The 72089-nt window shown below is 41.6% G+C and overlaps 1 protein-coding gene, 1 pseudogene and 1 gene segment (V, D, J or C); all 3 read left to right on the top strand.

The window, feature by feature from the left end:
• The first annotated feature begins 948 nt into the window (after positions 1-948).
• On the top strand, positions 949-6794 carry LOC148833713 (immunoglobulin heavy variable 3-23 pseudogene; annotated as a pseudogene).
• A 29562-nt stretch (positions 6795-36356) lies between these two features.
• LOC148833712 (Ig gamma-2A chain C region, A allele-like) lies at positions 36357-52954 on the top strand. The segment is given in 7 exon segments: positions 36357-36405; positions 43446-43739; positions 44085-44402; positions 46049-46348; positions 46971-47318; positions 49888-50024; positions 51896-52954. Coding segments are annotated over 6 exon segments (1245 nt in total).
• An 11546-nt stretch (positions 52955-64500) lies between these two features.
• LOC148833711 (ferric reductase 1-like) overlaps positions 64501-72089 on the top strand; it is a 9932-nt gene continuing 2343 nt past the window's right edge. Inside the window, exons 1-5 of the mRNA XM_088917148.1 lie at positions 64501-64574; positions 67847-68048; positions 68808-68944; positions 71412-71509; positions 71959-72089. The exon at positions 71959-72089 is cut by the window's right edge and continues 2343 nt beyond it. Coding sequence (XP_088773274.1) covers positions 67847-68048; positions 68808-68944; positions 71412-71509; positions 71959-72089 — 568 coding nt within the window. The 5' untranslated portion in view covers positions 64501-64574. The remainder of the gene's footprint in view (positions 64575-67846; positions 68049-68807; positions 68945-71411; positions 71510-71958) is intronic.

Below are 72089 nucleotides of genomic sequence, written 5' to 3'. Positions count from 1 at the left end.
ACACTTCTTGCAGACCTCTTGCAGACTTTTCATTCCTCCTTATGTCCCATCTTTGTCCTTGCAGAGGATCATTCCTCATTGGGGCCTCCATTACTGCAGGGGAGGATGGACAGTCCCATGCTTGCGGATGGGCTGTGTTTCTCCTCAGCCAGGCGAGGCACTCCAGTGAAGCTCACTATTCAATTTGCACCTCTCCCCCACTTTAATTAGAGCTTGATCAGACTGCTGAAATTGCACTGCTGATTATGCAGGACTGTGAGAGCATTAAGATTCTCTGAGGTTCTAAAATCTGCTGAACTGTGAGAAATTCAGGAAAGCACATTAAAAACACATTGGATTGACGATGGACCAGAACATAGAAACCACGAGCTGGAGTGTGTACCTGTCATTGCAGAAGAGACACACTGTGAGGGAGGTGAAGTCTGCACTTTGGGTGAAGTGACAGGATTGCTCCACTGTGCTTGACCTGGTTTACTACTGTACTATTTAAGTGTAGAGACCAGCCCCTCCCACCAGCATATGCAAACTCACAGAGCTCAGACTCCATTTATTCTCTGTCAGTGAGGAGACCTGAGCAGAGAGACGGCCTTGACTGGTGAATTTGTTCAGTCTTGTTCTGATACAACAGAAGATATTACAATGATTTTGTTTTTTTCATCAGTATTCCTTTTAGGAGCTATAACAGGTGGGTCTTTAATATTCCATTGTGTGTAAAATTATTTTTGTTTACTGAATTAAAATGTGCATTAAAATGTCCTAATTATATTTTACATTTATTCAATTTCTTTTTTCTAAAGGATTTACAATACAAATTCCTCAATTTGTGTCTGATTTACAGGTGTCCAGTCTCAAATAACATTGACTGAGTCTGAACCTGCAATCAAAAAGCCTGGAGAATCTCACAGACTCTCCTGCAAAGTGTCAGGATTCTCATTCACCAGCTATGCTATGGGCTGGGTGAGACAGGCTCCTGGCAAGGGGCTGGAGTGGGTGGCTTACATTGGTACCTATGGCACTCCAACCAGATATTCCCAGTCTGTTGAAGGACGATTCACTATCTCTGAAGACAGTTCCAGCAGCACACTGTACTTACAGATGAACAGCCTGAAGACTGAAGACACTGCTGTGTATTCCTGCGCTAGAGACTCACAGTGAGAGAAGTGAAGCCTGAGCCCTGACAAAAACCCACAAAGCAGAAATCAGAAATCACTCAGTCATGACCAACAGTGAAATAAATTTAAGCTATTAAGCGTTTTCTTGTTTTTTCTGATACTTGGACCTCTGTGGCTATCGAGTTGCAATGCCGATAGCCACAGAAGCATTGTCTACACGCGGGACCAGCTGATCGCGCTAGCGCGTCCGGCTCTACCCACTGGAGAGAAGCCATCGGTGCCGGAGGAGCTGAGGAGGAGAAGCCGAGGCTGTAGGGCTGGTGCGACGCGAAAGGCGAAGAGAAGGAGATTTAAACCCTACCTTCCTTCGATCATCATGGGAAATGTGAGGTCCTTAGTGAACAAGATGGACGAACTGGGAGCATTGGTGAGAAGCCAGAGGGAGTATCGTGAATGCAGTATCATGTGTTTCACCGAGACATGGCTGCAGGAACTTATTCCGGACTCGAATGTTACCATCGGCGGCTTTCAGACGGTGCGGGCGGACAGAAACACCGAGAGCGGTAAGAGGAAAGGAGGGGGGCTCGCGGTGCTTGTAAATAACAGATGGTGTAATCCTGGACATACTCATGTTAAGGAGCGAGTCTGCAACCCGGACATCGAACTGGTAGCCGTAGGACTGCGTCCGTACTATCTGCCGCGGGAGTTTACATGCGCCATCTTTGTTGTTGTTTACATCCCACCTACGGCAAATGCAGAGGTAGCGTGTGACGTCATAAACACAGTCACAGCCAGGCTACAAACAAAGCACCCAAGCGCTTTTATAGCTATTTCAGGGGACTTTAACCACGTATCCATTTCCACCACTCTGCCTACTTTCCACCAGTTTGTTAAGTGCCCGACCAGAGAAAACAAAACACTGGACTTATTATATGCCAATGCTAAGGATGCATATAGTTCCACAGCCCTTCCCCCCCTTGGCAGATCAGATCACAACCTTGTCTTGCTCACACCAATATACACGCCTATTGTCCAGCGCCAACCTGCGACCATGAGGACTGTGAGGAGATGGTCTCTGGAGGCTATGGAGGATCTTCGTGGTGCTTTGGAGGCCACCGACTGGGATGTGCTGTGCGAACCACATGGGGACGACATAGACAGCATGGTGGACTGTGTCACTGACTATATTAACTTCTGCGTAGACAACACCATCCCCACCAAAGACGTACACTGTTTTTCCAATAACAAACCCTGGATTACCAGCGACCTGAAGGCTCTTCTGAATGACAAGAAGAGAGCCTTTAGGAGGGGAGATAAGGAAGAGGTCAAGCGTGTACAGAGGGAGCTAAAGCAGAAGTTAAGAGAGAGCAAGGACGCCTACAGGAGGAGGGTAGAGGATAAGCTGCAAAGGAATAGGGTGAGAGATGTATGGAGCAGTATGAGAGAGATCACTGGCTTCAAACAGGCTGGGGGTGCAACAGAGGGGAACCTGGAGATGGCCAACGAGTTGAACCAGTTCTTTAACAGGTTTGATTCTGGGTCCTCTGTGGCGCAACACCCATCCCCCCACAGCCACACGCTCCCTAACCCTTCACAGCTGCGACTGCCCAATACCTCCTCCATCCCCCCACAAACATGGCCGCCTACAGCCACAACCCCCGACGGCTACTCACCCACCCATCCCCCACAGCTGCCACTCTCCAACACCTCCGCCATTAACACCTGCAGCACTAAAAGCACTATGAGCACCAACCCCCAGGCCAGGCTGACCATCACAACTGACCAGGTGAAGAAGGAGCTGAAGAGGCTGCACGAGGGTAAGGCCGCAGGACCAGATAACATCTGTCCCAGAGTTCTGAGGGCCTGTGCTGATCAGCTGAGCGGAGTGCTCCAGCAACTGTTCAACCTGAGCCTGCGCTTGGAAAGAGTCCCGGTGCTCTGGAAGACATCATGCCTGGTCCCGGTACCAAAGAAAGGGCGCCCCTCTGTCCTCAACGACTACAGACCAGTTGCACTGACTTCTCACATCATGAAGACACTGGAAAGGCTGGTCTTATCCCACCTGAGACCCCTGGTCAGCTCATCACTGGACACCCTACAGTTTGCCTACCAGCCCAGTGTTGGTGTGGAGGATGCGATCATCTACATGCTGCAAAGGGCCTACTCACACCTGGACAGGGCTGGCAACACTGTAAGGATCATGTTTTTCGACTTCTCCAGTGCCTTCAATACCATCCAGCCCTTACTTCTAAGGAGGAAGCTGGAAGAGATGCAAGTCGATGCCTCCACGACCTCGTGGATCACTGACTACCTGACAGGCAGACCACAGTCTGTGAGACTTCAGAACTGTGTGTCTGAACAGGTAGTGAGTAACACAGGGGCACCTCAAGGGACAGTTCTTTCTCCATTCCTCTTCACCCTCTATACTTCGGACTTTAAGTACAACTCAGAGTCATGCCACCTGCAGAAGTTCTCAGATGACTCTGCAATTGTGGGATGTATCAAGGGTGAGCAGGAGGAGGAGTACAGAGGACTGGTCAGCAGCTTTGTGGAGTGGTGTGGGGTAAACCACTTGGAACTGAATGTTACAAAGACAAAGGAACTGGTGGTAGATTTCAGGAGGAAAAAGGTCAAACCTACTCCTGTCTACATCCATGGGAGTGGCGTGGAGATGGTGGACTCGTACAAGTACCTGGGAGTGCACATCGACGATAGACTGGAATGGTCTAAGAACACCGAGGCCATCTATAAGAAGGGACAGAGCCGACTCTACTTCTTGAGGAGGCTCAGGTCCTTCAATGTGTGTAGTAAGATGCTACACATGTTCTATCAGTCGGTGGTAGCGAGTGCCATTTTCTACGCAGTGGTGTGCTGGGGCTCGGGGATTAGAGCAGTAGATTCCAAAAGGCTGAACAAGCTCATCAGGAGAGCAAGCTCTGTCATTGGGTCTGACCTGGACTCCTTGGAGGTAGTGGCTGAGAGGAGAATGATGTCCAAACTAGAGGCCATCATGGACAACTTCTCCCATCCCCTCTATGACAGGTTTGCAGGAATGAAGAGCACGTTCAGCAATAGACTGATTCATCCACGGTGCAACAGGGAGCGCTACAGGAGGTCATTCTTGCCATCTGCCATAAGACTGTACAACGCATCCACCTTGCGTCTTGGCAGAGGCAACATCGACAGTGACCTGTATCTGGATTAAACGCATCTACACATCTACTGCTACATATGTTCTCTTCTTCTTCTTTTTCTTTTTCTTTTTCCCGTTTACAACCACTTTCTGTGCAATATATGCCAGGGACCTGTGCAATACATTTATATTTATATCTACAGTTACATCTATATTTATATCCATATGTGTGATATGAGTGTGATATGATTTTCTGTGTACTGTTCTGTTCTAGTTTGTTCTTGTGCGTCTGGACTGTGAGTAACTCTTGTATTGTATTGTATGTATTGTACTATTATTATATAATTCGTTACATTGTGGCTGTGTTGTGTGTGTTAAGCTGCTGTTGCACTGCAATTTCCCTCACGGGATCAATAAAGTATCTATCTATATGCGAGCGGAGAATGAAAAAAATATGTGCAAACATGCACTTAGCCACTGGAAAAGAGGCATCATGAACATATAACATTTTGACTGTGAGGCAAGTAACCAGCTTGTGATGTCATGAGAGGTTGTCCCATTACCTTATTTTTAATGGCGTGCACTTGAGTCCACAGAAGTGCAAGAACTGGGACACGGCCAGTTTGTCAAAATGAAAACAAATGACCGCACCACCAAGAACGAGACTGATAACACACTTCAGGTAAGGAGATAACAGAAAAAACACTCACCTGGTACCCGTCTGGCACAAATAGGTTTGGATTGTTTAGCAGCCTGAGCAGAATGTTCACCCCAGATACATCACAGACCAATAGTAAAGACCTAGCACTGTTTTAAGTAAGACAGCTCTGAATCGGGATTAACCTGCTCGAGAGAAAAGATCCTATAAGGCTGGGGTGCAGAATGAGAGAAGTAGGATGGTAATTAATGAAAAAAGCCGAAGGTGTGGGAATCCCTGAAGAAACAATTCATGTTCCATATGAGAGAACCGTGTGTTGCAGGCACTACGTTTTTTTTTTATCCTTTCGCAATTCGGGCTTTCTCTGCGTTCACGCAGCGCCACCTGGTGTCAACCAAAGAGAGCTGCCGGCGTTACACAGGGTCGCAGCAAATGGAATAACGAGAGGATTTTTAAAAACTGTGCCATTACAGGCCCCTTTCAGTCAACAGAGCAGGGAGGGACCGAGACATTCTTTAGCAAGGATATCGAGAGAGGCAGTACTTTAATCACATTCATAATCTTTTATAACCACTTTTTTCCAAATGCAAAAGCTAGCACTATGACCTTTGATATTATGTATTGATAGGAACATCAATATACAAGGTGCAATATTCATGAGGGATGGTATTATAACATTATATATTGTCTCTATGAAGCTTTCATGCTGACTGCCTAGGACAACAGTCTGAATTATGCTCTGTATATTTGACAGCTCAGGTCTGCACAGGTTGCACTCGTGCCATCTGAAGACTCTACAGCTGAAATGTTGTGTTTCTTTTCTTCTCTTTTCAGCATTAAATAAACCTTTACTTGTTCCTTTGCAGCCTAATAATGCTGACACAGCTACCTACCTGAACTACTCACATCTAGAGAAGAAGAGAATTAATCATTTCTAAGTACCTATGTGAAAGTACATGAAGGACAGCTCGATGTTCTGACTACTGCATATGATGAGCAAACAGAATTATTGGGACTGATATTTGAGAATACTTTAACCATTTAACCACCCCCCAAGAAAATATTGAAGGGTTTGCACTAACCAGCACAGAATCAGAATATTTTGTCAGCCCTGGATTTGTGATATGCATCTTATTAGCTTTACAATACTAAATCATGAAATAAAAGCAGACATACAGAATCTGACAATATGCTGATTTGCAGTACTTGACTGCACACGTGGCGTTTGCAGGGTGATACTTGATTTATGCTATTGATGCATTTGCAAAACGTGCTGTATGAGTACAATAACCAGGTCTGGTCACATCTGAGCAGATGACACAACAAACGTCACACCGCAGCGCTGAGGACAAGCGTGGCTACAGCGATCGCCAGCTGCCAGGGATGATGTTCCTCCTCACGAGTCTCGCTCTTTATCTGTGGACACACTGCTCCCTCTGTACATGTGGGTATCAGCTGCAGGGCATTTCCTCCGACTGTCGTTATTGTCCTCAAGGCTTCGCCAACGCTTATGTTATTTAAGGGGCTGCTGTGTGGTTTTATTTCTACTTATTGTCCTTCTGTACCCCCAGGTGCTGACTCCAGCATCGTGCTCAGTCAGACGGCCTCAGAAGTCCCGAGGCCGGGAGAGGCTCTGAAGCTGTCATGTGAAGTCACTGGGTTTGATGTCAACAGCTATTGGATGGTGTGGGTTCGACAGGCAGCCCCAGGGAAAGCCTTGGAATGGCTGGCCAGCATAGGTGGCAGAAGTGATACAGAATATCACGCTGATGCTATCAAAGGCCGTTTCACAGGCTCCAAAGACTTTTCCAGACACATTTTCTTCCTGCAAATGAACAGCCTAAAAGCAGAAGACACAGCCATCTACTACTGCGCCAAAGAGTCACAGTGAGAGACGTTCATGCAGGAACTGTACAAGAACCTCCCCAGTGACACAAACCAAAAGCTCAGCATGGCGAGGCAGCATGTGCCAACACTGCTATACTGATGACTCAGACAAGGGCACATGTGGGCGCCCTGCTGGACATCCACACAGTTCAACTGTGTTGCTGGAGTAGGTGTTGCCTTCAGAGATCGGTGCCATGAAGTGAGAAGAATCATGGTTACTGTACATAAGCACTCCAGTGCAAATCACTTCTTCACACACCTCCCTATTACACTGCTTCCCTGGAAAAAGGACAAATAAATCTTTCACCACAGCTACATATCATGGGAAAAGCACACTGATGTGATAGGGAAAACATCTTGGTGATATCATGATTGAAAGCACAGTGACAGTAAAGCACAAATACCGTATATATCATGACATTTGACCTGTGATGTTCCCCATCCCATCATTTATATAACTAAAGTTTTACCTCCTGTATTTCTTAAATGTTTTTGCAGTTTTTGCTTGGTCATGGTCACATGCAAAGTATCCTGTGGATGAGGAATTAACTGGCTATTCCACACCTGCACAGCAAAAGGGCTTCAGATGTCAGTGAGCTTAAGAAAGAGACTGCTCGTATTATACCTGAAAACAAAAGCAATCTATTTTTGTTTTGTACTTTGATCAAATCTTTAGTGAGATCTGCAAAGGTTTTGGCGGTGTTCCAGTGCGAATGCTCACGTCAATGGGCTTTGACTTCACCACCAGGGGGCAGCATTGCCTAAGATTTTTATTACCATGGGGTGGTTAAATATGACTGGATTATTCATGCAAAACACCCTAAGCAATGATAGTTTTTTTTTGTCAAGTGTGTCAAGGACACCCTCTGACATTTGTCTAGGGAGTTACTAATATGAAAGAACAAGAAAAGGTTTATTCCATGCTGAAAAGAAAAGAGACAACATTTTTAGCTCTTTACTTTTCTTTTCAGCATGGAATAAATCTTTTCTTGTTCCTTTGCAGCTTATGCACGCTGACACAGCTACCTACTTGAACTGTTACTAGTATGAAGTCATCACCTGCTAAAATACCAGTCTGATGTGAAAAACTAATCACTCATCCTGACCACCCGTGCTCCTGTCTGCAGGAACCACTTTTCCCCTGAGAGAGTGCTCGTGTGCGGAGACGCAGAAAAGTCTGTCAAACAGGGGCCACTGGAAAAGTGAAACTCAGTCACTTTCACCGGGGAACAGAGAAAACCTTTAGCAAACAATCTATAACCTGCAGTAGTTCAGGTCACCTCAGTGTTGCAGGCCTCATACCAGACACCTTGGCAAAGAAGCAGGAGTGTCAATTGAAAATTGCACACCTGAAATATAAATGATCAGAAAAAATCAGATATATAAATAATCGAATATATAGTTCAGGTGGGGAGCTGCGTCAGCATGTGCAGGCTGCAAAGGAACAAGTAAAGATTTATTCCATACTGAAGAGAAGAAAGAAAACAGCGTGGAATGAACCTATTACTTGTTCCTGATCAAATATATATATATAAATATATAAATTATATACTATAAATATATTATAATACATTTATATAATATAAATATATAAATGATTGATTATATATATATAAATAAACTCAAATATAAATTATCAGAAAGAAATTTTAAATAATGATGTATTATTAAATTATTAAACACATTAAACAGCAGGTCTTGAGAGCAGTGGGAGAGAAGGTCTCTAGGAATATGTTCAGTGCAGTGGAGTGACTTGACGTTCATTGGCTGCTAGAGGGACACAGGTCTGGCCAATCCTGGTTTAGCTGCAGCTCATGGTCTTCAGTACCTGTTTGTTCTGGGTTTTAATAAGATTCTAGAATGATCTTCTAATTATGCTGGAAAGCCTTGTCGTCCCTTCTCCGCCGTCCATTCCAGTTCCAATGCCCTCTTGACTTCACTGACACACCTGGATCGTTTTACTTCATTGCTTCTTAAGGCTGATTTGTACCTTCATTTGTTTAACTATAGGCTGAACTGTTCACAGTTAATATTGTTAATATTTCTCCCGAAAGTTGCTAATGAATCGTTCAAAATATCCTGTAAAGCCTCAGGATACACTTATGATAAACACACCATACACTGGATCCAACAGTCTCCTGCGAAGGGATTTGAGTGGTTGGGATACATTACTAGCAGCTACAGCACTGGCTATGCAGATGCTGTCAAGGGGAAAATTGCCTTCACCAGGGACAATTCCAACAGCAAGGCTGATTTACAGATGAGCAACCCAAGTCCTGAAGACTCTGCGGTGTATTACTGTGCCCGAGAGCCACAGTGAGAGAACTGAAGCCAGAGCCCTGACAAAAACCACCTTTATGCATTAGCTACCCCTTCCCCCCACAAAAATACTTCCCCAGGTAGTGAGTAAAACTATAGTCCTATGTCTTAGAGGATGTCTGAAGACCTGGTAGGATTTAGAGCTTCTTTCAATACAACTGTGTCCAGTTGTATTGGAAGTATTACAGTAGAAGACGAAATAAATAACTGACTGTAAATGTCCTCTCATCCTCCTCATCCTTACAGACCCACTTCCCAATTGTAGAGTTTACTTAGGAAAAGGACGTTAGAATCCGGAAGGGAGTGAAACACACATGGGGAGGGGACGACGAGGAACTGGGCAGATTGACAGACAGGGGGGCGTGACAACTGTGCACTGGTGCTCGGGGGGCGTGGTCCAGGCAGACAAGTCCAGAGGAGTCCAGGGAGAATTCCAAAAGTCCAAAGAACAGTGATGGAGCCTGCTGACAACTTTTACATGCTGAACTCTGACCATCACGCTTGCTTGAGCACAGATGCTTCCCCCCCCCGTACTTACCCCCAAATGGTGAATGTTTACCCAAATGGTGAATGTTTACACTAAAGTCCTGATGAGAAAGGAAGGTTTCTATTTCCTGGAGTTACGTCAAAGACAGGAGGGGGTGGGTGTAGAGAAAGGTATATATAAGCTGTGTAGAGCCATATCCCCTTTGAGCTACGATCGATACTATAACTATTATCGTCCTTATTGTGGTTCTTTGTATGCATACAATCAAGCTTGGCTGGATGAACGGACACTTCAGGCTCGAATTATTTGGTTTCTACAACAGTTAACAACTGTAAAGCATGGTAGAAACAACAGACCATCCAGACATTTGATTTTCTGTCAGTTCCTCTTCTCACTTAAAACACGTAACAAGCAGAAGAGGTCTTATTAACAACCCTTCTTCTTGTACTTGAAAATAAAACCAGTGAATGGTGTTTTTAACCATTTGGCACGAATTCAACATATTTTTAACGTCCCGCTTGCTGGAGCTGCCCATCTCTGTCAGTTCCAATGTTCCCTTGACTTCAGAGACACCTGGATGGTTTTATTTAATTGGCTCTTAAGGCTGATTTGTACCTTGTCACAACTGCACCTGCCCTGTCCTTCAAACGCCAACTCATGCTCACGACCTCAGATCATCAGTCACCAGCTCTTCCCAAGTCCCCCAAACGCCTGCGCATGAACTAATCAGCTGTAGGCATCCTCTCACAAGGCACCAGTAAATGTAGGGGTTTGTGCATTTACTGGGACAATCATTAATTGTAGCAGTAAGTCACAAAATGATTCTTCTGATGGCTATTAGAATCAATCTTGCGGGATAACTCAAACAACGCACACACACGGATACTATTACACGAGAATACATTTATTAATACATAAAATGTGCATATAAACATACCAGATCTTATCGTGAGGGTTAGCAGAATACAAAAGGCATATATTCAATCACGAAGAGTTACAAATACCAAGAGGGACATACGTTCAGTATATCATTCATTTAGACCGTTTCGTAAATGAACTTGGATTACAACTTCTACACTAGATACTTAAAAACTAGTACATCACTCATAGGAATTAAATTGATATCAACTCAGGTTGAGATAACAATTGAATTCTCGAGCTGTAAGGCAGAATGTTGAATACTCAACCGATGTGTGTGGATTCAGATCTCCTGCAGACACAAAGAAGCAGTGGCAGCCTTGTTGCTGTGTCCAATTGGTGCTCTCTGGCAGTGCTGTTGCGGCTTGCAACGTGGTGGGAGAGATTCCTTCTGCGATGCTCTAGCAGTGGGCTCTCTGAAGACCGGCTAGTAGTTCTGGCTTACTAGCAGAGTTTGGGCACAGGAGAAAAGTGACTGCGGGTCCCAGCAGGTCACGCTCTTTAGGCAGGAACACCGGTTCGTCTAGCGCTAGCTCTGAATACTTGGATTCAGCTGTCCACAGTTCCAACCGTAGTTCACTTGTTGATCAGGTGAGCTTTCGCGGTGGGTTCACGAGGCTTTGTTGTTGGCTAACCTTGGGTGGATCAAGGTTGGATTGAAAATGAATTGAATTGAATTGAATCCTTTGGTTACGCGCTGGCAACCTACTCTTAGAACAAAGGAAAGTCCTGGCACTCGGACACACTGGCCATTACGTGTTTGTCCGAGCTGAGTCTGAGGATGTGCAGGAAGAGCTCTAAGTCCGAGAATGTCCAGGAGGCGCACTGAGGAACTCTGAGTTGCCTGTTTTACCTGGAGGGACTACGATCGTTCATTGGTTGAAAGTTTCATGGGCATCAGAGAACCACGTGGGGTTAACCTGCCCTACCAGTTCCTGATTGGCTGATGATGCGTAACAATGCACTCTGACCTTAGAGCTGTAAACAACTTTGAATAAGACTCTCTCTTGGAATCTCCCAGACTTTGAGGCGCCAGAGATGACCATCTGTTAGGGTGGTTAATGTGTTTCAGCCTTGGGAGTTGTTCCTTATCAGGACACTCTATCAGTTAGAAAAACACCTTAATTGTGAACCAAATGGAATGGCCTCTCTGTATCAAGCACCACTGAGATGAAGGAGAGAGGGACTGGAAAGTGGTTTCATGATCCTGGCTGAAATGTTTTTTCCGAAACTCTGGGGGCCTGGATGTCGCGGTGTACCGTGCGGCAGTTGTATTCTTAAATCGAGTCAGTCGGATCACACGAGTACCCTAGCATGATTGAAACTCATTCAATTGCAAGTGCTTCTATCCATGGTCTTGATTGTTTCCCACTCATTCCTTTTGGTTTGGGGAACATGTCAAAATCCTATGCCTAGAGAACTTCAGATAGAGTTCACGGAGATGCTCAGTGGACACCCCAGGTAAGGTAAGGATCAGCATTTACACACTACTTACAGTATTTATATTTTCAGGGTTGGATTTTTGGCCCAAGTTAAGTTTAAGAAAAGTGGTTTCGTGATCCTAGCTGAAATTATTTTTCCAAATCTCCGGCAGGCCAGGATATCGCGGTGCACTGCGCGGCAGTTGTATTCCAAAACTGAGTCAGTCGGATCACACTACCCAAGCATAATTGAAACTCATTCAATTGCAAGTGCTTCTATCCGTGGTCTTGATTGTTTCCCACTCATTCCTTTTGGTTTGGGGAACATGTCAAAATCCTATGCCTAGAGAACTTCAGATAGAGTTCACGGAAATGCTCAGTGGACACCCCAGGTAAGGTAAGGATCAGCATTTACACACTACTTACAGAATTCTTATTTTCAGGTCTGGATTTTTGGCCCAAGTTAAGTTGAAGAAAAGTGGTTTCATGTTCCTAGCTGAAATTTTTTTTTTCCAAAACTCTGGCAAGCCTGGATGTCGCGGTGTACCGCGCGGCAGTTGTATTCTTAAACTGAGACAGTCGGATCACACGAGTACCCAAGCATGATTGAAACTCATTCAAATTCAAGTGCTGCTATCTGTGGTCTACATTGGTTCCCACTCATTCCTTTTGGTTTTGGGAACATGTCAAAATCCTATGCCCAGAGAACTTCAGACAGAGTTCGCGGAAATGCTCAGTGGACACCCAAGGTAGAGTAAGGATCAGCATTTACACACTACTTACAGAATTCTTATTTTCAGGTTTGGATTTTTGGCCCAATTCAAGTTGAAGAAAAGTGGTTTCGTGATCTTAGCTGAAAATTATTTTTTTTCTGAAACTCTGGCGGGCCTGGATGTCACGGTGCACCACGCAGTAGTTGTTTTCCAAAACTGAGTCAGTCAGATCTCACTAGTAGCCAAGCATGACTGAAACTCATTCAAATGCAAGTGCTTCTATCAGTGGTCTTGATTGTTTCCCACTCATTCTTTTTGGTTTGGGGAACATGTCAAAATCCTATGCTCAGAGAACTTCAGATAGAGTTCGCGGAAATGCTCAGTGGACACCCCAGGTAGGGTAAGGATCAGCATTTACACACTACTTACAGAATTTTTATTCTCAGGGTTGGATTTTTGGCACAAAAATCTTTTTTTTAAGAAAAGTGGTTTATTGATCCTAGCTGAATTTTTTTTTTTTCTGAAACTCTGGTAGGCCATGATGTGGCAGAGCACCGCTAGGCAGTTGTATTCCAAAACTGAGTCAGTAGGATCACACGAGTACCCAAGCATGATTGAAACTCCTGTAAAATATCTGGATATTCTGTAACAGACATTGGCACGGGCTGGGTCCGTCAGTTTCCCGGGAAAGGGCTGGAGTCGATCGGGATTATCTGGGGAGGTGGAGGCATTAATTACTTAAAGTCACTCAAGAGCCGGTTTGTCATCAGCAGAGACACATCCAGCAACGTTCTGTACTTGGAAATGAAAAGCCTGACAGTTGAAGACACAGCTACAGTATATATTACTGTGCAAAAACAGCCACTATGAAGGAAAGTGATGACCAGCCTGTACAAAAACTGACAGTGCAGAAAGCTACACGTCTGACAGCAGAGTTGTGTGTCACAAGTGACACAGGAACAGAGGACACAAGTGGAAACTACTGGGAAGAGCTTTCAAACCTGAGAGAGGGAGGCATTTCTTCAAGCAAAGGATTGTGGGAGTGTGGAACAAGCTACCAAGCCTTGATGTATTGGCTGACACCTTGATCTTCTTTCAGGAGATGCCTGGATAGAATTGTTGGATGAGTTAACTACTAACAACCAAACAGAAAAAGATGATGTTGTGAATAATAATGCAATCAAATTGCGTGGCATGATTGTATATATATAAAATGATATCTATTTTTCCTGTCTGCTTTGCTGCTCAGAACAATGTCTGATATTTGGAGCACCATGGGTAGCTACATGAGTTGAGCAGTTAAAAGAAGTGCAGCACGTCGTCTGTTGGGGTAACGAACTAGTACCAGAATAACTGCCGGAGATGGTTTGTAAAAGTCGTCTGCATCACTTTCTGCTGCCCTAACCAGGGTTAAAAGGGGAGCTGCAACGTTATTTGTATGTTTTGGGGTGAGAAAGAATTGGCATTGATGAGTGAATTTAAATAAAAAATGAAAGTAAAATGTACACTGTAACTTGTAAAACCTCAAATTTACAACACAAAATAGACAACATTTCCAGGTATGAGCAGCACCATATTCTGTGATTAAGAATAATGCAACAACACCTGTACTGACGGGAAGCAGGTCTATCGATCAGTCGATCTCGGAGTGCTTGCCAATCGATCGCAAGAATGTTTGGCAAAAAATAAATGGGCTATTTGACTACTTTTTTCGATAGCCTAAAATTTCATTCAGATCTGTACGTGTAATGTCATACGTTATGTTTGTCTTTAATCCTTGTCGAATGGGTTGTCTCTTCCCTGAGTGCTGGCTGACACTGAAATAAAGGCTACAGGAGCTCCGTAAATAAATAGTGTTGTGTGCGCTACCCAAGAACGGTCTCTTGGTTATTGCCGCATGAACCCCACATTTGCTACAGTGCATAGCGGAGCAAAACGGACTGGCCGTGACAAAGTCACCAACAGTTTGATAAGTTTGATTGCCTATTTGATAGTTGTAGTTGTAATGATGAAGCAAAGAGACTTACCGTTACCACAAGGAATGGGATCATGATTATTTTTTTTGTACTTTCGCATTCAAATCTGCAATGCTCGCGTCTATGCGAAAAAGGGAAATATAGAACAGCATTTCATAACTGCACACAAAACGTATGATGTGGACTTTTCCCGATAAAAGTAAGTTACGGAGAGGAAAAGTGGAAAATTTAAAATCTCAACTATCAGCAGTTGGTGAAAACAAGAGGGATACCATACAAGAGGGAAAGCGGCAATCATCGCATCGCTCCCTGTGAGCCACGTCCTGGCTAAACACAAAAAGTCATTCAGGGATCGAGAAGTAAAAAAAAAAAGCGTTTGTTGAGGCTGCTGACTTGCTGTTCGGAGATTTAAAAAACAAACATTTTTGTTGAGGTTCAGACTGCTGTTCAAAAATGATCTTCAAATACATCCTGTTGTTTTACTTTACTACCATGTAAGTATACAATTATATTTTTTCTATACACAAGGAGACACATTTTAATTGCTTAGAAAATCAAGTCAGAACTAACTGCAATACAAGAGTTTTGGTACCTGTAGTAATAACATTGATGGTAATATTGTTTTAGCTTTTTCTTCATTTATTTATTGATTTAGCTTTAAAGGTGAGAATTGAAATACTGTACATGCAACAAAGCTGAATGTGTGTCACACTCTCCTCACAGGTGCACACAGTGTTTCACTGACCTCATCAGAGCCTCAGGTGAAGCAGATGGGAGAGTCTGTGACGGTGTCCTGTACCATCTCAGGATTCTCCATGACCAGTAACGATATGCACTGGATTCGCCAGGCTCCTGGGAAAGGGCTGGAGTGGATTGGTGCAATCTGGTATGGTGGAGGCACAGCTTAAACTGATTCACTTAATTCACCAGGCCATCATCAGCAGAGACAGATCCAGTAACATCCTGTATTTACAGCTGAACAGCCAGAGCACTGAGGACACAGCTCTGTATTACTGTGCAAGAGGTCCACAGTGCAGTGAGGCAGCAACAAGCCTGTGCAAAATCTTGCATGATAAAAATTCTGAAATCTATCACTTTAATAAGTCTATAGAATAATGAGAATGTTCTTTAAAATGTTTTCCATAAAATGTTTTTTTTTTCTCTCAGATTTAGCATTTTCCATTGTCTGCAGTGTAAGATTGTGGGAGTGGAAGGGGCCGCGGCGAGCACCGGTAAAAAGTCAACGCCCCTAACCGAGGGATGGAAGCACCGGTGTGTGGTCAGCAAGAACCGAAAATAACACAAAAAGGGGGGAAAATGAGAACAAAAAGCAAAAAGAAAAAATGTGCAGCTGTGTATCACCCAGGCTGGGCTTACCCTATTCAACAGGCTCCCACCTGGGAAAAAGAACATAGCAGCAAACTGGAGTTTATTTGTTTAATGGGTTCCAGTCTGGTCGAGCTGAGAGCGCAAGTCCAAAACTAGATAGACAGATACTTTATTGATCCCATGAGGGAAATTGCAGTGCAACAGCAGCTTAACACAGACAACACAGCAACAGTGTAACGAATGATACAATAATAATAATACAATAATAATACATCTCTAAAGATCTAACCTGGACTGTGAACACTGACTCTATCTTGAAGAAGGCTCAGCAGCGCCTCTATTTCCTGAGGTGTCTGAAGTGATGGGGGATGCCAGTACCTGTGTTGGTGAACTTCTACCGCTGCACCATCGAGAGCGTCCTCACCAATGGGATCACCGTGTGGTATGGCAACACCTCTTCTCGAGAGAGAAAGGCACTGCAGAGAATGGTCAATATGGCCCAGAAGATCATCGGCTGCGGTCTCACAGAGATTAAACAGCTCTATGAGGACCGCTGCCGTGGTAGAATTCTGGCCATCACAGAGGACAGTCACCACCCCGGGCATGAGCTCTTCACCCCACTGCCCTCAGGCAAGAGATACAAGAGCATACGGACACTTACCACTAGATTCTTCAATAGCTTCTATCCACAAGCAGTGAGACTGGCGAACACATTTAGCCATCCCCCTCGGACCACACCTACACCATCACCATCTACCTCTTTATGATTTCTTATCTATTGCACATCTCCAGTCATTGTTTACACATTTGTATTGTTTACATTCAAACTGTCTACATGTTTACTTGCACATCGTTTATTGTTTGTTTGTATATTGTCTTGATGCACTGTTTGCACTTTGTTTTGTTTTTTTACACTTGTTTTACAATCGAGAGACTTTCTGTAAGTAAGAATTCCATTGTACCAGTACATGTGCCGGTTACATATGGCAATAAAGTTCAAGTTCAACTTCAAGTACAATACATACAATACAATCAGTACAGTGAGAAGTGCACTAAGAAGAGTTACTCACAGTCCAGAACACACAAAGAACAAACCAGAACAGACTCAACATGTGAAAAAGGTCAGCCTGCCACCCGGTAGAGATACATGACAGGACAGGCAAAGAGAAAAAGAAAATCCAAACGAAAAGAAGGAAAACGATGGCCTTACGCTGGTCCAATCCCCCTCTGGGACTGCCAGTGGAAGTTCATCCCCTTCCGGGGTGGCCCTGCTCGTCCCTCCGGGGAGGTGTTCAGTGTGTCTTTAAAGAGCCCTCACAGCTGTGGCTCCTCCTCGAGCAGCCAGAACAGCTGTGGCTATTAAGGCAACGCCTCGCCCTTCATCCAGTCCTCCACCTCCACACTAAACACGCCCCTGCGTACTGCCACAGGGGTCATATGCACAACAGTGCTGTTAAAAAACCCTTATGCTTCTCACTTCAGTGTCTAGTATGACCCATATTGTGCTTTCCAAGCCTGTCAGTGTATGATGGTACACCAGCATGAAATCTTTACTGATGCATTACTGGCTGAAGCCTTGACCTCCCAATAAGGAAACTTTTGTGAAGTCCAAGATTAGTGATGATCAGCATCTGTGCAACCACTTCGTAGAATCGAACCATTGAGTTCAATCTTTTGTTTTTACAGTATGTAACACTCAGTGAGCAACAATTGAACCAATAATCCACATATAGCAGATTAATGTGTTTTACGGTTTGAGTTCTTTGCCAGCAAGTATTCACATCTATATCTTTCATTCCTTTATCGTCCAGTAGGTGGCGGCATTGAAGCACAGTGAACTTCAACATCACTTTACCTTGAAATGGATCCCTCAACCAGACCTGTAGTGTCTATTCTTTCCACTGTATTGAAAGTTGTTAAAGGGCACAATCTTCCAGGGGAAATGGCCTCTGGAGGGCTGGTGGACTTGAGGTACTAAGAGGCACTGAAAAGCTGGAAAGTCATATTTTTCACAAAGGTTTTCACATGCTGCCTTGAGCTCCTGTTGACAATGAAATCAAACTAAAGCAATAAAATTATTTTTGGAAGTGCTTATGAAAAGGAATCTGATTCTTGTATTACTTCAACAATGTCCTTCACATGATTGGTTTGGGAGTCCAAAGTCTATTTAGAATCTATATTAGTGCATCTTAGTCATTACTGTATGAGTTTCTATAGCATGGAGGCTGTAAAAAGTTATCATTTATAGATAAAAAATATCACAACACACAAACTCGTAAAAAAGATCTAGTCATCCTCTTGTCTTCTGGAAGGCAATTGATTTATCTGAATTACACTGGAACACTAGATAAGAGAAACACAAGAAATACAAGTTGATATTAGATTAGATTACATTAAATATGTGATTGCTGTGTGCTGTTAAGGATACTGAAATATATATATACAGTATATGAATTTCTCCCTAAGCCAAGTGCAGTGTGACTCTTTGTCACAGCATGATAATGTGTTTCTTTTAAAAATACACTCAAATCAGTTGTAACGTTATATCCTCAGGGCACCCGTTTCTTAGTTCTTCTTGTTTGGTCCACTGGTTTTGTGATAAAGATCAGAAAGAATAAATATATTCTTTCTGATCTATTGTGTTCCAACAGCTCCCTCTTTTGACAGCCGGTATGTACAGTACCATGAACATCACCTGACTGACATCAATGATGACCTTCAGCACAGCAGACAGAGGGGCAATACAGTCTGAACTGATACTCTGTTCTAACCAGTGGAAATGCCATGTGCTGTAATGTAGGTGTGGATTTTATTGTACTGTGAATGCATAATAAAAGTATACCTACAGGAGGACAGTGTGCAACATATGCTGTATTTACTAAGGTGTTTAAATCTTACTATTTGAATATTGAAGACGTATGCAAATCACACACACACTCTTTACTGATAAATACAGCTGCTCCTGATCTAACAGAAGTCATTCAGTCCTGATCACTCAGCCTCAAACACAATGCAGGTTCTCCTGTGTTTAACGCTTCTGGTTCTGAGTGTACAGGGTAAGAACAGTTACTATTGTTTTTCATTCTTGTGTTTCTTCCCTTCATTGTTAAGATAATAACAATGTTTTAACTGACTGTAATACACTGTGTCATTTTCCTGCAGATCTGCACTGTGTCCAGTTAACACAGTCGGCATTGGAAATCGGAAAGCCAGGACAGTCCCTGCGGTTGTCCTGCCAGGTGTCTGGATACTCCCTGACCGATAGCAGCTATGCTATACACTGGATCCGACAGCCCCCTGGGAAGGGTCTGGAGCGGTTGGGACACTCCTTGACCACTGGAAACAGTTATGTGCCCTCAGTCCAGGGCCAGTTCACCATCAGTACAGACTCCAGCAGCACAGTCTACTTACAGATGACTCACAGTGAGATTCACTCACAGTCACCCCCTCTCACCCCACTGACAGAGTCCCCTCACTGTCGACCCTCTCACCCCCCTGACAGTCCCCTCACTGTCACCCCATCTCACCCCCCTGACAGAGTCCCCTCACTGTCGACCCTCTCACCCCCCTGACAGAGTCCCCTCACTGTCACCCCCTCTCACCCCCCTGTCAGAGTCCCCACACTGTCGCCCCTCTCACCCCCCTGTCAGAGTCCCCACACTGTCGCCCCTCTCACCCCCCTGACAGAGTCCCCTCACTGTCGCCCCTCTCACCCCCCTGACAGAGTCCCCACACTGTCACCCCCTCTCACCTCCCTGACGGTCCTTTCACTAATGTCAGGCCTGTTTGAACAGATCTAATAAGCTTCCGTACTGTTCCCTACAATTCTAAAAACTCTAAATGTTTCCCCGAAAATATAGATAATTTCCAATCACAGGGGGTCGCTGTTGCACAGTAAACACAGTGTCGACATGGCCAGGAAACGTTGAAAATCCAGTCAGTCCTAGATTCTAAACTTCAAACTCCTTCGAACAGTGAACAGCTCCTTCTACTAGTGTCTAAAATGCACTATGATTTTGCCCTACTTTATTTTCTACATGTCTTAGGTCAACCAGAAGTCCACAGTTTGATAGCTGGAGTCTCTGTCCCTGATCCTGGAGAGCCTCAATACACTTTTTTTTCACTTAACCCTCAATAAGGGATCTCCAAACCTAGTCTTATGGAGCCTCAATACAGGTAATGTTACAGATAGCCCTAATTCAGGGGTCTCCAACCCTGCTCCTAGTAATTCCCAATCTAGTTTGATAGGTCATCTGTTTCTAATGATTGGGAAAACCCTCATGTTATTGATCACTTAAGCAATCTGTTCATTTCAGAAATCCCAGATATTTAAGGACTGAGGGGTATGGAGATTTTGGACCCATGTGATGTCTCAGTGGTTTTAACAAATGCCCTACTTCATTGATCACAATGAAATTATTTCATGTCTTAACTAATTCGTGATTTAGATTGGTTTAGAGAGCCTGACGTATTGGGGCATTTCTGGACAGGTTTGGACAGTCTCTGTAATGGCAGCTAGAGTACATGGATTGTTCTGTGATTTATGTCTTTTTTATTTTCCAGAAATGAACAGCTGATTAATTAATAGTAAAGGTCTTGTTGCAATATTGTAGTTTTCTAATCAAATTGACACAGGGACACAACACGTTAAAATTTCATCTGCTCAATTCTCAGGTGTTCTTATGAGATTAAAAACAGGAAACTGGTCAAGCCTAGAACATGATTCAGCTCCCTAGAGAAACATAAGCCCTTCTGTCAATTTTGATATAAGTATTTTACTTTTAAACATGCCTGCTCATCTGTACATTCAGAGATTGTTATTTGTTTCATTGCCTTTTGAAAACTAAAGCAGTGCAAGAACATATTTAACAGTAATGTGAAAGATAGACTATTATTTTTTGAGACATTAATACAGAAATTGCAGAGACAAAGCTGTCAATCCTCCTGTCATTAATACTTTCAAGGAACAAAAGGCAGTCAAGGAAGAGAAAGAGGAAGATTCTGTTCTGTGTTTGACAACAAGGTAAATTATGAATTAAAGGACGTTTTCACAATGTGATTAGTCTCACAGAATAGAAACTCATGTTTTGAACTTTAAGATAATAGCCAATTTAGACTTGTTAGCAAAGATTTTTCATATGACCTTCCTGCCAGAATCAGTTAAATACAAATTGGTTTTTACTCGTTTAACTGTTTTTAAAGAAGGAAAAATTAACTTCACCATTGTTGTGCTTTTAATATTTGTGAAAGCAACCATAATTTTGAAATATATACTGTACACAGATATATTTGTGAATCAGTGTTTTCAGATATTTTATTATAATTACAAAATAAATTTTAGCCTCCTGTGTTGACCACTGTGATAAAATCAATAAAATTTATCAATAATGGTTTGTCTGCAATCTTTCTTTAATTCATAAACCACTACAATCCCTTGCATGGAGGAAATGAAAGTTTTTGTACGGCGGTAAATCGCTGTGATAACTACGGTGGCACACTGACATAAATTAATTACAGAACCATTACAGAAACTCCCTCCATATGAAGCTACACAACACAGGCTGATCTGAATATAAGACAAGACCGCACAATTTGGTTAATAGTAACTATTTTGTAAAACACAGTGCTTTAATTTGTTCACACTATCTTGAAATATCAATTGGTTAATTTGTTAGATGCTTTTTATAAGCTTTATATATAAAAGATTTTTATAACTTACATATTGGATTTACTCCTATTTTAAGTATTATTGTATTTGTGCTGTCTATATAAACCTCTTCATCTGTAAAATCAATCATAACACTGAATATGCATCATGTATAGAAAATGTTTTCATGGTTTTCTTCTGATCCACTTTAAATAAAACGTTAGAGTGAAAATGAACATGTCATCTTATTTTCATTGTGAATTAATTACAAATATACATCTGGATATAAAGAACAATTAATCCAAATTGTTGAATATATAAAGAAATATCACAATAATTCTTGTAAGTAGGATGTTGTATTCTGAGTGGCACACTAGAGAACAGAAACCATAAGGGAGACTACATGAAAGAATTGCAATGAAATACTGCTCTGTTGAAACTGTGTTGTGGTTTCTCAGAAAGACTATTTGGGCTCTCAACCTGAACTTAAGATAAAATGCACTGCCATGGTTTACTGCAGCACAGTGCCACAGGCAGTCTGACAGTCAGGAATAAAGGTTTTTCTTCTGGGTTTTTCAGAGGAAGCTGAGAGGAGCCGAAGAAAAAAGCAGGCAGGTAGGCAGGACCGTGAGATCCGGGCTGCTTTGTGTTGAAGCCAAGTGATGCACTGTTGAGTAGCAGCTCGGACTTGGTGCTGTAGATAAGGCAGAAATGAGTCTGTCATGAGTGATGCTGAATGACCTGCTGGACTGAAAAGTAGCCCAGAGTTCTGTAGCTGAATGACAAACTGTCTACTACCTGACTTGTGCAAGCTCAACAATAGTAGTTCAGGCAGGTACTGTAGCTGCGTCTGCATGCGTAGGCTGCAAAAGAGAAGAAAGGAAACACAGCATTTCTCAACAGCCGAAAACGTTTTCAGCATGGAATAAACCTTTTAGCTGTTCCTAAGCTCAACAATACTGCCTGATGGATAAGCAGTCTGTTGGAATGTACAAACACCCTGATCTCATCCTCACAGGCTGGGCTGATGGGTGTGCACACGTGGGAATGTTGCGGTTGCCGATGACAATTGCAGTCTGCAAGCTGGTCGCAGGTGGGGTGTCACAGTGTACACCCTCTCTACAGGTATTCTCTGGAAGGGCTGGAAGCCAAGTCCAGTCTTCTGGTCCTTTTCCCTGCCAATAGACCAGATACCTTAGAAACAGCTGCATCCGATGGAAGTCCAGGATGCGGGGGGGTGTGACTTCTCCAGTGTTCTTGATGGTTTTTGTTGCAATGAAACGTGGAACACCAAAGAGATCTGTTTCCCAGGGACTGAGAAAGGGGAAAGTAGTAAATAATAATTGCATACACTTATATAGTGCTTTTCTGGACACTCCACTCAAAGTGTTTTATAGATAATGGGGACTCTGCTTCACCACCAGTGTGCAGCCCCACCTGGATGATGCTCCAGTACTCTCACCACACACCAGCTTTCAATGGGGAGGAGAACAGAGTGATGAAGCCAGTTCAGAGAGGGGGATTATTAGGAGGCCATAATTGGTAATATCCAGAGGGAAATTTGGCCAGGACGCCGGAGTTATACCCCTTCTCGTTTCAAGAAAACGCCCTGGGATTTTTAATGACCAAAGAGAGTCATTAAAAATTTTTACAGTATAGTGTCCCCCTCACTATACTGGGGCATTAGAACCACATAGACAGCAGGTTGAGTTCCCTCTGCTGGCCCCACTAACACCTCTCTCAGCAGCAACCTTTACTTTTAAGTTTTTCAAAGGAGACTCTCATCCAGGTACTGACCAGGCTCACACCTGCTGAGCTCCAGTGGGTGACATGGCTGCTGGCTTTGTGATGGAGTTGACATGTTTGATGATCTTGTATGGGCCGATATAGCAGGAGGTCACCTATTTGCTGCCCACTCTTGTTGTCGTGTGGCCTTTAGCAGATTAGCTTTACCCCCTCCATGTCCAAGGAGAGGACTAATCAAGAAGGAGCCATGTGGGAATCCTTTGTCTGGCTACACACAAGGCACACTGACACAAAGCTGTCCACATCAGCCCTCCTTTTTGGCCTCAATAGTAGTGACAGATCTGCTGGGAACTGGAAACCTGGGTGTCCGGTAAGTTTGGAGGAACGCCCCCGCTGTAGACCTCCTGCCTGGTCTGAGAAGGTACATGCAATTTATTCGGCAGAATGTTGGGAGGCGTCATAGAGTGGCCAACTATGGCCAGTTCATGTCCAGCAGTGTAGTTCAAAGGATCCGGTGTTGGGGTATAATGGAGGTATGTTCCGAAGGAGTTCTATCCTGGGTGTAAATTCTCAACAACACATCAGCCTTCACATTTTTGACTCTTGGTCGATCATGGTGGTAAAATTGATCCAGGTAAAGAATAAAGACCAATGCGCCCGTCAAGAGTTAAGAGGCTTTCCAGATATATTCGAGATTTTGGGTGAAGACCACAAATGGGTGTGTTGCTCCTTTGAATAGGTGCCTCCATTCCTCCAGGGCCAGCTTCACCACCAGGCTCTTGGTCGTCAAAGTCATAATTTCACTCCTCTGAGGACAACTTCCAGAGACGAATGCACATGGATGGAGTTTAGGTGAAGTACTGGAAATGGGACAAAATAGTGCCCACCCCAACATCTGATGGGTCCACCCCAAGCTCAAAGGGTTGAGCAGCATCTGGATGGTGCAGTACTGGCGCTGAAATGAATCGCCATTTCAGGTTCTCGAATGCCTTCTGCGTTTCAGGGGTCCACTTGCCTCAAACTGTGAGGTTTGTAATAGGGTAAATGATCGTGCAGATGTGTTGAAAGAATCTTAGGTAGTAGCTTGCAGACCCCACAAAAAACTAAATTTGCTTGAGGGTAGTGGGTGTGGGCCAGGGTCTTAGTACTGCAACCTCACCAGGGTCCACCCGGAAGCTAGTTGTGGAGAGTATGTGTCCCAGTAAGGCCACCTCTGGCTGGAGGAACTCATATGTCTCCATACGACTTGGCATAGAGATGGTGCTTCTTGAGTTGTCTGAAGACCCGATACCATCACAAAGTCCTCTAAGTAGGAGGATGTCATTCATGAATTGCTGGAAGGTGGCAGGGGCATAGCAGAGCTCAAATGGCATCACTAAGTATTCATAATGCCTTGCATGAAGGCTGTCTTCCAGATGGTCTGGTTTGAGCAATACAAAATGTAAAGAGCAACAGGATGAGTTTCAATGGGAATCTTTTAATTTTTGGTGATTGTATTAAGTCCGGTATAGATGACACATGGATGTAGGGACCTGTCTTTGAAGATGAATCCACTGCTGGAAGGAGATAACAAGGAGGATCCCATCAAGAGATTTGTCTCGATATCTTCTTTATCTGGGAGATGATGTATCAGGCAGGAGATCAATGGGCAATCATAGCTACAGTGCTGCTGGACGCTTTTGGCATTCAATTTACTGAATATGACTGCCATATCTCCATACTCTGGGAGAAGATCTGAAAGATCCAGGTCGAGTCTACCAAGCACTGGAAGAGAACAGAGGCATGAATCCTGAAAGGTTGGCAACCAGGATACCAGTTCCCCTGATATACAGTCCAGGAGAGGATTATGAACCTAGAAACAGGGAATCAGGCAGCATGGAGAGGGTTTGCACAAAAACTTTGGGGTCCATTGGTGCAGTGCACCCACAATCAGGGCCAGAGGCCTGGAGTCAGCCCTAACATGTCCGATTCCTAGAGAACTCCCATCCAGGGCCTGTATCATCAGAATTGAATCACACAGGACCAGAAGAATTTGCTGGAGTTCATCGGTATCAATGAAGGCATGGAATGGTTGGCTGGTTGGCCCCTCAGGTGAGCTGTCTACTACTTGAAGTTCAATAATAGAGTAGAGTAGAGGAGTTTATTGCCATATGTACTTGTATGTTAGAATTCTTATTTGCGCTCGGGACGAAACTAGTGTCGCTTCTATGACGAACCAAACCTTAAATAGTGTGATTAATTGGAAGACTAAAATAAATTGTATAGCCTTGGTTAACAGCAGCACAGTGGTATCTTCTTAGGTGCTGAAAACCCTGTTCTTTCTTGTGAGGATTTAAACTCCTGTGTGTTGTGAAAGTAAAACCTTTTATGTTTTAACAAAACTAAAATGTGTTGTCATAAACCAATTAATCTTAAAAGCCACAGGCTGCTGTTAGAGCAATTAGAGGACTGTGCCTCATAGTGTATATCACAATGTCTGTCTCTGGGTCTATAACAAGCACTGAGGGGTTTCCTCCAGGTCTTTAATGAGATGTGATTCAGTTGCTCAGTACAGTGTTAACATCATTGTGCTACTGGGAATATAGGACTAGAGGTTCTGAACCAGATGGTAAGAATTTTTATTCCAGTCCATTTTCTTTTAATTTAGCATAAGATTGCTTGGTTTGTTTCAAATGTCAGGAATGTCTCAGTTTGAAACACATTTATGCATATTCATCATGATTCTTTATTAAGAGTTTATAAAACCCACAGCCTAACTGTGCAGAACACTTACTTTCTTCCTGCATCTCTAAAAGGTTTGAAACAAAAGCATACCGTATGTTGAGCACTTTTCTAAATAATATGAGAGAGTGTTGTCTTTCCTAAAAATAAAACTGGCACATAATATTCATTTACTGGACAATGATAAGAAAAGAATGTTAAAATTGTTTAATTCAAACATATAAACAATAAATAACTATGCTTTTGATTTCCAAATATTAATATAAATAGTTATTATGTATTATATAAAATAGCCAATCTGTATGAAGCCGACAATGAAGAGTGCAGGGTTTTTGAATGACAATATATCACTGTGATACTGGGGTGGCACAGTGATTCACAGCAGGACAAAAACCTTTGCCTTTTGTCTGCCCTGTTTAACCGCAGAGAATTCCTCTAAAACCTGGTAAACTAGTGTTGGTAAAGTGAAGAGAAACTAATAAGAAGTTTTTTTAAAAAAAAACAAACAAAAGACGAAATTTTGTAATATCCTAAAAATTCTGCTGTTTGGCAATTTTATTAATGAAATAATTTAGTCGGGCAACGGATTTTGTTTCAGCACAGAACAAGCAATAAATGTGTCAGTGTGTTACTGTCCTGAATTTTCTAAAGAACTACTAAAAGGGTAGCTTTTCCTAGTAGGAAATCGCAAATTTGGTATCATACAGTAATGAGGTTTTTTAATCATTTTATTAAAAAAACAGCACGTTTGCTTTCTAGAAAATAACATTATAGCTCGTAGCCAAATTACAGCTCAGAGGCATACCCATGTGTCGCATTTTATTTGACAGCCAGTTTAATGAAGAGATGGCGTTGAGGTTAGGTCTTTTAAAACCTACAATTTGTGTATTGACTATTTTTAAGTTGTTGAGCTTTAATTAACGATCGCAGCCTAAAGAAAAATTTAAAGCAAATATGATCATGGAACACTGAAAAGTTACGTTGTAATTGAAAATCGTGCCAAGACTGCTAAGATTTTAAAAGATTATTGGACTTTTTTAAAAAAGAAACAACAAAATAACTTTCTACCAATTTTGATTTTAATTATAATACTCCTGTGGGTCATTATAATAAGTAAGCAATTAAGACACAATCCGATATAACATTTAACAGTGAGCTTAATTTTGTCATAAGGAAAAATCAATATAAGTAATATGGTAATGCAATTGTAGCTATGTGGAAACCACACACTGAAAACAATACATTTGTTAGATTTATAGAATGAACAAAAAAAAATTCATTTCCACAAAAATTTCCACAATCTGGCTGATCTCTTATTTCAATAATCGTGTTATTATTAAATTACAACTAGTGATATTTTAAAAGAAATCCACAAATTGTCATGAATTAATTTTGAATTGAAAATATCAATGTTCTTTAATAAATTATATATATATATAAATTGAATACTTAATTGTAAGTAAAAGCTAGGGTAGTTTGTCTGGGTAGTTTTGATTGTGGCCGCTACCACAGTGGTTTGCAACCAGTCTTTGTGCGCGTTGATGATCCTCAGTGAGAGAATTAAAAGCTTTTCCTCACAAAACATGACTGTCAAATTTCGGTCAAAATAAAAAAATAACACCTAGTTAGATTTCTCTGTCATTTGGTCTGTTTAAATCAGTAAAAAAGAAAAGGGAAATGCTTTCATTTTTAAATAAGTAGATTGGGTGTTACTCAGCAGTTTTTGCACACACTAGAACAGTGTAGCGCTGTGACAGGTTGGCCTACTGGGGGAAAGGAACTCTAGTCACTGTCACGAGCGGGAAGAAACATTTCTATATTCATGGATTCCATGACAATATGACTTTTTAAAGAATTTGTTAAATATTAATGGAAGACCTTTACTGGCACTCCAAACCAGATGTATTACTCTATACGTCGGCCAGAAAATACTGAATCTAAATTCTGAAGCTAAAAGAGTGCACTGTTTTCACAATTGTGTTCTCAGAAAAAATTCTAGATGTTGTAATCAAACAAGGAATTTGTGAATTCAGTTAATAGCATTACCTTTCTACAAGACATCTTTAAAATATGTGTAACGTTACAGTTGCAAAACCTTTAAATTAGGTACATCGGTTGAATAAAATTGAATAGTTAATACAGCCCGTATGCGAGTTGATATACACACTTATACTGTACTTTATGGTGATCCTAGAAAGAAATAATATTTATCCCCATCCCCCTTATTTCACAAATAGATCTCAGTGTAAAATTCTGACTTCTACACACAGATATACCCAGCAGTTAGAGCCTATGGGTGTAGGTTGTAATTGTGTGACATAAAGTGAACTATGTGATCAAAAGTTCTACATTAACCTGTATGACTGCTCAGATCTTCCATGGCCAATTCTCTGAAATCATAGACTGAACCTAATAATTTGTCTGAGAATTAAGCCACTTCTGTTGAAAAACTGGTCTCTTACTATAATATTATAGATCGCATTATGCAATACACTGTGCATACCCTTTTATACTACACATAACATTATATATTGTGTTATATTATATAAAATACACACATATATATTTAATATTACTTAATGTAATGCTAATATTAAGATAAGATAAGATTTTGTTGTCCCCTGAGGGAATTTTTTTATGGACACCCAGCACTCAGCACATTTAAATAGAATGCAAACAAAAAAAAGAAGAAGAAAAGAAAAACGTTGCACATTATTCTATTACAAAAAATAAGAAAAACTTTGCACATCACTCTATTGCACATGTACAGTTTAACACATACCAACATGTAACATTTATAACACCTCACAAAACATATTGCACTCAAGTGGGTTGTAAATGTCAAAATTGTGTTTATCCTTGTCATTTGTGTTGACAGCTTTAATGGATAGTGGAACAAAGGAATGTTTGTATCTGTTTGACTCACGTTTGGGAACCCTAAAACGTTTGCCAGGAGGAAGAAGTTGATATTCAGAAGTGAGGATGTGAGAATGATCTGATATATTTTTTCCTGCCTGCTTGATTAGGGATTTTTCAAAGATTGTCTGCAGGGAGGGGTGCTGTTTCACTCCCATGACTTTCAAAGCTGTCCGGATGAGGTGGGTAATTTGCGATTTTAAATGAACTGATAGATTACCTGTCACGACCACCAGCCAGCAGAGATCAACGCGTAAGCGAGCTAATCAGCACCAGCAGCGGGCTACTATTAACAAGCGCCGCCGCACAAGTTGACACACCTGCAATCGCTCTGCCGTGCGGCACGCCGGGTTATTTATACTATTCTAACCTACTTCCCATTGCTCGGTATTGAGTTCACTTCTTGTTGTTCTGCCTAGTGTTTCTTACCCTTTTGCCTTCCTGGAATTCTGTCTACACCTTTTGCCTTCGGACTTCGGATCTCGTCTCGCCCCTTGGATTGTTTGCTATCTGTGCCTATTTCGGATTTGACCCTGCAGCTCTCATTTCGACCACGATTCTGTCTCACATTTTGGATTGTTCGCCACCAGTGCCTTTACTGGATCTCGACCTACCTTACGCCTTCGGACTACGACTCAGCTCCTGGTTTTGCTCTGTTCGCTTACTTACCTCCCAACGACTCCTGCATCTGCATCGGATCCTTTTCACCTCTACAGAGCAGCGTTACATTACCAAACTACATTGAAATACCATATCTGATAATACTCTCGATTACAGTATGGTAAAAGAGTAGCATTACTTCCTGTCAAATCCCAAACACTCTTAGTCTTCTCAGGAAATATAAGTGCTGCTGGACTTTGGAGCAAACGCTCTCAACAGGAGTAGTGCAGCACAGGTTACTGTCTATGTGTACTGTCTACCTCAATGCATTAAGCCAAGCACAGCTGTATCATCTGAGAATTTGAAAATGAAGTTGCTCTGTCTACTGTTTGTACAATCACTTGTATAAAGTGTGAACAGAACTGGAGAGCTCACACAGCCCTGAGGGCCACCTGTGCTAATAGATCGTGCTAATAGAGCCTGGTTTCCAGAGTATTATTACATGCTGTCCTGGGTAATTGTTGCCCTGCAACTGTCCTGCAATGGAGTATTGTCCCACCTCTCACCTGTATCTACCCAGACCGGATAGGAAAGGGGTAGGAAAGAAATAATAAAAATAATGATTTAATCAAAATATAAGCGGGCATTATATAAGGCAGATACCCTCAACTTTTAAGCTAATATATAAAATGCATGTCACGGTCGTAAGCCCCTCCTCTTTAGGGCGCTCCAGACCTTTCTTGTTTGTACCGATTTTCCCTGCACCTGATCCTGTTCCAGCCCTTTCCTTTAAAAGCCAGACGCTCCCACCATTCCAGGCTCAGTTTTGGAAGATGGACGCCCGGAAGCTTGCCTACCAGCGAGTCCAGGAGACTCCCAATAGCATAGGCTTCACAAGGGCATCCTGACCATCTGGGTCTGGGGCTGGGAGTGCCTGGCCCCGTTACCCTTTTGATTCCCTCGACCCTTCGCAGGATCCCACTCCGGTTTTAAACTTCGTCTTGTCTTCGTCAAGCATGGACCACCCAACTCTGAACATTTGCATTCCAATGAATTTCCTAACAGAACCCCTTTGGACTTGTTTGCTTTGTAACACCTGCCCCCCCCCCCGAGCACCAGTTCACACTGGACACACCTCCCTGTTCTTCTTCCAGCCCCGATCCTAGTCTTTTCCCGTGTTTGTCTCACTCCCCTCTGGATTTTGCCGTCTGCATAGGGTCCTGAAAAACGCTTCGTGACAATGCAATAGCGTTTGCTGAAGCTGACTGACAAGTTATGCAGTTAACAAAGAAAACTACTGTCATTTGAATAATGCACTACAAGGGTCTGAAATGTTGTTTTTCTAAATAGAAATATCATGGCAGTTCCATCATTATCAGATGGAGTGGCATGACATTTTTGTATTAGTATATAACACAGTGTAGGGGGTCACACGATAGTTTATGTCCCTGCTAAAACCTAAACCGAGATCAGAGCAACTGATAATTGCACTGAGACCATAAAAATCATTGTGCTTTTCCTCCATGATGAAGGACTTGATGAAGTCACACAGCACAGACATCTTAGGAACAGCATTCATTACGTTATTAATACCTTGAGAATCCAGTTTAATTGCAAGAGTGATTCATATTTTCAAGGGCTGTAACTGTACTGCTGGGCTACAAAAGGTTGAGTTTCTAACAGAAATTCAGCATCACTCTACTTTCTCTTCTTAGAGTGATGTATATGTACAATAATCTGAAAATTAAAGGTCAAATTATGCATCGGACGCTGGATATGTCCGCAACATCAGCCATGCCTTTGAACTTGTTAATTGCTGTAGAAGACATACTATACATAAAATCAAGGATAAGGATAAAGATCAGCATATGCCACAGGTAAAATAAATAAGGATGATTCATGACTAATCACATAAGTATAGATATGGGGTGGTATAAGGGTTCGTAGCTCTGCCTCATTGCTCTTGAACCATGGGTTTGATTCCAGTTCAGGCTCCAGTCTGTGCAGAGTGTGCACATCCTCCTGGATGTATACAAGATGAGAGGGGGAGAGGGTCAATATTTCAGTCTTTTCCTTGGTTTGTTCCTAGAATAATGACTGATGGCTTTTGGATGGTGGAGGAACAGAACCAAATGAGCATGATGGGCAGAATGACCACCTACAACTCTCACCCCTCCTGATGTTCCTTTCTGATGTTCAATTTTATCAGCAACTGCTTGAGAACCGAGGACAGAACAATACAACTTTGTCCCTTTGCCTTGCTCTTCAGCATTGGGGAATCCATAAAGACATGGATGCTTGAATGGATGTAGAATGAAAGGATGGGATGGATGGATGAATGGGATGGATGAAAGGATGAATGGATGGATTGCACTTAGAAGCACATATTATTATGCATCTTTATAGAACAAATCTATCTAATGCTTCACACTTCACGCAACGCAGAGGTCCACAGTATGCCTTTTTTGACATAAAGCGTGTTGTTTACATGATCAAGTGCAAACGGCCGGAAATGTGCTTCTGATTTTCTGCTCAGACACACACAGGTGTTTCCCTCCCTGCACCGCTGAGCTCTTAGGGCAGTGAAACTGTTACTGCTGTGGAAGTGAGTTGGATTTGAAATGGCTAAGCACCGTGATGGAGCCACTCTAATATATCGTGGAGTCATAAAAATCTCTCTTCTGTGTGCTCTCGTGGTGAGCCTGTTCATACATGAAGCCTTTAGTAAAAGCCTGCTGTGTCTGAAGCCGCCTGCACTGCGAGCCCTGATAAAAATCAAACTTTTTACCTGCCCTTCGGTAGCATAATACCAAATTCTGTGTTTAAACAAGATTTGATTTAATCTAGGCTTGGTCTTCATTGAAAGGAACTGATCATAACCCTGATCTAAGTTTAACTACATTACACTGAAGCAGTGAGCATTTAATGAACATTGAGAAAAATGTAATGATTTTAAAGTGAAACTTGAGAGGAGGAGAACAAAAATATGTGTCTTGGTGGCAAGGTTCAGATGATTTTCCTGCAGAGATTTCAAGATTTCTCTAGCAAACACTAGAGATAGCTATATTTGAAGCAAGAATAACATTTTTAAAAGCTATAGTATTTTTAAAAGCAGGAAAAGTCAAAATTTTATGAGGGTCTTATAGACCATTGTCTCTTCTAAATGTAGATTTTAAAATCCTTTCAAAACTGCTGACTTTAAGACTGGAGCCAGTTATACCAAGGGTAATACGTGATCACCAAACTGGGAAAGGTCAGAGACAGAAATGATGAAAATCTACAATATATATTGCCATGGACACAGAACAGGCCTTTAGATATGATTGAGTGGGATTTTTTATTTCAGTCATTAACTAAATTGATTTTTGGAGATCTGTTTGTAAATTTAATTAGAATTCTGTAGAAATTACCTAAAGCACAGATACTTGTCATATCATTTACCAAACCACTTTATACCATATGGTGTCACAGGAAATTAAAGCCTACCAGGCAAGCAACGAGGGCAAAGCAGGGTACATCCTGGACAGGTGCCAGTCCATCACAGGGCAAGTGCAAGCCAATCATACATTTGGATTTGGACAATTTGGAGGCCAAAGTAAAGGCTGAACAGGGAAATTTGGCCCAGACACCAGGATAACTCCCCACTCTTCTCGAGAAATGCACAGGGATCTTTAATGACCACTGAGGACCTCAGTTCAACATATCATTTAAAAGACAGCACCCACTACACTGTAGTTTCTCTGCCAGTATACCTGGGCATTAGGACCCACACAGACTGCAGGGTGGACACCCCCCACTGGTCCCACTAACACCACTTCCAGCAGAAACCATAGCTTCGCAGGAGGCCTCCCATCCAGGTACTGACCAGGTTCAACCCTGCTTAGTTTTAGTGGGTAGCTAGTTGAGAGCTGCAGGGTGATATAGCTGCTGGCTGCACAGACCTTTACTAACAATAATTTATCAAAGCTTTTAATTTGGGACGATGGATGCCCATTGTTTCCACTTTAATTTACTTTAGCCATTGAACATTTACCTGTTGCAATATTAACTAATAGAGATATTACAGGAATAATGGGTTGAGAAAAAGGAATGTAAGTCATCCCTGTATACAGATGATTTAGGTGATACATGTATATTGTGAAAGTTATACATATATTTTACCTTTTGAAAAGTAAGAAGATGATACTTTTGGCAATGGCTGCAGCTAAGATATGTATATCCAAATATGGGAAAACAGATATTTCACCCTCTGTACGACAATAGTGAGATGAGCTTTTGTTATATTGTCCAGCAGAAAACTAATGTACAATGTAAAGGGAGAACCAGCCAAATTTGAAAAAAAAAATATAGGGGCCAATTGTAACTACAGTTACATCAGTATGTTAGAAAAGAAGATATGTAAATGTAATTAATCAGTGTTATTATTATGTTTTTTTGGTTTGTGTACATTTTAAATGCTGCATTGTAGTATTGCAGTTTTTAAATAATTGGTCATGTTAGAGAATTTTATATTATTAAATGAAAGGTTATTTAAATATTTCTATTGAAATTTGATATCAGGATTTCTCTCTAGTAGAAAAGAAACTAGAAGAAACCCTCATCAAGATCAAAACCAGAACCAGTTACTAAAATGTAACTCTCTAATGTTTCTCCTATTTCTTCTAACGCAAACCTGTGTTTACTGCATCAATGCTTGCAGAATTTTGTGCAGCAGGCACTGCGTTCATCCTCTCTCCCTATCCACACACCTGAAAGAGAAGCCAATCATTACTATTAGAGTCTTGGCCATTTCTGTCAGTTAGAATGCCCACTGGAACCGAATACTGAACCATGAAGTACTCCTCTGATTACCTCACTACACTTCCAACAAATCCAATCTGCTTTTTCAAGAAAATCTATCCATTTTATAATGCCTATCTAAAACATAGATAATTCTGGAGATTCACATTCTGAGAATGATGAATTCACAAAACATTCCTAATTGTGTTTTTCACTCGTGTGGATGATTCCCTCATCTCTGCCTGCTCCATATTGTTTTTTGCTGCAGATGTTATGGCGGGCCAAAGAACTGAAAACCTCCAATCTCTCCAACACATGCATCTGAATGCTAGGCTTTGTAGAGGTGCGCCAGGTTTATTTTCCCCAGCATGCACTGCTACCGTTGTTCTCGGACCAATGGCTACCTCTGATCTTTGTTTTTCTGCACTAGTCAGGGGCACGAGTCCAGAATTGCGATAACTGGAACTTTGACTACTGGGGAAAAGGCACTCAAGTCACTGTTACCTCAGGTAAGTAACGGAACAGCTGAAGCTGAACTAAGATGGCTATGGTTGTGTTCTATTTTGTAATAAATGCTGGACAGAGGTTAAACTGAGTAGCATATGTAGTTTTGGGGCAGAGTAACTAAGGAGCAATTACTTCATGTAGATGTAGCTACAGCTACAGCTACACTGGGGTGGAGTGGTGGCACTGTGGCTAAGACTCTGCACCTGGGGCTGAAAGGTTGCTGGTTCAGATTCCAAGGCTAGCAGAGGACCCAGTGGCAGCGAACACCTGGAGCCTGAGCAACTCCTGGGTGCAACGGGTGGCCACAGCCCTTGCAAGGGCTGCTCAGTAGTGGCCCCACCTGGGGAAGCGACGCGACTCCCCGCTACTCCTGTCCAGCAGACGCCGCAGAGAGGGGATGCCCTTTCCTCAGGGACCGGCAAGCTCTTCCTGCACCCGCCGGGGTGGGTACAACGCAGTCGCTATAATGGGGAAGAGGGAAGTGGGAAAGGCGCAGTTCCAGCTCGCGGCCCGGGCGAACGGCTGGAACCTGGCTGCGGCACTGGAAGGAGCGGGCTGACTATGTGACACTGGTGGCGGCTCACCGCCTACACTTCGGGGTGGAGGATACACCAGACATGACGCGGGAGAGGCTGGCCCCGTGGAGGCGCCGACTGGGAGAGCAACTGGGCCGGGTCGCCGCTGAAGTCTTGTTCCTCGCCCGCCGCGGATACCCAGCGTTCCCCCGGGAGGCACAGCGGGAGATGGCTTTCCAGGCTTTTCTCAAGGCCCTCTCACCCGAGGAGCTTCGGCGCCACGTACAACTGGCCAGACGGTGCTGGCCTGCATCCGCCGTGCTGGCCTGAGGCTGAACCCCCACACATGCGAGCTCCTGCAGCAGGAGGTGACATTCCTGGGGCATGCTGTTGGACCACGAGGGGTGGCTACAGACTCTGGTAAGGTCACCGCAGTGAGGGGTTGGGCGACTCCCCGCACCATCAGGGAGCTGCGCAGCTTTCTGGGGTTGGCCTCTTACTACCGGAGGTTCGTTCCAGGACTTCCCCAGCATTGCCACCCCGCTGCACCACCTCACCGACAAGGGCCACCGTTTGGACTGGGACTCGTACTGTTAGGCAGCTTTCTGCCAGCTACGCCCCTGTTCTGGCCCACCCTGACCCCCGGTTACTGGACATTTTAGATACCGATGTGAATGACTCAGGGGTGGGTGCAGTGTTGGTGCAGGAGTAGTTACACAGTGACCAGGGGCATAACTTTGAGTCCCAGGTCTTTGCCAGGGTGTGCCACAGCCAGAGTGCCAGAGCGCCAGAGCGACGGGTTGGTGAAGCAGTTCAACCGGACGCTCGTCACCCAGCTGGCCACCCTGGTGTCCCGGCACCAGCAGGATTGGGACCGCCACCTCCCCCTTGCGCTCTGGGCATACTGGACCACGGTCCAGGAATCTACCGGGTGCACCCCGGCCTCGCTCATGCTGGACCGGGAGATGCGAACCCAGGTGGATCTGGCCCTCGGTTTGCACCTCGGTCACCGTCACCTCAGGTAAATACTCGCCGCTCTGTATTGAATTCACTCCCCAAAAATGAAACCGAGTAAGTTCTTCGAATCAAAAGACTAAATTAGTGACCAGTGCCAAAGAAATACTGTGATGACAAAGGGAAGGTTTCATAGCTACAGCCGATACCTAGACGTAATTTGAACCACACGGATTTTTAATTAGGCTTCACCGTTGTGAAACAGAGAGAGTGTGTAGCGTGGAAGCGTTGGAAAGGCACAGCGGTCTGAAGTACAGTTAAGGCGGTTTACGCACAGGTAAAGAGTAGAGTTACAGAGCTGTGCAACTGGGGAGAGTTTGATTACTGGGGGAAAGGAACCCAGGTGACTGTGACTTCAGGTAAGACATACTGTACACGTCTGTCGGATTTCAGAGGTGCAATATTATTTGTAAGCCTGCGTCTTTTTGTTTCACGGCCACTCATCCCACGACACGAAACATCTGTCACTGCTTTCAAAGCTACAACTTAAGATTTCTTCAGAAAATTCAAGTCGCTATCTTTTACTGGCTCGGAATTCATATTTCTGCCACCTTTTGCTGTACGGTAGGTCATGCTGATGAGTGAAGTCAAACAAGTCAAAATAACAGAGGCAACGAAAAATGCTTTTTAGAATTATAAACGTAAAAAAAAAACATTTAAAAAGGGAAAACATTTGAATGGTCCTGGGCGACGATATTAATGTTAACCTCCGTTTAAACAACTAACCGCTGTGCTACTACTTCGATCACTGGGGGAAAGGGACACAAGTCACCGTCACCTCGGGTAAGAAAACAACTTGCATTCGTTCTGAATTCTTCTTACTTTTATAATTTAATTTGGCTTCATCGTATTTCTCTGGTAAAACCAGGTCTAAGCGACAGAAAAATGCTTCACAATTTGGTGAACCTGAAATTTAAAGAACAGCGTGTGCTTCCTTTATAGCTATATCTCGGGTCCCATTAAAAATATATATATATAAAGGCTGCTTCAATTATAGAGCGACGTCCGTGACACGTATTATAGCCACCGACACAATCTCGTGTTAACTTTTTTAATTAATGGATACAATTTTTAAAATTCGAAATCACGGCTTTTCAATATTAAACTGGCATTAAATTTAAAATGACCATAAGAATCGACGACTTTACTGTCGATGCAGAAAAAAAATGCAGAACATGATAGGCGTTGGTATTTAATGACAGAAATGTATTTATTACATATGTTCGCAGTTAAAACTTATAAACCTCAATCATTCCCAGATACTGTCCTAGCTTTTCTTTTTATTGGGGCTATAAAATAGCAATTACATTTTTTAAAAAAACCCTTTCCATGGGGCTTTCGTTACATAGATAAGACTCAGGTTCTCGTTGTGATATAATAAATAGGATTTTATACTGAAAACGTTTTTGCACCGATAGTCTGGTGAAATAATTCAGTGTGACTACAATGCTTTCGACTACTGGGGGAAAGGGACCATGGTCACCGTCACATCAGGTAAGACCTCTAATCTAAAATATACAATAACCGTGATTTTTAAGTAGATTTTTTATCCAGTCGCTCTATTTAAGGTTTAGAAGCGGGTGGAAGACAATAGAAGTTAAACTATAGGCTGCCGTCTGTAACAATTGACGTTTTCGTGTTTTTGATGTTTAAATTCTGAATTAAAATACCTGTATTGTGGTATTCGGAAAGTTTTATCACCGCTTGGTTTAAATCGGGAGAGGCGGTAGGGACTTATTGTACAGCAGAGTGTATGGACACGAGCAGTGTGACTACTTTGAGTACTGGGGGAAAGGCACCATGGTCACCGTCACTTCTGGTAAGAAAAACCCGTTTATTTCCCGTCTTTACCCCGTTAGAATTTGGACGGTGGAATTTTCTATCCGTTTGCTCGTTTTCTGTGGTCAGACATTTCAAATCTAAGATCGGCATAGGTATGCTGGGTTATTGAATTTTAACTGGGCTCAGTTCGATAGGAACGAAAGAGGGGTAAATTGCGCTTTATATTTAATACTAATTTTTTTTTAAGCTTACAATGTAATGATTTCACTAGAGCAGAAACAGGGAAGTAAAAAAAAACATGCCGTTCCGTCGTGTCATACAATTAACTGCACACGCTGCAATTTAGTATTCGAGATTGAATTGAAGATTGTGATTAGCAGATTAAAACTATTTGTAAAATGTATACGGAAAATAGAATACTGTCTAATCATTATCTTACCTCTCTGTAGCGACCGAATTAATTTTCCTTCATCAAGATCTGAAACAATACGCATTTCTTCGGCCTTTTTTGGTGGTAGGCGACGTTTTTGATGTGATTTAAGGTAGCGTAGTCTACTTTTATATAGAATATATAGTAAATAAATGATAGATGAAGTGTAAATGATTAGGATACGGTGGTTGCTCGGTCGGTGCCTGGGTTACCCGGGTTTTAGAATGAGCGGTCGGAGTAAATTCAGCAGCGTGACGACCGCTTCTTCGATTACTGGGGATCCGGGACAGCGGTCACCGTCACCTCCGGTAAGTACCGAGCACACTCACTGCTGAGACGCCCGGTGCGTGATTTTGGTGGAGTTTGAGCTAATGATCCAGTTTTACCTTCGTCTCTTACTCTCTAGTGCCTCAAAATAACAACCCAGGCAAGGAAACAGTCAGGAAAATACGCGGTTTCTGTATCTGCTGTATCGACGTTGAATTAAATTTACTCAGGGCTGACACAGCCCGACAAAGTATCAAACGATAAGGGTTAATAGCGATATAAACGATAATAGCAAACGGTAAGGGTTTCCGTACAGTATAAGAAACAGGGTTTTATGCTGAAAAGTTTCTGCACTGAGTGTCCGGCGAAATACTTCAGTGTGACTACGATGCTTTCGACTACTGGGGCAAAGGAACCATGGTCACCGTCACATCTGGTAAGACGTCTAATTTAAATATATCATAAGCGTGATTTCAGCGCGTTTTATCGAATTCTTTTGTTCAGTTAGAGCTTTAGATCCAAGTGAAAGAGTAAAGCAAGGAAAACATTAGATATATGTAAAATATAACTTGGTTACATAAATATTTACCTAATTACTGCTGGCAGTTAATTGTGTTTTTTTTTGTTCTGTTTATGTTTTCGTTCTTTTATCTGTATTTTCTCCTCTACTTGTATTTGTACGGGAGCGGCGAGGGCACATGCCCAGAGAACCCCAATCCGATACAATACATTTAATTTTAAAAATGCTAAGTTTTATACTTGACTAGATGATATGATTTTCATGATGAAATACAGTAATGTATCATTTAAGTTAAATCATTGGGCCAATAATTTATAAAGTTCGAATGACGTTTTATGTTCTGTCGTGATTGTTGACGGTAAAGCTTGGACCTACTTGTTTTAAAATTTGATTATAGGTCCTGTATTTGTTGAGTGACAAATGCCAAGCTTAGCAGTTAATTTTTCCAGATGTCATGTTAATAAGACCAATTAAAATGGAGTTCCAATACACCCAATAACTATAAATAACAACAGTATTTTCTCATGGAACACTGTGACTCTTAACAATGGCAGCGCGCCAAAAATATTGCTTTAAATCAAAGACGTCGTACAGGATGCATACACTGTCCACAAAGTTTGACACGGATTTGACACTTTGAGATTCAGCAGGGAGAATTACAATGTGTATTATTTTATTGTTATTGAAGCCCAATATATGTTACTCGAATATCTCCTTTCCAAAGAAAACCTTATTCGTAGAGAGAAGAATTGCATAAAAAATTGTGATAGGTTCGTTTTGGTAACATCAAGAAAAAAAATTGCCAGTTCTAACAGACTAGAGGACTTTGTTAAAAAGCAATAAACGTGAAATTATGGTTATAGTATCTTTTGCACAGAGGTGACTTAACGCTTAACGAGAGGTTTATCACTATTGAAATATCTCCTTTTATTTTAAAATCCATACCGAAAGAATGCCGACAGGAACATTTCGGAAAATACTTCAGGAGACATCTGCAAACCTTATGGCTGTTCTTTACGCCTGATAAACTCGCACTTAACACATCGACAACCCCTGCATAAATTCTGTTAAGCTACTCATCTACTGTCACTAATAATACATACTCTACACATTTTAATCATAAAACAAGCTGTGTTTCGGTAAACAAAGTACTATATACATGTCTAATAGGGCACATCTAAAATAAAGTAAAAATTGAATTTTAAGTCTTTTTGACCTTGAGCAAAATTTTCGTTAAAACCGGATTAGGAGATCCACATTTCACATACAGTCTGTAGCTATGCGACTGCTTTACAGTGAGTTTCCCGAAAGCATCGTAGCGCTAAGAACATCGTAAACTCGGTCTTAAGATAGATCGTTAATTTACGAGTGTTTCCCAAAACCCATCGTAACTTAAGTAGCACGTTAAATCCTTCGTAATCTACGTGCTCCCCGACCCACTCGTTAATCACTAAGTGTTTCTTAAACTGGTTACCTCTTGCACCAACCTTAGCGACAGGGTTCGCCAGACAGAGCACGTTCAATTCACGTCATGGGAATTCTCTGGAAATATAGAATACTAAGAGTTTATGTTAAGGATTTTTATATTTTGTTGAAATTTGAAAAAAGAACATTTATTTATACAGTAATGAATTTATTAGTCATCTTGGGTAAATTTCATATTCATAAGTCAAATGTTTTAATAATACTCCCTCTTTTAGTACTTTTGAGGTGGGGTTTAAATTGTATTTAAATTCCATAAAGAACGTGAAAAATGCCAAAGCAAGGAAAACATTTGATATATGTACAAATATAACTTGGTTACATAAATATTTACCTCGTTACCGCAGGCATTTAACTGTTTTCTGTTCTTTTTATGTTTTCTTTCTTTTATCTGTATTTTCTCCTCTACTTGTATTTGTTTGGGAGCTGCGAGGACACATGCCCAGAGAACCCCAATCCGTTACAATACACTTAATTAAAAAGAACGGCTAAGTTTTATACTTGACTAGATTGTATTATTTTCAGGATAAAATGCAGCAATGCGTTATTTAAGTTAAATCATTGGGCCTAGCATGTATTTATAATGTAGCGCCACGCAGGGCGCTTTAGCATGCGCACGCAGGGCGGGCTGAGAACAGCACCTGGGGACTACCGGACTGTATAGCGGGACGGAGGCTGGGATACAGTCTCTTCCCTTCGTGTGTGTGTATGTTAGTGTAGTGCACTGTTAATTAGTGTAGGTGCAGTGTTGTAACCCCTGTCCCTGTGTATGTACCTTTCCCGATTCGAGTTAATAAATGAGTTGTTCAACCCCATTCCCCGAGTCCAACGCCTGCCATTCCGTACCGAAAGCCACGGTCGATACAATATTTAAAGTTCGAATGCCGTTTTATGTTCTGTCGTGATTGTGGACGGTAAAGCTCAGACCTGCTTGTTTTTAAATTTGATTATAGGTCCTGTATTTGTTGAGTGAGACGTGCCAAGCTTAGTAGTTAATTCTTCCATTGAGTTCCAATACACCCAATAACTATAAATAACAACAGTTTTTTTTCTCACGAAACAGTGATTCTTTAACAATGGCAGCGTGCCAAAAAAATATTGCTTAAAATCAAAGACGTCGTGCAGGACGCATACACTGTCCACACAGTAAAACTTAGTTTTCTTTCACGGCATGTCAGTCATTTATTTTCTTTTCTCTTAGAAACAATAAGGGTCCCATTTTGTGCCTATCTATACGCCTTCGCTTAATTGATTGTTAAATTATGATGTCATGTTTGCTTCATTTTCCTTTTCAAAACTTTATGTCATCCCACTGAAGGACCAAAACCGACACCATATAATGAAAGTATTGTCAATCGATTGCTTTTCAATCGACTTGTGATGGTTTTTGCTAAGCGACTTCAGGGGAGGGGTTAACAAAGAAGTACTTTATACTCGCTCGTTAAATGACAGATTAAGAGGGGTTTTGGGAAACGCACGAAAAATTAACTCGTACGTTACGTACGTACATCGTAAAGTTGCTCGTTAGTCTCTAAGATTCATCGTTTTCGGGAAACTCACCCCAGAGTTCTAGTAACTAAACCTTCCCATTGATTCCCAATTATTCCTTCCCAATTAAACCAAATTGCTCTGAAACTCTCCCTGACAATCTGATTATCTTTTAGAAAACAAAAAAAAAAAGTATTGTAACGAACGACCAACATACAGGTTGTACGAGCCGGTTGCAGCCCGGTGACGGCACCGCCCTCCCCTGCGCTAAACAGGGATGTTGGCCGCCTGGGCTGAGGAAGGTCTTCTTTAGCTCAGCCGGCAGGATCCTTGTTGAGTGACGCCAGAAACCCGCGTTCGAGCCCCTATGACGAGGGCAGAAACCCAAGAACCCGAATTCGCTACAGTGTGTTTAGATTAGAATGTGGGTTAACCCCCATTAATACACTGTGAATTGATATGGTATTCTGATGTAGGCACATGAAGAAAACAGATATATGAATGTTAAGAGTTCTTTGAATTTTGTATCATATGATTTTATTTTCATTTGTAGTTGTGTTTCAAAGTGACCCTGATACTGTAGGTTTCAAATATCAACTATTATTACATAGCACGGAACGTGTTTTTCCTGTCTTGTGCCCGTTGCTTACCGGGATAGACTACGGTTCCCCAGCGCCCCTGTACTGGATAAAGCGGTTGGGAAATGGCTGGCTGGAACATCCCACGTTTGTGGTAGTGTGATTTTCACACATGAAATAACCCAAGCTTGTGATATCCAAGAGACTTCTTCGTCTTTATTCAAAGATTTATATGAACGAAGCAGAGCCAAACAAAATATTTATTTCTAATGAGTTCTTCTGAGGTTAATCTTTTTTGTTGCTGTTTTTCAGATTCTCCTTTGGCTCAATTAGTTTTCATGCTGTGGTAGTCTCATGTTTTAAGAAAAAAAACAACTTGTGGCTCACACCAACTGATTTACTCTGGATTCCACTATGGTGTTCTAATATGATATAAACTACGCTTTTGACTTTTTTTTGTGGTTCATAATGTTTGTTTCTTTGTTTTTTATTTACTTTAGCGCAAATCAATCCCCCACTGGCAAGTGTATTCTGGCCGTGTGGCGTGAACTTGGAAACTACTTCTCCAGTCACCTTGGGCTGCCTTGTGGAGGAATCCTATTCTGGACAAGCAACTGTGTACTGGTCTAAGGATGGACAAAAACTTACTACCGACATTCAGATGTACCCTTCTGTAAAAGACTCAGGGAAATACAAAAAGACTAGCACACTCACAGTGACAAAATATGACAGCTATACATGCGTGGCTAACGACCGCAGCTCAAATGAAAACTCTTCGGCTTCCTCACCAAAACGTGAGTCTTTTCAACTTAAAACATAGCAAACCAGAGATGGGAAATAAATAAGGTCTGTTATTATTTTAATGAATTATTCTTGATTTGTGGAAGAAGCTTGCTTTCTAAGTTGTTGGATAATTGAAAGCTAGTTCCAAGAACTAGTGTGAGAAAATAGTCTGGTTATAAAAAGGGGCTTGCAGATATGCTCTGTATGGTACATTTGTGAAGGAGAGGCAAAACATTCCAAATGGTCAAAAAGCCACCTGTAAAAAGTTTGCAATGCTGAAATTCTAGGTCACCTTTGCATAATTATCTGCTGCGTTGACGGTTTGTCCTGATTTTTGCTGTTTATCAACCCTGTAGCTCAAGCTCCCCAGGCACCAAATGTCAGCATTTTGACTTCGGCCAATATGTCACCACCGAATTTGGTCTGCGTCGTCTCCGACTTCTATCCCCAAACTGTGACAATTTCGTGGAAGAAAGGGAAAACGTCCCTAGATGCACAAGCCGCCGGCATTATCGAGAAATCGCCGGTAAAGAAACCGTCGACCGAACTGTTCACTGCGATGAGCCTTCTCCCTGTGACTGCCTATGACTGGGATAAAGACACGATCTACACCTGTTCAGTCCATCACGCTAAAACAGGCACTCAAAAAGAACTGAGCACCAGCAAAAGCAGAGGTATGTGTTCACCTGGCCTGGTAGCTGTGCTTTTAATTGCACTGCTTAACGTCATTGAGGCTACTAAAGTCATAAGTATGAAACGTTCCCTGGTTTAAGGGGGATATACTCTTCTTTGTATTGTACGTATTTTTGTTGTTACAATAAAAAACATTTAAAATATAAAAAGTAGGAGAGCCCCAATAATCGGTGTTATGTCGACGCGCGGTGTTAGTTCATGCAACACTGTCGTGCTAATATGGGGCTACAGTGTTATGGCACAAAGGGAGCCTTTACAGCCTTAACGCGGCAGTACTGTGAATTGCAGAACCAACGGCAGGCTTGTGCCAAATGTACTCGTATACTCCGTGCCTTGTTTGCGATATATCAGTGGGGTCCAAGAAGCATTGTTCCACTGAAATGTCACCTGAAATAGTGCATTTTCTATTGCTATTTGTATGAAGTCTCGTGCGGTTTCATCTTTCAAACAAGTAAACATTTAATGCAGTAAACTACATTAAACAGCCAGTACATCTGTTAGTTGAGTTGCGCGGTGAACCTCTAAAGCATTTGCTGAGCTTGCCAGAACTACCCCAGGGTTATTGCACTGCTTTCGAATAAAGAAGCTGCAGATACATTAGAATGTTAATTACATCTCCCCCAAAATCATTCATGTTAATAAAGAAAGTTCACGTATGATTGCTAAGCAACAAAGGGAAGATGTTAAATTTAGAATCACTATGTGATGTTGTCGCTTTGTTAATGTTGCACTGCTAAATGATGGCTTCCTTATTGTTGTTCATTTATTTGATGATTCCTTTAAAAGGGAACTGCGGTCCCAATTTCTCAGAACAGTAATTAAATATCGGTAACAAATTCATTTAATTGACGGTATCAAAAAATGACAAATTTCGAATGAAGCACATAATCGTGAACTTTTGTGGGTACATTTTACATTCATGTGGTTTGAAATGCACTCATCAATCCTAATTCCTTCTAACCCTGAAATACTGTACAAATATAGCATTGCAGCTCCCCTTTAACCATGGCGATATACCCTTAAAACTATGACCGCAATTCACATGAAGCATATAGCATGAATTTGTGTTTCGTTATCTCCTGAAATGGAGTTTGGGGCTGATTTTTTAAAATGTATTTGTGAGCCCAAAGACACTTGATGCAACACACACACACCTGAACAGGGAGTTTCTGTAGACATGAAAGATTTCCAGCTGACCTAAGTAAGACCTGGAGATTCACAATCCCAGGTAGCCCAGTAGTTCATGGTACCGCAGTAGGTTCAGGTCACCTCAGTTAGCCAGGTTCAGGTAGTACAGATCATTGTTAAAATCGTCAGTTTCTAAGCAATGCATTTAGTTTTTTTTTAATTTAAAGCAATTTCGTTTTGGCCTGAAGCAGGTGAGATTTTGCAAAGAAGCAGTTTAGAGAACATTTTAAATAAAAAATACTGACACCCCCGTAGGTCTGAAGGATCACAGCCAGCAATTTCCGTCTTGGCCAAACAAGTTATCTTGCTAAATTGAAACTCACATGTCCCAAGTCTTCACAGATCGATGACTTTATGGAGGCTGGAGTGTGGCTCTGCCAGAGCAGGTTCTGTCCAGTTCCTTCCCTGTGTCTTCTAAAATGGATCTCATTCTTTCCAGCAGTTGGATCTACAAGTATCTTTGTTACACTCCATCCCCCCAAGGTAAAGGAGCTGTTCCTTAACAACCTGGCTGTGCTGGTGTGTGAGGTGAATGGCAAAGAGGCAGCCAATGTGGAGATTTCCTGGTTTGTGGACAGCCAAAAACAGAGTCAACATGTGAAAACCTCAGGTGACAATAATCAAAGGACTAGTACACTGACGACTCCGCAAGAGAATTGGTTCAGTGGAAAGAAGTTTGAGTGCAAAGTCTCCCACTCCTCTATTCAGCCCATTATAAAACATGCTCAGGTGTTAATTGGTAAGTAAGATTAAAGTGGTTGTCCACCTTGGGTACTGACACTACAACTCAAGAAATAAATCAGTCTTGTAGCAAAGCCTTAAGACACAGGGAGGGCCACTGAGCTTCCAAATTAAAACTTAATTGAGTTTTGCATTATAGTAATCTGCATCTGTATTCATGCCTGTGCTAATTAATGGTTATGTGAACCACATGCACAGCATCTTGCAATAGTATTCACCCCCTTCTAATGATGTCCCATTTATCTGGACTGCAAATGATGTCCACACGTGGTTTTTCTGTCTCGAGTCAATTGTTTTAGACTCCTACAGTACACGTTCGGTGAGAGAATTTCAAGGTCAGCAAGAAGGGCAAAAGGCAAAATTCCAAAACTGCAATAGGTGAATTGCAAAGGTATTTGCCCTGTTTGAGCCAGTACTTGGTAGAAGCGGCTTTTGGCAGCAGTTCCAGTCATTTTGGGATAAGTCTCTACCAGCTCTGCACTACAGGCAGTGCAGGCAGAATGTTCCGCTTCTTTGTACACATGGATAGAAGAGTTTTTGTTTTTTAAAACAGAAGCTTATACTGTTTTTTTCAGACGCTTATCTTTAACGCTTATTGATGGGTTTTTTTTGGTCTTCAGACAAAAACCTGAAGAAACCCGTTGTAAACATCCAGAAGCCAAATGACAACAGAGTGGGGAACTCGAACACTGTCAACCTAACCTGCGTGGTGTCTGGATTCTACCCCGATGATATTTACATCATGTGGAAAGAAAGTGACAAACAAGGCAGCACAACTTCCGACAGAGAAGACGACCTCACAAGCAAACCCGTGAAACAACCAAACGACGAATCCTACACCGCCTTCAGTCAGCTGACCGTGAGAAAAGAAGAATGGAATGAAAAAAAGTATACCTGTGCAGTTAAACACGTTTCGCTGGGAAATAACAGCCAATCCCCGGAACTTGATAGTATAACAAAAGATGATGGTAACTACAATTGTCCACGTCTGGTAGAAGACTAGTGATTATGTGTCTTCCTCCTGTCTGTTGTTCCCACCAGAGATCTCTCCTGCTTGTGCCTCCCTGTTTCATGTCCCGCTGTTTCGTTCCGTTGGCCGTTCCTGCCCGCGTTATAGCAAAACGCAACTGCAAAACGAAAACTGGACATCGCTTGAATCAAAAGAAAAAAACAAGCCTAACAGATGGCTCCCCTTTTGTGAATTACTCAATCAGGCGAGAACTTCAAGGCTAGCATATCATCCATCAACTCGGGCTGTTGTTGTACTGTAGACGCTTCATTTCTTTTTGATCCACAAAGTTCTGGACTCTATTGTGTGCTCAGTATGTGAAATGACAACGTCATGAAGTCCGACTGTGGAAACTCGGGCTAATATAGAAGCAAAAGACCACGATAACAGTTTATTTGACTTTTAATCAAATGAATACTTGTACGTCTTCACTTTCAATTCACAGCTTAAGTCCAGTTTCCCATTCCCTATCATTGGCCAGTGTTAAAAGCGAGTACTTTTTTATGGGTAGATTTGTTCTCACTGTTCATGACTGGAAAGTCAACAAATTTGTTCATTTCGTTTGTTGTCTTTTGTTAAAACGTGCTGTTTGTTTCCCTTGTATTGTTCTGTGCTCTGTAAAATCAGTCAATATGTCTGTTTGTGATAAGAGAATCGTTAGTTCATTCGTTACATATTCTTTTGAATGTAATAGGACATGTATGTTTGAACGGAGAGACCTTTTGTGGAAAAACGGTTATTAACGAATGACAGTACTTAACTACTGCACTAGTTTAGAAGCAAAATAAAAAAAATGCAACTATTTTTTTGTGAAAGTCCGAGATTATGTTGCACATAACCATTGATCATGCACGAAATCATGGAAGAATCCTTAGCACAAATCGAACTCAAAGAACATGCTTAGGTTGCCTTTTTACAATTTAGATTTTGACTGTTTTAATGCATTTTGGTGCATCTGTCCAGAGAAAGGTCATTTAAAAAAAGCGACACTTTGTTCCATAGAACATTTTAAATCTGATTTTCTTTATACGTTTCTGAAGGTTAAACAGAGAAATAAAGACAGCCTAGGAAATGACACAAATATAAGTACTTGCCTAGTGAACAAGAATGCAAGAGTTATTCGATTGAATTAGTCAGCTTTATAGAAACACATCACAATATTTTGAAGACATGAAGAAGAAGTTATAATAAGACTCATCAATCCATGACAGGCACAACAAAATTTTTAATCCAGTGGCCAAGGATCAGGGTATACTCACAGACTGTTAAACTTAATCAGTTGCTTGGATATATATTAAATCTTTAAAACAAGCACATATATTATACAAACAACTGCAATCATGGACATTTTTACCAATGTCATTTCAGATTGTGAGATCATGAAACACAAGCAACCAAAAGTTAGCCATCCCCATGTCCAAGTTAGTTTCTCATATGATAGCACTACAAATAAATCAAACTCAGAACCAAATAAAGCAAATTAAATGTTGAAAACACAGAAGCACAAATTAATCAATATCATGCAATATCCGTTTCAGTTATTGGTAGCTACAAAACATCTATAGATGGACAACCAGCAACATCTACCATTACGAGAAACGTTATTTTTTAATCATATTTACTTCACATCTGCCTCTGTGATTCACAGAATAAACTTACCAATAGGTTCATAACAGATGAATAAATATAGATTATATGAAAGCAGAAAATTCAATATTTAAATATAAGTAACCAATGCCTAATAAACTATCTAAGCACAGTTTGATTTCAAATGTCTTAAATCTTAGTCATAGTCAAAGCTTGGTAACAATACATCTGACAATCCTAAGTATTACAGGATGCAAAAAACTTTCACATATCTTTAATTGACCCCATCAGACCTAAAATTGAATTGTCTGAATATAGATAACATAATATTTGCAAAGTTTATATGGATAACTATTATCTGATTTGCAAAATTTAATATTATTGCTACCAAGTGAAAAATTAGTAGTAGTTTCCCCAGTTTACAATAAAACCTGTCTTCTCATGCAAATACTACAGCAAGTTAGACCTTCTCCAAACAATAACTGTGAAAACTAGCAGAGAGTTCTTTAATAATGTTCCTAGTTGAGCTAACAGTGAACTTCCTTTGATCTCAAGAGTGAACTCTTGTGCTATCAGTCTTGAATAACACACACTATACCAAATGAAAGAATAAAGAAAGAGGCATTCATTTTGGGGGAAAAGGGAGGACATGCACCCCAACGTTTCACTACCCAGTACTAGATAGGCCAGTGATTCTACAGATTTCAGTAAAATCCCTTAACACCCCCCTCCAGATAAGCAGATAAGCCTGCAATGCTAAACATATGAAATTAAATCCCTTTAAAAATGCAAAATTGTAGAACCGTCAAGCTACTGTACTCTATGATAAAGCTTTAAAAATTCTAGACTTTGTCTGACATGTGTTAAAACTCTTCACTGTCAGCTCTCCCACAAAAATGCAAGTTGAAGAACTGAATGTATCCTTTCCTTGTCTTCCTCAGAGGAGATTCTGGAGTTTCTGGACTTCGGAGACACCAATCCCAATGACGGGGAGGGTAGCGCATGGACAACAGCCTTGTGGTTCATCTTTCTCTTCCTCTTCAACTTCCTGTACAGCGCCATCCTCACCATATCCAAGGTAACATACTGGCTACTGCTACATTTTGCCATCCTTCAACACCTCCTTCTGCAGGCCATTACTCAGGTAAACTAGTTACTAAGTGATCATATCACTCCTGTCCTGGAGTCCTTGCACTGGCTTCCTGTCAGGTATCATGTCAATATCAAAATCCTCATATTCACCTATAAAACTCTCACTACCTGTCTGAATTATTATTTATCTACTTCCCATCTTGTAAACCTCTTTCATCTGACTTTAGTCTCCTGCTTATTATTATTATTATTATTATTATTATTATTATTATTAACACCCATAACAGTGATGTGTAATTACTGGGCTCAGTGTACATTTACAGGGCTCTGGTGTAGTTGTGTGGATCCCTGTAGGAATGGTGGGAAATCAATATGTCTGGGTAGATGTCAGTTTTGTATCATAATGTTTATTTGCAACTTTTGTGTGTTTTGTAGTTTCTGTCTGTGGAAAACATAGCTGCTTCAGTGCAAGACAAATTTCTGAAAAAAAAAACATTTTATCTTATCACATTGTAAGTCCACTAGGTGCAGGAGTTTTGCATACCTCTTTTCCCAGTGCTCCTGAGTACTTGTTCCATGTTCACAGTGGGGGGGTGTGGAACAAGCTTCATAGTCAGGTAGCTGAATCAGACACGCTGCGTTTTTTCAAGAAACAGCTGGATGGGATCAATTAACTCCCACCTACTAGCCAAGCTTGATGGGCTGAATTGCTCCCTTTTATTCAAATCCTTTCTTACAATCCCATCATTTTGTTTCATGTAGATCCTACAGCAGCTCCTTACTTGTGCTACCTAATGAAGGCTCCCATACAGCACAATATTAATTCACTAAACTAACCATTTCACCTAATAGGCTAGTTCCCACAGGACTGTTTAAATTAAGACAAAACTGTACCTCACCCTTACAATTACTCCATGCTGCCAACACTATGAGTTAGCATTTCTATTCAATCACAATGTACACGTACTGTACTTCAGCTATTTCATCATATATTTGTGCACAGAAGTGTGACTTGTTTTAAGCTAAGCACCTGGGTATTGTGTAACATTTTGTATCCATACTGCTAAACTAAAAATCTGGTTCCCAGAGCTGTTTCTCACTCCCTGTTGCTTTGCTCTTTCAGGAGCAGTGCTGAGTCATTTAAATTCTTGAGACCTCAGATTTATAATAATTTCTTACATTTATATAGAGCTTTTCTAGACCCTTCTTTCAAAGTGCTTTACAGGTAATGAGGAATCCCACTCTCCCCACCAATGTGGCAGCCAAAGTGCACCAGTATGCTCACCACACACCAGCTCTCAGTCAAAACAGAGTTTTTTATAGATAGGGATTATTAGTAAACTATGACTGGTAAAGGCCAGAGAGAAATTTGGACAGGACACTAGATGGGGTAACACCCCTACTCTTTTTGAGTAATGCCCTGGGATGTTTAATGACCACAGAGTCAGGACCTCGGTTTTATGTCTCATCCAAACGACGGCGCCTTTTTACAGTATAGTGCCCCATCAGTATACTGGGGCATTAGGACCCACACACTGCGCAAGGTGAGCACCCCCTACTGGTCCCACTAACACTTCTTACTTAGCTTTCCCAGGAGGTCTCCCATCCAGGTAATGGCCAGACTCACACTTGCTGTGCTCCAGTGGGGCTGCCAGCTTTGAGCTGCAGGGCAGGATAGCTACAGGCTTACTGCTGGCTGCCAATTGGTGGAAAGATGTAATCTGTTTATTTAATATGTGTGGGGAAAACAATGCACTTAGCACAGCTTGATGAACCTCGATGAACCATGTAGCTGGCAGGCAATTTACAATAAAGGAAAATGAACTAATTTCTGTCCCTGATCTCTTCTTGTTGCAGACGCAGTAAGTCTCCCTGCTCTCTGGATTCCCCTGGTCCTAGCATTTTCAGTTTGAATCAATTGTACCACAAAAAAAATCCAAAGATGTAATGAATTCATAATATCATTGTAACATTGTGGGTAGGGTTTTCTGTATCAAAGCCCCAAGAAGAAATGAAAGGCTTTTCTTAAGAAAAAAAGGATGGGTTAGAACTTTCCAGTATTGATCTTCTGTGAGACATTTTAAATGTGTCCTGCTTGCATGTCAACTGAGTGAAACAAATGGAAAACGCAGTGTTTATATATCAAATGCACCAACAGGAGAAAGAGGCAGCAGACACTGTAGCCGACATTGAAGGGCATCACTGAAGTACACCAGAGCAGATCAGCAAGCGTTTCTCTTGGGCTCTTCATCGGTAATTTGGACTTGTGTAAATTGTAAATTGTACAGTAATTGCTGTTTGTCTTATTTTTCTCTGTCTGACAACTCTCTGCAATTCTATAAAATGCAGATTGCAGATGCCAAGGACCTGTACAGAAGCATTACTAATTGCTAAGAAAGGACACAAATGGAAAAACATGCATCATATCTGCCAATCATATCAGATTTGGACAGTTTGGCTTCAGACTGAAAGATCATAAAACAGCTAACTTTACCTCCCCATCAGAAGGAGAGCTTCGTTGGTCTTAAAAAAAAATAACCACTAACTAACTTGATAGTGTAAACTGTGAAAAAATATTTTAATCTGGCAAGCGGTATTAGAGTTAATTGCAGGAGTTTTGGAGCTGACGCATCTGCATGGAATTCTACCTGAGTGCAGGAAATCAAAATTAGAAACATTAGTCTTCTTTTTAAATATTCTTACAGCCTCCACTTCAAGTCCTTGAAACGCAAAGAAAAACTGAAGCTGTTTTTTTATGTGTACTAACGTATCGAATTGTCTAATACAGTGTTTAGACTGTGTTTTCTGTGAGTGACAGCTGCATGTCTTGTTTAAACTGTTTCATTTAAAAAAATGTACATTAATGTATCTGTCGTGCAAAACATACTTTTTCAAGATAAAATACAAACTGCGAAATGACTGCATTGTCTTGTGTGATTTTATATTTATTTTTAATTATTCTCGCGAACATCGTTTACAAAGCCTTCTCTTTCAAAATCCCCATTCTCGTTATCGCACTGTTCTGAAAGGCATTCAATGAGAAATGTGTGCTCTTTTTATTTATTCAAAATGGCTCCAAATTCGGGGGATTTCAACACGCGGCCGTTGAACGGTTTTAAAAGCCATCCACCTTATCTTCACCTTCACAAGAAAACACATCTTAGTGTCTTTTTCATGCTGTTTAATATAGATTTATATTAGCTTATATCAGCCTTGTGACATGTCATGACAGACCTATTACTTTCATTTGTGCCATTCAAAACATGAAAAGTAGTACATCACACTTTGCAAAAGAGAATACAAAATCAGAAATATATATATATAACGTATTTTCTTTTTTTTTATTTGAACACCGCAGAAAATGCATTTTAACTTCTTACAGAAGCTTCGACACTCGGAGAATGGCCAACCACGTTGTAGGTTGAACATGATTACCGAATTAATTATTCTTGATTTTCTTTATTAAGCAATTAACCAATTTACATTTAGTACCAAAGAACAGCAGCAATGTTCTTGATAATTCATTTAATTTGGCCTGCAGATTTTATCCATTTTTTTTATAGAGAGAGGATTCTTCTACTTTCCTCGAATGCCCCTATAGGAAAAGTTTGCTCCCTCCCTTCCGCCTTGCGGTGAGTCCTCTGGGCTTCCGCAGCTGCACTAACGAAACTAAACTTCAACTGTTATTTATTTCTATATTTACGTTCCTTGAAAGAGGGTTCTTTCTGTATTCAATTTAAAAGTCGAAAAATCCTGAGTTAAAAAAAAATGCTTTCCGACAGATATAATATAGGGTGAACGAAACCAAGAACTTTGATGCGTGTTTCTCCAACAGCGTAAATTAATGGAGAAGTATAATAGGTTATTGCAGGACTGTCTTAACAACATTTTCTTAAAAACGCTTTCTAAAATACAGATGTAGTAACATTCGGCTAGAATTCATTTGCTACAGTATGTACCTACTAAGCAAAGGTACAAAAGTCACATTACAACAATGATGAATGCAACAAGTCTTTATTACAATTGGAAACTTGTACAGATGAAAGGTACCTGCAGATACAGTAGCCCTTGGGGTAGGATTAGAGTTCAAACCGGGCGATTAGCGTTTGGTTTCTAACAGTAGTATGACTAATTTAATAATAATAATTTTATATAAAAAGATTGCAATTCAGAAACGTTAATTAACAACATTGGCAACCCCTAATCTAAAGTATTACCAAAACGTTAATCCTACTATGGTTGATATATGCTTAGGAGATTATGTGCACAAAAGAGATAGTTAAAATGGGACAAATTAATATAAATGCAGATAATTTGATATAGTCGTTAATAGGGAAATAGGTATTAATGTGTTATTTAGACATTACAGATAGCTGTCTGAATTGAAGTTATACATACTTTTTCTCCTGAAAATTAATAAATAAAACTTATCACAGTGGTATGTTACAGACGTGTTTTTCATGGGTGGCAGTCTTAGTTGTCGGCTATAAATGCATAACACATAGTTTATAAATTATACTTAGAATGCAAATATTTATTCATGAACAAAATGCAACTGTAGCAAGCAAACTCTCAACTAATATCATAATCAATATCAATAATAACAATGGGCCTCTGCATGACATACATACAAAACATGTTCTGTAGTTACACATTAAGAAGTAAAGCAGTACTACAGCACAACTAAAGACTTTATGGTCAAACTGACTTTCATAAAAAGTTATTGATATAATCCACAGTACTTTGTGGGAGAATAATGTTTGAAAAGACATGATGATTTGTTATTTATCAGTAAAATAGCCATGCTGATGGGTTATTTAGACAGGATAAATATCTGACTGATTTAAAGCTCTAAGGACTTTCAAGAGATCTGTGTCCCTTGAACAGAAGTGTTACTGAGAATTAATACAGTCAATAATTACAGTGTTACAGACAAGTCTAGGTTTTTCAGTAGTAACACACTATTCATTCAGTGTCAGATATAACTGAACAATACATATCCAGCCTGTGGCTGGAAGGTTATCAGTTTACATCCGGTGGCCAACAGAGGAATCCTACTCCATTGGGCCCCTGAGCGAGGCCCTTAACCCCAGCTGCTCCAGGGGTGCTGTACAATGGCTGACCCTGTGCTCTGACCCCAAGCTTCTCTCCCTGTCTGTGTGTCTCATGGAGAGCAAGTTGGGGTACGTGGAAAGACAAATTCCTAATACAAGGATTTGTAAATGGCTAATAAAGTGATTTTATCTCACCTTCTAAATATATTTTAAATGTGACTTTTTTTTCTAGATCCAGTACAATCTACAACTCTTTGTCGGAAGAAATGCCTCAAAAGCCATTCTCATCTACTGCAAGATTTCATCCACTTATTTGTATTTATTCATTTTCAGTTTATTTATGAATGACAAAAATAGTCTTCTTTTTTTCTGGGAGAGTTGCATGATTTTAATTTTTTTCCAGAGCTTACTCCTAGGATTCATTGAGAGTTCTTCCTCACTGTCCTGGGGCTCCGCTTAATGCAGGGCACCGCTCACCAACTCGTACAATCCAAAGGTGTGTAAAACCACATCAGAAGTGTGCGGAAGCCAATTAAAAGGGCAAGTTAAAAAGCAGGAATTCATATAGTTAAAAGCTACTAACTTAAATCCCGGGATCTGGTGTTGAAATTGTCTAATCTTCGTTTAGGATATTGTGTGCAATTATGGTCACCATGTCATAGGGAAGATATCGCTGTTCGTGAATCAATCCGGAAGCGAACAATCAGATACTATCCTGTTTTAAAGGTAGTATCTTAAAGACCAAATGTTCAGGATCCTCAAAATGCACTGATATCGTGTTTCGGAACGGAAAAATGAAACACGAACCAGAAAACACCAGCGGAAACTACGCGGACGTGCATTTCAACGTGACTAGAAACGGCCACATGGCTTGTTTCTGAACGTGGAGGGTCGTTCCGATTCCAGTCCTAGGATTACGACGTCGATAACGACAGCGAAAATAAGCATACATGGGATATCGGAGAGAGATGTATGATGCATAGGCATGAAAGCTTTGTAATTCTTACTTTGGCTTCGGCATCAGAGAAGTCCACGTACGCTTATGGCACTTTAAAACCACGCTGGTGTAAAAGTGAAAAAGTAAAGCTCGGAAGTGTGCTGTTTGTTCTCGACCGGCAGTTTCGGTACTTCTTTTAGCCTAAATTCTCCCCTCCTTGCTCGATGTGCGAACAGGTGTTTCCCCCCTCCTTCATTTGCATGTATCTTATCTCGAGGTCTGCAGAGCGTCCTTCGAGCCGCTGACTGACCGCAGCCGGGCTGTTTAGGACCGTTTTGCGCAGGTGTTGGTCTCGCATGACCGGGGCGGCTGTCAGAAATAGCTGCGGTGTCGCTCGCTGTGGTGCGGTCCACAGCCCTCTGGCGGGGCCAAGGGCGGTCGGCCGCTGCCGACCCCCTCCCCACCTCAGAGAGGCCCCAGCTGGCCTTCCTGAAAAGAAAGAGAGTTGCTTCCGCCCAGTCTTTCAGATAAGCTTTTTTTTTTCTTCTCAGAACAAGAGCTGTAAATTACAACAGTCCGACCGGTTCCGAGACCCAAGCATGAGGGACTTGTACTGCTGCAATTTACGGAGAGCAAAAACGGATAGGCCCAGCCTTCCGATTTTCATTATAATTCTGGTCTTAACTTCACTTAACGAATTATTTGGACACGAAAGCCAGATCACACGGTCTTTAGGTCTTCATCTGTCTCTGATTGAAAAGCACTTGTAAAGCCTGCAGGTCCCTGAAATTCCTAGACTGAAGCAGCCCGTCTCCAAAACAGGAGATCCTCGAACACCTAGGTCACACAGTTCCCGAGTTCTAGAGAGTTTGGTGTTTGTGCTTTGTCCTTTACAGAAAGAATGAGTGTCATTACTGGAAGCAAAACAGCCATCAGCTCTCTGCAATAAAACTACAATCCAAAGCCTACAATCCAGAGTCTATAACACTCGACCTGTGAAGATCCAATTACCCATTCTTAATAATTCCCTATATTGACCAATTACCAAAATGGTCGATAACGCCATTCATTTCAATAACCAGAAGAGACCAAAATACAGTCACAATGACCTGGTTGAATTCACAGTTACTAGTGACGAATTGTATGGGTGTTAAAAGAAGACAGATAATTGTCATTTAGAAATACTTTATTAATGGGTCCTTCTGCTGTGTTTGATAAGCCCTTACTGTCTGAAAGAAAACACAAAAATGTAAACTATTTTGCTTTGCTTGAAAGTTAATAGTCTCGATAAAATCAGCTGTTTGCAATAAATATGTTGTTTTTTGTTTACATATAAAAAGTTAACTCAAGAACATAAATACAAAGACTCAGTTACAAATCTTCAACACTCGCAATTTCAATTACGGTAAAAAAAACAGAAGCTAATGTATCATAATTTACACAGAACCAAAATGATGATGAGGATATTCTAAACGACGACAAGCTAACACAGAGCTTTATTTCGTTATTCTGTTTTATAAGAATAATGCTTCCAGTTGACTTTCCTTTCTGGGAGAATTATTAAAAATGTATGTTTTTATTGATTCATTCACTTTTTATTTATATCGACCCAGTCTTTGCAGAACTGGTTTGCATTCACAGCTGTACCTAATAAACAGAAATAACATAAATATTTCCACGTCGAACGGAGATTGATTTTATAAAACCTATTGGTGACCTCCGTCTAGAAATTAAATAAAACGATTTTCATATATTCTGTTTCTTTAAAAAGTTTTACAGTTTCCAAAAAGAACATTATTTGTTTTTTTATGTACTGTATTCATAACGAAGTCTTTAATTGGATCTGCGTATCTTAGAGCGTACTGACCTGCCTGCCCGACTCTCCCCAAATCATTTTGTTGGTATTTTAAATATTTTCTCCTTGAGTGATAACATTCACACTTGCTTTGTAGTAGATAGCATTTTATGTTTAAAAAACGAGGACTTAATGGTTCCCGATGGATTAAAAACATTAGTTCTCTGTGAGTATCCGCGTGCTGTATGTTTTGTCTCTAGAGAGAACTTCGCACGCAACTCAGCGGTAAAAATAACCCGCATGATATCTGTTTACTTCAGATATCGACGTTTCAGAAGCTGTGAGCAAGGGGAAAATTGCAACTGAACAAGAACTATTCTTAAAATTTACTTATGTATTGCTTTCAAATATCCGTCTTTTACACGGTCCCACGGATTTTATTTAATAAGGTTTATTTGTGTGTGTAACAACATAATTACACATTACTGTTCATCTCCAAAGTAGCAGAGAAATGCAGTCTCTTTCTACCTTGATAAATAGGTGAGTTTATTGCTTGAATGTAAGCACAACATATGAATAATAACAGCATAGGGGATATGAAGATCTTCAAATGTGTTTTCTATGCCAGAAAAATGTCACTTGTTACTTCAACTTCTCCAAAATCTGGGGTGAGTTTCCCGAAAACGATGAATCTTAGAGACTAACGAGCAACTTTACGATGTACGTACGTAACGTACGAGCTACTTTTTCGTGGGTTTCCCAAAACCCCTCTTAATCGATCATTTAACGAGCAAGTATAAAGTACTTCTTTGTTAACCCCTCCCCTGAAGTCGCTTAGCAAGAAGCATCACACGTCGATTGAAAAACAATCGATTGACAATACTTTCATTATATGGTGTCGGTTTTGGTCCTTCAGTGGGATGAAATAAAGTTGTGAAAAGGAATATGAAGCAAACATGACATCATAATTTAACAACCATTTAACCGAAAGCGTATAGATAGGCACAAAATGGGACCCTTATTGTTTCTAAGAGAAAAGAAAATAAATGACCGTAAAAGAAAATCAAGTTTAACTGCGTGGACAGTGTATGCGTCCTGCACGTCGTCTTTGATTTAAAGCCATATTTTTTGGTGCGTTGCCATTGTTAAGAATCACAGTGTTTCATGAGAAAAAAATGTTGTTATTTTTTAACATAAAACGGTATTCGAACTTTAAATATTGTATCGACCGCGGGTTTCGGTACGGAACGGAGCAGGCGTGGGACTCAGGGAATGGGGCTGAACAACACATTTATTAACTCGAATCAGGAAAGGTACACACACAGGGACAGGGGTTACAGCGCTGCATCTACACTAACATACACACACGAAGGGAAGAGACTGTATCCCAGACTCCGTCCCACTATATACAGTCCGGTAGTCTCCAGGTGCTGTTCTCAGCCCGCCCTGCGTGGCGCTACACTGTAATACATGTTACATGTTTCACGTTCTTTATGGAATTTAAATACAATTTAAACCCCACCCCAAAAGTACTAAAAGAGGGAGTATTATTAAAACATTTGACTTATGAATATGAAATTTACCCAAGATGACTAATAAATTAATTACTTTAGAAATAAATGTTCTTTTTTCGAATTTCCTCTTACATACAACAAAATATCAAAATCCTTAACATAAACTCTTAGTATTCTATATTTCCAGAGAATTCCCAGGACGTGAATTGAATGTGCTCTGTCTGGCGATCTCTGTCGCTAAGGTTGGTGCAAGACGTAGCCACTTTAAGAAGCACTTAGTGATTAACGAGTGGGTCGGGGAGCACGTAGATTACGAAGGATTTAACGTTCTACTTTAGTTACGATAGGTTTTGGGAAACACTCGTAAATTAACGATCTATCTTAAGAGCGAGTTTACGATGTTCTTAGCGCTACGATGCTTTCGGGAAACTCACCCCTGTTGTAAAAAAAAACTTCGACTATATGAGTGAATTGAAAGAAATTCGACGCAGTTCAATGTTCGTAGGTCTCGTTGTTGCGTGTAATAATAGTTTTAAAAAGTAATTTAAAAGATCGCAACCATGTGCGCAATAAAACATAAAATGATCCATACCGGCCTTTCTAATCACAAAATATTGAACTTTTTTGGCAGGGGAAATTTACTGCAAGCAGGGATTTCGGTAAATTATTTGAAATGTATTAATCTGGTATAAAAATTGTATTAGCAGTAACCTTTAAGTAACTGTGCTGAGCCTTTAAAAGGTACAGAATGGGATGTTTTCTTAAATGTAATAAAAATCCGATATGTGCGCCGTGTACTTCGAAAAAAACAGCCTCATCGTTGAGTCACTAATAAATCTTCAGGAGAACCAGCTGCCACGCTGGGTATTCTCTTTTCAGATCAGCCGCCGTCCGGGGCTTGGTCTTTTTTTCCGAGAATCACTATACATTTTTTTTTTAATTTTCAGAAGCTACATTTCCAAAACCGATTTTAAAAAAGACAGCGGGGAGTTGCATCTGTAGACTAACTCGGACAATACACTTCGCGTAGTGACACTCAAGCACCCACTCCTCATCAGACCACGACAGATGATTTGGGTGGATGATGACCGCCCTATCTCCTCGGGAAGGCGGGCTCTGTGTTGGGGCTGAGCCTTGAGCCCCTGGAGGTGGTGGCTGAGAGGAGAATGCTGACCAAGCTCACAGCCATCATGAACAACACCTCTCATCCGCTTCATGGGACTGTTACTGGGCAGCGGAGCACTTTTAGCAACAGACTGCTCCAGCTACGGTGTTCAAGGGAACGTTTCCGCAGGTCTTTCCTCCCGGCGGCTGTCAGGGTGTATAACGCTGCCCTAGGCTAGGACTGCTAGCCCTTGACATGACAGCATGTTGCACTATTAAACTTTTTGGACACTCAATCTGTATATACCCTTTCCCCTATAGCACTTTTTTTTTGTTTTATAGTGACTATGAGCATATTTTGCACACATTTTCCTAACTCTATATATTTGTTTTGTATTGCTGTATTTATTTTAATTTTTCGTCTATTCTGATGTCTGTTTTTGCTTGTCTTGGGCTGGGCTGCTGTAACACCTCAATTTCCCTTCGGGATCAATAAAGTCTTACCTATCTGTCTAACTCCTCTCTCTTCGGGTGCTACTGTCACAAGCTTGTTAGAGCGCCCCCGTGAGGCCGATGCTATGCCCGCTCGTTTATCAACCAGTCGACGCGCTGGTCAAGTCAGCAACTTCACGCAACAGCTAAATTCAGCTTCACCTCATTTAAAACAAAAAAGCAGGGCGGATACAGAAATCCGTTGCACTTTGGAAATCAGCCTTATGCCAATTACAACAAGGGAAGTCGTTTTTTTAAAAAAACGCCTGGTTCTGACACTAAAAAATAATAATTAATTTATTATTAAATTAATTAATTTAATTGGCATCATACCACTCTTGCACTTAAGTCTCTACATTGGTTGCCTATAATAATAATTGCTTACACTTATATAGCGCTTTTCTGGACACTCCACTCAAAGCGCTTTACAGGTAATGGGGATCCCCTCCACCACCACCAGTGTGCAGCCCCACCTGGATGATGCTCCAGTACTCTCACCACACACCAGCTCTCAGTGGAGAAGAGAGCAGAGTGATGAAGCCAGTTCAGAGATGGGGATTATTAGGAGGCCATGATTGGTAAAGACCAGGGGGAAATTTGACCAGGAGACCGGGGTTACACCCCTACTCTTTTCGAGAAACACCCTGGGATTTTTAATGATCACAGAGAGTAAGGACCTCAGTTTTACATCTCATCTGAAGGACAGCGTCATTTTACAGTATAGGGTCCCTGTCACTATACTGGGGCATTAGGACCCACATAGACTGCAGGGTGAGCGCCCCCTGCTGGTCCCACTAACACCTCTTCCAGCAGCAACCTGAGCTTTCCCAGGCGTCTTCCATCCAGGTGCTGACGAGGCTCACACCTGCTGAGCTCCAGTGGGGCTGCCAGCTGGGAGGTTTTTATTTGTTAACATCTGAGATCGGACAAGATCAGGCTCATTTCTTTTTTCTTTTTCTTCTAAGTGGGGGAAAAAAAATGCTACGTCTTTTTTTCTCTGATGTCTGTGAGAGGGAAGCTGTGAGCTGCAGGGTGATAGAGCTGCTGGCAAATCCATCACGTCTTACAAAGCAGGACATTTATCCTGATATGGCCGCAAGATAAGCCTTGCCGGCACTCGGCAGTTATTTGACCACGTGGAATTGTTTCACGGGCAGCTGCAGAATACAAACCAGCAATCTTCTAGCCACAGGAGCAGATCCTTAGCCACAGAGCCACCACACCGCCCCTAAGCATGGGAATGGTGAGGGACTGACAGGACACCTGCATCACACTGTGAGGGGCTGCTCTCACTGGTTTTAGGGTGAATGGGACAGGCTTTGCAAGGGTAATTGGGTAACACTTCAGTTAGATCGTCAACCCAGTGTCAATAACCTGGTTATCGACAGTTACAAGTTAGTGGTCCTTACTATTGACAACATGGCTATACACCAAAGTCAGACACTTGTCCTTGATCGATAATGTACTTTTGCACTGTTGTTAACAGCTGTGTGTGGGATTTCCCTCCAGTCCATCACGGGGCAGACACAGAGACACACTCACACCAGGGCCAGTTTTCCCAGAAGTCAGTTAACCTACCAGCTTGTGTTTGGGTTGTGGGAGAAACAAAAGCACCCACAGGAAACTCACAGCAACATGGGGAGAACACACAAACTCCACACAGATAGCACCCCAGGTCCAGCACTGAATCCAGGGCCCCAGAACTCCAAACCAGCAATGCTTACCACTGTGCCACATTCACGTCATTGGGTCTGACCTGGACCCCCTGGAGGTAGTGGCTGAGAGGAGAATGGTGTCCAAACTAGAGGCCATCATGGATAATGTCTCCCATCCCCTCTATGACATGCTTGTAGAAATGAAGAGCACGTTCAGCAATAGGCTGATCCAACCCCAGTGCGACAGGGAGTGCTACAGGAGGTCATTCTTGCCTTCTGCCATAAGACTGTACAACTCATCCACTGTGTGTCTGGGCAGAGGCAACATTGACAGTGACCTGTTTTTGGGCTAAAAATAAAACTCTCTGCTACATCTGGCTTTCACGTTTGCAATATATTTATATTTATATTGTGCAATACAACTTTTTGTGTACTGTTTTGTTTTGTTCTGGTTTGTTCTATGTATGTTCTGGACTGTAAGTAACTCTTAGTGCACTGATTGTATTGTATGTATTGTATTATTGTATCATTTCATTACACTGTGCTGTGTTGACTGTGTTAAGCTGCTGTTGCACTGCAATTTCCCTCACGGGATCAATGAAGTATCTATCTTTTCCCCCTGAAGTAGTTAAATCATTGCCTTTTGTCCCCCTTGTGGCCAAATGTGGAATAACAGGCCCAGAACAGCATCGTCTAACAAGTCCTCACTGTGACGGTTCGGCTTGCTGGCTCCCTCATCACCTTCGCCCGACCTTGCCTGTCACCTGACAGGATGTTTTCACGGTGGTGCGAAGAGGCGAGGTGATGAGGGAACCCTAATCCCCACGTGCATTTCCTGATCACCTGACGCGACTCCTGAGACGCTCTCAACGGACAAATACAGATTTCCCACGTGGTCTCACATACAGAACATTGTCTGGTGTATTCTTTTTTATCTAGTAGCACTTTGAGGAATAGGAAGTAATACAACTCACCCCCAGATAGGAAGTTGTGAAGGACCACTGTGACATTTTCGCATGGTATTTTTGAAATGTTGATTCTAGCCTTTTTTAATTTACATTCACTTTATTTCATTTAATCTGAATGAGGCTTTACCACACTGTACTGTGCTTTTACCAGGATTTTACTGTCATTTGCCCTTCTATTGCCAAGGTCTATAATCTTTATAAAAATAATGCACAGATTTTGAGAATAACATTCACACACTGGACTTTCAGTATATAATTATAATATTATGCGTGTGAGGTGTTACCAAATAAAGTTGTTTCAGTCACTAAGATAATAATAATAATAATTGCTTACACTTATATAAACGCTTTCACTCAAAGCACTTTACAGGTAATGGGGATCCCCTCCACCACCACCAGTGTGCAGCCCCACCTGGATGATGTGACAGCAGCCATAGTGCGCCAGAACGCTCACCACACATCAGCTATCAGTGTGGAGGAGAGCAGAGTAATGAAGCCAATTCATAGAGGGGGATTATTAGGAGGCCAATAATTTAAGAAAATGATAATAATGATTATAATGATATAATAATGATTATAAGATAATTTGTGGGAATTAGCATAGATTTAATTGGAAGTGGTCATTAGTTTGGTACTGGCCTCAGACAGTTGGGATGTACATCAAAAGCTCCTGATGCTCGTGAGTTCTTGCTTTATTACTCTTTTACTTCAAATCCACAGAAAAAAAAACTATGCTGGCTCAGTCATTGTTTTCAAATGGTGCACAGTCACGCCTTCGTAATGTCATTTACCTCATTTACCGAAACGGTCGTCTTTGACCTCCAAATATTCCTCCCTGGAGTTTCTATTGATAAATTGCACAAGTCAGCGGATTTCACCGAAACCTGTTTGCCCTTAGCATAAACAATCCTGGCATTATAAAAAGTCAGCTCTTCTGCGATCTTCCCTCTCAGACCACTATGACCTTCTCCAGCAGAGCAAACAGAAGCGAACCCAGCAGCAAACAGCTTTCGAAAGGTAAGCCACAGCTTTGTCCATTCCGACAGCGACATGTATTACTGTACATGACACATCCAGTTTACACAGTTTATTGATAACCTGAAACAGATATACAAAGGCAAAAAGAAACCGATGATGTTGGTGCGGGAGAGGTTCGGTTGACGGAATTCTGTCTCTCTTTCTTTTTACTTGAGCCTGCCTTTGTATCCTTTTTAACTTAAAAAAATGAAAATAAATTTTAAAAAAATCAGTAACAGAGCCACACCAGTATTATATGTGTATAGAACTGTTTAGTTCGCAAAAAAAGAGAAAATTGTCATGTTGTGGAAGTTTGTGTGTTTTCTTTTATTTGTATGAGAGAGAGGTTAAAGAGAAAAAAGTTTTGGTTTATCCTGTAAACGCTGTATTCAGCAACAGGCAGCTAAGGTGACCTAACAGTCACTCAGAGCACCGAAGCTACGACAAATCACACCTAGTCTGTCACGTCTAGTGGGAAGACACTGGAATTAGAATGAAGCTGGAAGTGTTAATGGGACAAATGGCTTGCAAACGAAGTGTGACTCTTGCGGTTCCGCGTGGGCTTGTGCCCTCGCCGGTTCATCCCGCAACACCTGGGGCGCGAACCTGGATCTCCGGCATAACGCAACAGGGAACCAGCCGAGTGAGCTAAAGGAGACCTCCCCCAGCCCAGGCGGCTGAGGTCCCTGCAACGCGCAGGGAGGGCGCTGACGTCACCGTGTCCAAACTAGCACCGCGACAAATAAACAGTTAGCTGAAAGTGTGGTGCTCAGGTCAAGACAGCGAACTTGTCGCTTTCATAGGGTGTAGAAACATTGCAGGAACTGCCTTTGTCGAAGTGGAATGGAGGGGAGTCGCAAGGTGAATTCTTTTTTTGAAAGGGAGACCGGGGTTACAAGCTGGTGAAAACTCTGAATGTCTCGCTCGCCTCCGCATTGCAGTCAAGACAGGATCCGTGGGGCTTTTGTGACATTGTTTGTAATGGCTAGCTGTACAAGACCCTGAAGTTTTGTGTTACCACCTATTATTGAACTGGATGTGAGCAAAAATCTCTCGGGAGTTCTATGTCTAACTGAGCAAATCGTAAGAGGAGGAATCGTGTAAGCACTAACAGACATAAAACCAGGAGAACATCTCAATCGATCACTTTATTTAATTTCTTGCATTAGGAACTCATCTGTTTTGCATACCCCAGCTTGCTCTCCATGAGACACACAGACAGGGAGAGAGAAGCTTGGGGTCAGAGCGCAGGGTCAGCCATTTATACAGCACCCCTGCAGCAGCTGGGATTAAGGGCCTTGCTCAGTGGCCCAACAGAGTAGGATTCCTCTGCCAGCCATGGGATTTGAACCAGCAACCTTCCAGCCACAGGCAGAGATCCTTAGCCACAGAGCCACCACTCTGCCCCCTTAAGAGGCCATACAGCCCAGAGGACCCATCAGGTAGCTAGGAGTTGATTTATCTGAGAATGGCATGCAGACTTTTCTTGAAAGAAACCAGAACAGGTTATTCCAGACTCCCAAATCCTTTTGGGAAAAGACGAGCCTCCTGTTCTCAGTTCTCATGCACTTCCTCATAGTGGAAACAGTCTTATTGTCACAGGAACCGGTCCAGACTCCCATGTAGGACCCCGTGCAGATGGTAAAATCTGGAAGAGACTGGAGAAGGGCAACAGGGAAACACGACAGGATCAGGATGGGGTGACTGACAGGGGGGGTGACGGCAGTGTTCAGGTGCCTGGGGGGGGGGCGTGGCGCAGGTGAACAAGTCCAAAACAATCCGAAAGGGGAAACCAGGAAGCAGCCCAAAAGTCCACAGCCGGTAGATCCAACCAAACAGAGACAGGAACGGGGACGAGGAATCAGGAACACAGAAGTAAAATCATAACGGAGCCGGGTGCTCCAAGCCCCCGACCCAGATGGTCAGGACGCTGGGGGAATAAGACCTGCCCTCAGGCTACTCGCGAATCCGGGGAATAGGCAGGCCTTGTGGCGTCCAACTTCCAATACCGAGCTCTGAAGCCCAGAGACGTCAAACTTAAGTAGACAGGAAATAGGAAACAGGTGCATGTAATGATGAAACTAAAATACGAAATGGTCAGAGCGCCCTCTACAGGAGGGATGACGACCGTGACACTTATATTAAAAGATTCAAAATATGAAAGATTACAAACAGGAGATCTCCATCCAGCTGTTTCTTGAGAGACACCAGGGGCTTACGCAATGTGTCTGGGTAGCTTATTCCAGCTTGTTCCAGACTCCAATTACAGTTTGTGTAACAAGGTGTGTCCTACTCTCAGTTATAAACACACTTCGCTGTACAGTCCACTCGTGTCTTCTGCTTCATGTTTAGTCCATTGGGTTGACTTTGTCAATGCCTTTTAAAACATTTTAAGTTATTCTAATTAAAAGATAACTCCCTTTTTAGCACTGGAATGTATCATGGCACTCTTATGGTGTTAGTGGGACCTGTAGGGGGCGCTCACCCTGCGGTCTTTTTGGGTAGTAATGCCCCATTAAAGTGACGGGGACACTATACTCTTTGAGAGGTGCTGTCCTTCAGATGAGACATAAAACCGAGGTCCTGACTCTCTGTGATCATTAAAAATCCCAGGGTGTTTATTGAAAAGAGTATGGGTGTTACCATGGCATGCTGGTCAAATTTCCCCCTGCTCTTTACCAGTCATGGCCTCCTAATAATCCCCCTCTCTGAACTGGCTTCATCACTCTGTTCTCCTCCCCACTGAGAGCTGGTGTGTGGGGAGAGTACTGGAGCATCATCCAGGTGGGGCTGCACACTGGAGGTGGTGGAGGAGAGTCCCCATTACCTGTAAAGAGCTCTGAGTGGGGTGTCCAGAAAAGCACTATAAAGTGTAAGAATGATTATTATTTTTGGTCGTGGTGTTATTGAAAAAGCAATATCTTAACACAGCAATTTTCTGTAATATGATGACCAACATATTCCCCATTTTTACAGTGATTTCTTACTGGTCCATTGAGCAATTTTAACAATTTAACAATTTCGCCTTCCCAGTAGCCTGCTGGTCTACGTGCCGGACTAGTAACTCACAGGTTGTGTGTTCAAATCTAGCCGTGACTTTCATCAATTTCCCTACGGGATTAATAAAGTATTATTTATCTATCTAACAATAGATCCCCTGCTTTCATTCAACACAATATTACCCTTTTTACATGAATCATCTTTCCTTAATAATTACCACATGCTTTCCTGATCCTAACCTTCTTCCCTTCCCTCTGGACATGTATGGTCAGATGACTGCATGGATGTTGTCAGTTTTACTTCTCATCACCGGGCATTTCCTGCTGGGCACTGAGGGTTATCCCAATGGACAAGTTGGGGAGTCGTGCCAAAGCATGGTGCCCAACCACAATGGAACAATGCCCCAGAGCTCGTCTTCCCCGTTCAATGTCACAGCCAGCAAGAGCTGGTTTCACCCTGGAGAGGAGATCACAGGTAAGAGGCAACCTGATGTTTGGGTGATGGCCAGGGAGAGGCAACAGTTTGAAATCCTAACCCCTGCAGAGTCCTTCCAGCCATCAATTCATCCATTTTCTAGTCACAGCTTCCAAGTCAGGGCTGCAAGGGAGCCAGAGCCTATCCTGGCAAGCAATGGGCATAAGGCGGGATACACCTTGGATGGGACGCCAGTCCATCACAGGGCATACACACGCTTGGGCCAATCTTCACAGTCAATTAACCTACAAGTAGTCGCTGGATTGTGGGAGGAAACCAGAGCTCCCAGAGGAAACCAACATGAACACAGGGGGAGAACATACAAACTCCACACAGACAGCACCCCAGGAATTGAACCCAGGGGCCCAGCACTGCTACCTGCTGTGCCAAGTCATGGTCATTAAATCTCTAAACACCTCTGAGATAACAGAAACAATGGAATCTGATACCTGCTCGAGCCACAATACTGTACCAAAATCAAATGCACAGATGCTAAGACTAACAAAATCAGTTTACAAAGCAGGCTTCACTTGTAAAAACATTCTATTCATACTCTTCTATGACTACATTTCTTTGTGTAAAAATTTCTGAAAGTTTCCAACCAGAGTAGCTAATTTGTAGTGGATTTCACCAACATGTGCATGCTCACGCACGCACACACACACACCTGTTACTGTTGTGATTTATTCTGCAGGTCACTGCAGACACAGTGTGATTAAGTCTCGAATGTTTTTTGAAAATACTTTTCTTTTTTTTAAGTTACCCTGGAAGCTGAGAATGGAACCTCTTTCAGAGGTTTTCTACTGCAGGCCAGAACCGTCGGGACAAACATGACTTCTGGCTCTTTCAAGATTCTCAACGCGAACACCTCTCAGGGGCTGACATGTAATATCTCAGTAAGTACCAGGGGCTCGTTTGCAAGATCAAACTCTTCTTGTGCTTCTGATGTTGCTTTTCCTAGATCTGTGAGCTATTTCTGGAGAGCTGCAACCTGCACTTTAATAATAATAATAAAAAAATGTCCGTGGCCAAAACAAGGAGCGTGTACATAGCAATACAGAGAAAAAGACAAAATACAGTACAATAAACAGTAAAAGAAAAACTAAACAAGAACATACATGTTCATAGAGGTAGAATGTAGGGCAATCAGATGTAGGCGCTGGTAAAAAGGTGAATTTTGAGTTTGCATCTGAAAAGAGTTTAAGAATTTGTCTCTCGAGGAGATGCAGGAAGGTCATTCCATAACACTAGAGCAGTAACAGAACAGGCAGGGTCACCGCAGGTTCATGATGTAGTCCTGTGGACAGTGAGCAGAGGACCAGTCTCAAGGGCCCGGAGTCTACGGGAGGGAGTGGAAACATGGAGGAGTTTGAAGTATGATGGAACCAGATTGTTTAGAGCCTTGAAAATCAATAACAAGGTCTTATCTTGAATATGCGACTTCATAGGCAACCAATCCAAAGCCTTAAGTGAGGATTGTCCAAACAGGATCACTTAGAAACATTGATAAAACTATACTTGCTTATAACTTAAGTATATTTAAAAAGTGTTGATAGAATTACATGAATGTTATAATAACAAACCCCTGCTATAGCTTAATGGCTATCATTAGCAAACTCCTAATCTTACCAAATGACTGAAACTTAATTCAAGATTTGGTAAGGAATATATATTTTTTAAAGTGTGTAATAAATTTAATGGCACTAATAGACTGTTTAAACACTGTTTTACTCATTACCTAAATTTAATTGTGACTCACAAATCTGGGATAACACTTAATGATGTGACTGATGGATTTTGAAACAATTAAATGATCCTAGACTTACGTTTGTGCACAGAAAGAAGGTGTGTATTTTTAAACACGGGCTGATTTGCTTCTTGTCTGAAAAAAAATGTCCACTTGACATCTCGTTACATATGTCTGATCGTTACCATGGCCAGGCTATCCCAGAATTCCCTGTTACGCACGCGAATTGTGACCCAAGACAACTAACTAATCAGGTTACTAAGTGTAAGAAGCGTTTCATTTTTTCTGCAAAAAACAACATACAAAACTTTAGAGACTCAAAGCCCTTTAAGATACGACACAGGGAAAGAGAAATCGTCTCCTCTCTTTATGAGATTCAGGATTGTTGAGAAAAAAAAATGTCTGCTGGGAATTTGTCTTCTGCACTAAAGAAGATACCTCAGTTTTGTGGTGCACAGCAGTTGTACAATAACCAAGACGATATAAGATGATATGATCTAGGTGAGGTGATATTCACCTTCATTTATCTTCAGAAAGATCTTGTCTTTGAGAGGAGGGGGGAAGTTGTATCACCAAAACATTGCACAGTTTCCTTTACTTTCTCCTCGGGTGATCTCCTGCTACTCAGGCAACATGGTTATTACACAACAACAACAGAGGCATCCAGGAGATACCAGCTGATGCCACCTGCATGGCAAACCTGTTTAGAAGAATTTTCCACATGAGTCACACATAATAGAGGTTATGTCTCTCACCTTCCTGTGGAAGGGAAATTCATCTGCTCTTAATCTGGTAGATCACAGGGGTTTCTAATCCTGGTTCTGGGAACCCATATGCCAGCTGACATCCTAGCTATATAACTAAACCACTAATTAATCTAATGATAGAATTAATGTGATGTTGCTTTTTTTGGCTCTTCAGCTTGTAAGAATCTTGTTACTATCTTGTATCATAATTAACCTTAAATTTCGAATTTTCCCAATAGAAAAATAAATATGTTACATTGTTTAGTTGTCCAAATAAGCGATTATCTCTGCTGGGTAAGAAAAAAATATCCTCCAGTGAGACGCAAAACGTTCCGACGCGTTTATATCTTTGAGAAGATTGCCACCTAGTGGGCATTTATAGTACTGCTACATGACTACTCTCAAATCGCTGGTTAATTCGCTCAGACCTACGTCCATGACTACCCTTGTCCCACATTCATTTTTAGGGACACTGAAATGACTCTCCCAAAAAAGCTGATTATTCGGTTGTCAATTCAATAATTGAATTAAAATTCAATAAATCCCCAGTCCACCCTTATTCTAATCTAATACTTTAATTTGCAGAAATTTAATCTCATCACAGTAGAGGCAGTGTTGTGTTGTTGGAACTCATGATGTTATCTAAAGCATTTGTTATTCATTTTAAACATTTTAACTAAGGTTAAAATATTCTTTATTTCTGCACGTTAAAATTATTTATCAAGAAGGGTTCAAATCTATGCATAACGTGCGGTAAAGCACAAAAATGATTCTGAGATTGTGTTAAACTATCGTCAGAGGCAATAATTTTAGACCTTAGAAAATGGTAAATGTAATAGAGTTCTGATTTATTTATTTTTTTCCCTTCAGAATGATACTGTCAGTCATACATCTTCATTACAGAAGCAATCGATAAACGTTGTGTGGGTGGCACCAGTGTCTGGTCAAATGGAAGATATTGAATTCAGGTACTAGTCTGGTCTTGTTTCTATTTCATTTGTGATTCAGACTGTAAACTGAAAAAAAGGCACCAGAATCTGTATTGATTCATCAGCACTCCACTCTGTGAAAACGAATGTGATACAATTGTGAATTTGTTTCATTTACAGTACACACCTGGTGGGAGAGAGGAGAGCAGAGATCCACAAATTGAAATGAAAACCCGTTTTCACTTGATCGCATACCTGAAACTTCCCAAAACACTCATGACCACTCATGAACATCCATAAACGGGGGTAAAAAAAATGACTCACAAATCTGCAGCCCCTCCTCCAAAACTCATAATCCCACCAGTCAGACAGTAACTTCCTATGGCACTGACAGTAGTGTTTTTATTCTCTACTGTTTTCTCTACTGGGTTTTTTTTTATTTCACCTTCTGGCTTCTAACAAAGAGCACTTTTTCATTTGCCTTTCAGATCTACATTTGTCGAATATGAGGACAAATTCTGGGTCGGCGTCAAAAGTAGCACCATCACACCGGCCAACGGCACTGAAAACTCCTCTTCCACCTCACAACCTGACAACCATACTGCCTCTACAACTGCAG

The sequence above is a fragment of the Atractosteus spatula genome, chromosome 5 (genome assembly GCF_055471065.1).
Source record: "Atractosteus spatula isolate fAtrSpa1 chromosome 5, fAtrSpa1.hap1, whole genome shotgun sequence".
Taxonomy (NCBI): Eukaryota; Metazoa; Chordata; class Actinopteri; order Semionotiformes; family Lepisosteidae; genus Atractosteus; species Atractosteus spatula.
The sequence above is the reverse complement of the archived record's forward strand: the minus strand, read 5'-3'. Positions and strand labels throughout refer to the sequence as shown.